Consider the following 72089-nt stretch of genomic DNA (forward strand, 5'->3'; position numbering starts at 1 on the left):
CTCCTGCCTTTCTGCTTGCTCCATTTTAAATGTCATTTCTTTTTCCTTTGCTTCTAATTCAAGGCTTTTTTTCAGTTTCTTTGCTTGTTCAATTGCAAACTTCTTCATTTCAAACTGAAGTCTCACTACCTCCAACTGTGACTCACCAGGGTCAGGAATCACTTCCAACTGTAGATGCTGTGCCATATTTTTAATTATATCTGATTTCCAACCCCCACAAATAACCCCAATTTTAACTTATCTGCCAACTCTACTAACTTACTCTTGGTTATTTTTTTCCAACCCAATCAGAGTTATATCTTCCACTCCCAGTCAAGAATTAGCAATTGCCAAAGCCATCGTGCAGTCTCATCACTACAAAAAAATACCTCACCAACTCCTGAATTTAAAGTGCTTTTCAAACTATACACATAACTCTAAGATTCACCAATTCGAAACCAGTGAAGGAATTACAAATATCCAGCCACAGTTGTTATGACACAGCAGCTGGTAAAGGCTGAGTTATTTAAAATCCCAGAGGGAAACTTTAAACAACAGTCATAAACTATATTTTCAACTGGTATGTTTGAGAAACAGATCTCAATTCAGAGTTGAAACCACCAAACCTACAGAGTTTTTTAAAATATAAATTAAATTAAAGATTTACCAATTTTACAAGGTATTAAACACATACACATCGACAAATTACTACCATAATAACTATTAAACAAATCCTCAAATTAACCACTCCTAAAATCTTCACCAAAGCAACAATAACCCATAGACTTTAAGCAGCTACCAGGCAAAGCACATTTTATCTTACAAATTCAAAATGAAGTTAATTTCAATTTGTTTCATTTGCAGACAATTGTAGGGATTACAGGCTGCTTAGATATCACATGCCTCTGATTTCCACACACAAAACTCTTCTGTATATACCTAACTTTCCCTTTGAATGCAAATTCTCATTGTATTGCCAAGCCCTTTAAACTCTGCCTCGTCTAATAATAAAACCCTTTTCATAGTACCAATTTTATTAGTAATATAAACATTTTGCTTTGTCTCTTCTAGCTAGGTGAAAGATTTCACCCCCGGTCTTTGAATGGTTTATTCAACAAAATGCAAATGTCCCCTTTACCTTACTGTTTGATATCTCAAAATTACTTTTCAAAGCACCCAGACTATATGGCTTTAATCCAATTAACATACACCCACAGACAGAGACCCTAATATAAGTTAAAATAATTTCCAGTAATATTATATACATTAATATCTCTTCATGGCAGTGGCCCAGCACAATGTGCTCTACCCCCTCTCGGGGCAAAGGCCAGCAAACAAGGTGACAAATCCAGCGTGGGATGCAATGGCAGTGGTGGTCAGTGCCAACACCCTGCAAAAGAGGGCAGCCACCCAGTGCCAAAAGAGGATGAATGATCTCTTCCGTTCTGCCAGAGTAAGTCACTTTTCTCATCACTCTCGACTCATAGATTCACAAATCCATCGCACATCCACAGGGATCTCACTCACTGCCAGTTCACGGGACATTGCCATTCATGCTCTCACACACACCTTCATTGTCCTCATCCCATCCATGGGATCAGCCACCACCCACACATGCCAGGCAGACCTGTCACCTGACCTAGCAGGTGTCCTGCTTACACTCTCATCATCTCTGTTCATGCTGTGCATGCTGGCCCACAACAAAAGGGAGAGGTTGCAGGCCTGGGGAGGACTGCTTCAAATCAAGGTCTTCACGGACTTTAAGACTCAGAATCATCCAGCTGGCTGACAAAGATCTGGACCATTGCTGTGCTGATGGTGACTCCAGCAGTGCTCAACCAAGTGAGGATCCAGCAATGCAACATCTATCAGGCGACCGTGCTATGAGTCATGTGTCCTGTTTCACAGGCCGCTGCCATGTACTAATTATCTCTCCTTGCTTTTGCAGGCATATCTGCCAAACAATCAAGGGGGTCCATGTATCATAGGCTTTAATAATGGACTGGAAGCCTGTGGTGGACCCCAGCACACCCCACCTTTGGAGAACATTGTCTGCTACTGGACCTACTGCATAAAGCAAAGGACTAACTTGAAGCTTTGGCTCTCTTTCATGAAGGCCTGACACTGCTCAGTACTGGAGGAAATAACTCCCACTGCTGGTCTTCCTGTGGGACCTGGAGACAGTCAAATGAGCGGGGCAAGGACAAGGGCTGCTCACCTGGTATGGTCATCGTTACCTGTCTCCAGTGTGCCTCCTGCTACAGCCAAAATTTCTCGAGCTGCTTTCAATGGTTTATTCACCCTATAGTCCCTTTGATAACACTGATGTGTTGTTTTACATTGATGGCTCCTTTGCTGCCACCATGTTCTGAGATTGGGTCCTTCGGTCTTGGACTCCAGGCACGAGAGTTGGTTCTTAGACAGACTGCAGACATACTCTGGTATCTGCTTAACACGTGTTAATTAGTATTACTTCTAAACAGGTTACAGAATAGGCATGGAGCTCTTGGGCATGATTCCAATCTCTCTTTCTCTGTCTCTCTCTGAGGGAGAGAGAGAGAGAGAGTCTAACACATGACTGACTGTTGCTAATGGTACAACAACACCTATGTCTTAACATGCCACCTGTTAACCCTTTATGTTACAGTTAGGCCTATACCCACTGGAATCCCGAGTAATGGGAAGTGGTCTGATAGAAACACATATGTTTCTGAGGGGACTTGACAGGGTGGATGCTGAGAGGATGTTTCCCCTTGTTGGGAAGTACAGAACAGGGAGACAGATTTTAGCAATTAGTGGTCTCCCAATTAAGACTGAGATGAGGAGAAATATTTTCTCTCAGAGTATCGTTATTCTGTGGAATTCTCTTCCACTGTGAGAGGTTGAGGCTTGTCATTGAAAATATTCAAAGCTGAGTTAGATAGATTCCTGATTGACAAGGGGGTCAAAAGTTATAGGGGATAGAGAAGAAAGTAAAGTAAAGGCCACAATCAAATCAGCCACGATCTTATCAAATGGTGGAAAAGGCTCAGTGAGCTGAATGGTCTACTCCTGCTCCTATTCCTTGTGTTCTTGTATCAGTAAACCAAGTGACTGTAGCTTTCTTTTACTTTCTGATTGTTAATCTGTAATAGATTTAGTTCAGCTGTTGTTGGTGCCATGAAGGGTAGACCAATGCATCTGTCCACAACTGCAGCTGATTGTTTCCCTTGGTTGGTTGCTGGGTAGGTTGTGTTTTCTCTGCAGTATGGTACATTGAGTCTTGTGTATGCATGTGGTGGGTGGGAGGAACAACAAAGCTTTTTGGGGCCAGAGAGAAAAAAGTAGCATTTGCTCATCTGACACAATTTTCTTTTTGTTTTTAATTAACTTTATAGGATATTGGTCATTGCTTCCAGTAATCTTTATAGAGGGTAGGTCACAGAACTCTAATCTAGTGCTACAGGGAAGCCAATGACTTGTGAGACAGTTCTTCAGCTTTCAATTCAATAGCAGCTGCTGACCAGCTACCTGAGTAAAAGACCAATTACCAGCTGAAACTCTGCAGTGCTCTTCAGGAGAGAAGACAGTCAAGTGCTTTATTGTTTTATGGCCACAATATTTCAGGAGCTGCTCAGTTCACAGCTTCAGTCGTAAAACTTGATCAGCACCAAAATAAAAAGATTTTTTTTTTCTCTGTTTCACAAGGTGAAATTAATCCCCAGCATGTTCTTTTACACTTTATATAGTTAGTTATCCTGTAAGGGAGTGAGTAAGAGGAGCAAGGCTACTTGGAGGACAGCTTTCCTGCCTAGGAAAATGTTTTGTAATGAACAATCGGAATTGGGGTCTGGCTCCTGTATTGTGCATTTAGATTGATTTCTTTTGTTGAAATTATTCATCTGATGCAAAAAGCCGCATCAAATCCTGGCATATGAGGGGAAGGATCTTGGGGAAGAGGCCTAATTTTTACATGTAGCTTCAAAACAGTCAGTTGTAATCGTTGAATGGGTTAGTTCCAAACGGTGACAAGAGCCAATGCATCTTCAGAGCGTATGGCTGAGGTTGGAGCTGTTAGTTGTTCTTTGGATGGCAGGCTTTGATGTACAGCTGCAGATGGACTATTCACTCCCTGATTCTAAGACGATTTCAATAATTTATTTACTTTGTCAGTTTGTTGCTCCAGAAAAATTAGTCATTTTATGTATTCTGGTTAATCCTGGTGTGCTGCTTCATGGAAAATATACATAGGTTTCCTGAAAAGGATATAAAAGAGCTGCAGGACTGAAGTATAAGCAGGATGAACTTTGGGAAAAGATTAATGGAGAAAGAAAATTAACCGAGCAGCTCATGAAACAACATAACATATTGAATGAGAATAATTGATCTCTAACAGCATTGCTTCCAATCTGACTCTGCCTATAAATCCATTATTTTTACATGCCTCTCACTTTCTGATTCTTTCTGCCTCCTTCTTAGTTTCCAATCCAATTCACGTCCTTTCTTTCTCACCCTTTACCTCAAAATGTTTTCTCTAATGACCTGATTGGCTTCTGCTAACCACGTAACTCTATGAACCAATCATAAAATTACACAGAATTTGCAGCACAAAGAGCTCCTTCAATCTGTTTGGTCAGTGCCAGTGTTGATATTTCATGTGAGCATCCTCCCACCTAACTTCATCTAATCTCATCACCTGTCACTATCTACATACTTCCTCATCCTTTCTAGAACAACTAACAGCTCCAACCTCAGCAGTACAATATTTACCTAGTTTCCCCTTAAATTATTTTCACTGTTTGTCTCAACCTATGGTGGTGAGTTCCACATTCCCACTACTCTTTAGGTAAAGAAATTTCTCTTGAATTTACTATTGGCTTTACTGATGACTATTTGACATCTATGGCTCCTAGTTTTGCTCTCTTCTATGAGTGGGGGCATCTTCTCTAGATCAATCCTATCAAACCCTTGATAATTTTAAAGACTTCTATTAACTGTTATGATATGGCGGGTGGTAATTGCTGGCTGACCAAATTCCAAAAGGAAAACTTGGTCAAGCTAACACAACAATTTGCAATTTGTATTTTTATTAGGAGAAGGCATGTGTACTGAAGTCAGAAGTAAAGATTCCACTACCACTTCTGGATATTTTAAATATTGAGTTAAAACATTTATCAACAAAAGTAAACATATATTAACAAAAGAAAAGAAAACTTTAACATACAAAAATACAGTTATACAGTTAAATTTAGTCTTGTAACATTTCCCAAAAGATTCCTACTTAGCTAGACTCGCAAATAAACACCCTTTCAGGCATCAGTCCTTATAGGTTCTTAATCCATAAGAAATCCAGTAAAATTACCTCAAGGCATCCATTATTGCTATAGAGGAGGTATGTCAAAAGTATCTTTCTCCCTCTCACTCGACAATGAAAATCCAACGCTTGTTACTTTCTGGAAAACAAACACATGCTTCCCTGGGGTGGCTAGAGGATGCTCACATCTCAGGTCTGTCCTTGCACAGCACACTCTTCAAGGTATCACATGGCCACACACCCATACAGCTTTCAAACTTTCCTTAAAAATGTTTTTTTTCTCTTTCATCTTTAAACCTATTGTTCTTAACTTTCTTTGGAAATTATCTTTCGCAGAATATAAACATCTTTTATGTTATATTTATGGCCACTACTTTCTGGAAAATTAAACTTAATAGCTTTGCTTTATTCATTTATGATCTTTGCCAGTTGTAAAACTTCATTTTATTTCTCTTTGAAATTCACCAGCAAAAAATTCAACTCCTCTTTTATCTCCTAATACAAATTCCTATTCATGCTGTATTTACCTGTATCTTATCTTAGCTTGTTCATCTCCACTTCAAAATGTCTGCTTTTAAACATAATGCTTTGATGGTTTAAACCTTGCAGTCTGACTGTCTTGAATTTAAATAAATTAGTCTCACACACACACACTCACACACACAAATATACAGACAGCCCCCACAAACCTGCATCATGGCATCCGACAGTAATATTGGAAAAAAAAATATTTTCCTTTTACATTACTCACCACTCAACCTTCCCTTTTCCAGAGAAAAGAAGCCAGGCCTGTTTCGGCTATGCTGATAGTTACAGCCTGCAATGGCAGCGGCTCATTATAATCTTAGATTCAATGTTGTAATCATATAATATGACATATGCATAGTTACAGTGAAGGAAAATCTCCTCTGTGACCTGTGTGTCACAAAATCATAAATCCATTCTTTATAAATGGGTTTAGTACTTTATTACGCATATTGCAGAGTGCAAATTCCTCAGCAATATTTTTTAATAATGCATGGATGTGTAGATATCCATCTAATCTATCCAGATAGCTATCTAAATCCAAAGTACTACTTCAAATGACAGAGATAAGAAGGACTAGAGCGAATAAATTTTAATTAGTTGACAAAGACATTTAATACAAATTTTAGGAAAAAGTTTCTCACTTGCCATAAACTGTTTGGATGAAGTTCTGAAGAAGAGTCATCTTCGACTCAAAACATTAACTCTGTTTCTCTCTCTGTAGGTGCTACCAGACTGCTAACATTTCCAGCATTTTCGGTTTTTATTTCAGATTTCCAGCATCTGCAGTAATTTGCATTTGATAAGTCATTGGACTCAATATCCACCCCTCAACAACCCAGTGCATTGTGCCTACAGTGAGTAAAATCGACAGGATGCATGTCAGCCATTGACATCAATCACCATGAATAGTGCGGGCAGAATGATAACAACCTTGAAGTCCCCGTACAAGTCAGTCACATACCACTGTTCCTTCATTGCTAGGTCAAAATCCTTAAATTCCCTACATAAAACTATCATAGGTGAACCATCAAGATGAGGAGGAGTTGCTCAGATGCAGTTGAAAGAGAAGACTCAGCATTTCAAGGGTAACAAGAGATGGACAGTGACTATAGTGTAGACAGCATCACCCACATCTTGATTGCAAAGTTTAATTTAGTGTGATGGAACACTCCCCACTTGCCTGGATGAGTGCAGCTCCAACAACACTCAAGTGGCTTGACACCATCCAGGACAAAGCAGCCCACTTATTTGGCACCACATCCACAAACATTCACTCCCTCCACCACCGACGCACAGTAGCAGCAGTGTGTACCATCTACAAGATGCACTGCAGGAATTCACCAAGGCTCCTTACGCAGCACCTTTCAAACCCAACCACTGCCATCCAGAAGGACAAGGGCAGTAGATGCATGGGAACACCACCACCTGGAAGTTCCCCTCCAAGTCACTCACCATCCTGATTTGGAAATATATTTTTGATTCCTTCACTGTCGCTGGGTCAAAATCCTGGAACTCCCTCCCTAACAGCACTGTGGGTGTACCTACACCACATGGACTGCTGCGGTTCAAGAAGGCAACTCACCACCCCCTTCTCAAGGGCAATTAGGGATGGGCAATAAATGCTGGCCCAGCCAGTGATGCCCACATCCCATAAAATAATTTTTAAAAATAGGCTCTGTTATACAACAATACATCCTGTCTATGTTACAATCCCAGCTGATGTTACCACTGGACATGCCAGAACCCAGGGTGATAGATCCTAACTTTTATTTCTTGTTTCGAAACATGGAGGGCAGCTGCTGAACAGGAGTCAGCTGATGAACTTTTAACAAAAGTACAGGACATTTATTAAGCATATCTAATGATTTTGCGATTGGACAACATTTGGTAAATAATCCTCAGTGTGCTAAGAATTACATTGGCAACCAATTTAAGATTGTCACTCGGGCTCACAGTGTGGCACATTTGTGTGTACTGGAAGCTACATATATTAATACACAGGGCCCTGTTCTTTGCAGACAGAAAGAACATGTACACACATTGCGCCTGTTTCAGCTAAACAAAATAAGTGACAGCCACTCATCACTCATTCCTCAGGGCAATGCCTTGACAAATCAGGGTCAAGCTGCCTGGTTTAAATTTCAAACAATGCTTGACTGTTTGCTGTCAGTTACCATCACTGGTTCATTCCCCATGCCAATCAGCACTCTCTTCACATACAGTATAAATTGCTGTTTTCCCTTATTTGGTATTCTTGCGAGTGTCATGATGAGTGCAAGACAAAAAACTTAGACATGTCTCTTTTTTCAACAACACTCAAGTTCTGTATTGGCAAATGACTATCCAGAACTCACTGGGCATTCACTGTTACTTTAGTTTTAGAGCAACTCATCTAAGATTCTTAGGTTTATTTTCTTCAGCTATTTGCTTGTACATCCAACTAGAGAGTGACTTAAACTGCACACTTCACCTTCGAGCATAATGACCAACTGAACTCAAACTGCTTTTCTGTCGCTCTTTGTCTCTCTGTGTGGGCCTCCTGTTGCTAGGCAATAGCACAGTCTTTCTACCTTGAGTATATTTTAAGTCCCCTTCATGAGTCATAAAACCTCATTAAAAATGCAGGTATACCAACAAAGCCTTGGGACTTGTCGGCAACTTTTAAAATGAAATTAAAACTCAAGCTCCCCCCTTTCTTAACACACAAATACAGAAATATGAATTGAACTTAAACTTAAGGATACACCTTATTCCTAACACACACAAATAAACATATAACTTAGTTAAAACTATCTCTAGATCCTCACATCTACTTTTAACAGACTGGACATCATAGCAAAAGGCTTCAATAATCTCTTTACTTCACAGATGTCTGTTCCCATACATTTCAGAGGATAATGTTGAGAGCACACCAGTCTGCCAAAGCAGACATCAAGCCGCAGGCTGATGCATTATCAGCAGGGCAAACAAACCCACTACTTGCCCCATGGACAACCTGCTGTAGGGCATTGCGTTTTTCTATGCTGTACAGCATTTCACAGAGTCAAAGTGCCAAGTATTTCTTCTAGCTCCTTCACATAGTCCTCCTATAATTCTAGCATTTTTCTGAAAAGTTAGGGGTTCCATTTTATCAATCTGCAGGTTGTCTTTGACAACCGATGTAGGATCATGAAAATGAATGTCTGAAATGTCACCATACCTTAAAGGTCTGGCCAAGCTTATTTGATCCAAAAGGAAAGGCAAGGTTGGCTCCTAAAAGACCATGAAAATCTCCTTGAGCCCAAGCTCATGTCATTTCTGAGACAGGGAGGGGTGGTAACAGAATGCTGTGAAGTATCACTTTGATCTATGTCATCATTACAGCTTAACTCGTATTAGTCCAACAGTATTTGTGCCACACAGGTGCCAGGCAATGACCATTTCCAACAAGAGGGAATCTAACCATTGCCCCCTTGACATTCCAATGGCATTACTATCACTGAATCCCCCACCTTCCACATCATGGAGGTTACCATTGACCAAAAACTGAACTGAACTAGCCATATAAGTACTGTGGCTACAAGAGCAGGTCAGAGGCTAGGAATCCTGGGACGAGTAACTCATCTCCTGACTCCCCAAAGCCTGTCCACCACCTACAAGGCACAAGTCAGGAGTATGATAGAATACCCTCCTCTTGCCTGAATGATTGCAGCTCCAACAATACACTAGAAACTTGGCACTACCCAGGACAAAGCAGCCTGCATGATTGGCACCCCATCCACAAACATTCACTCCCTTCGCCACCAGTGCACAGTAGTGGCAGTGTTTACCACAGCACCTTCCAAACCCACAACCACTACCATCTAGAAGGACAAGGGCAGCAGACACAAAGGAACACCATCACCTGGAAGTTCCTAACCAAGCCACTCACTATCCTGACTTGGAATTATATTGTCGGTCCTTCACTGTCACTGGGTCAAAATCCTGGAACTCCCTTCCTAACAGCACTGTAGCTGTACCTGATCAAATGGTTTGCAGTGTTTCAAGAAGGCAGCGCACCACATCCATCTCAAGGGCAAGTGGGTAGGAAATAAATGCTGGCCTAGTTCGCGATGCCCACATCCCACAAATGAATGTTTTTTAAAATTCTGTGGGGACTCTGTAACTCTTTCACTGAAGTGATGATAGAGCCCCCACATAAATCCCCCAAAAGTACTGATTGGACAGTTCCAGTGTTTCTGGTCTTCTCTCCATCTGTCAGTCCTGTTTATAAAGTTAGGTCATAAATTAACCCACCTCTTGCTCCCATGAATCCACTGCAGAAGGTCACACACGTTTCAGGTCGTCTGAATTGTGGGGTACTATCTAGTGGGTAACCATGCTCAGGAAAATATGTTTCGGAAACCGACATACTCTCTGGTGCTACAGATTGTGGACAATTACTCTTCAAATATAATGATCCACTGATTCCAGGATTTTCCAGTCCCACTCAAAGTCGAGGGACCTTTGGCTGGTCCGTCAAATTTTCCATCCCACCCACAATGATTCCCATTACACACGGTACCACAAAGCCCCATAGACACATTTTTGCTACACCCCGTAGATGTGCTGCAATGGATAATCTGAGGATCTATGATGGCTCACATATCATACACCATACACAGCACATCTCTGCAATCCCATCCATCTGTAGTGATTAGTCTAATTTAAAAATATAGGCCAGGATTTTCCAGCCCCAACACCTGTGGACATCTTTGCAGGTGGGACAGGAATATTTAGAGAGCTGTTCAGCTCAGTATTAGGCTAGAAAATCCCGTGTATAGATGGTGCCAGTCTGAACTCTCTATGTCACCAGCATCTTGTAGAAATCAAGCCCCACCCTATTCACTTTGGCTGACTTTTAGTTATAGAGAAAAAATATTCTTGTAGAACTTCACCCAGACCCTCAACTCCTAAGGAGGCGAGATACTACTCTCTTCCTGGTTTTCTCACTCCGCTGACTTGCACTCTGAAGGGTTAATTTAAAATAGAAATGCTGCATTTGCCTAGCACCTTCAAAATTTCAGGATGTCTCAAAGTGCTTTACAGCTAATGAAGTACTTTTTGAAGTGTAGTCACTGTTGCAATATACAAAACGCCCCAGCCAATTTTGCGCACAGCACGCTCCCACAAATCACAATGTGATGATAACCAAATATCCTTTTAAGTGATGTTGGCAGAGAGATAAACATTGGCCAGGGCACCATGGATAATTTTCTTTTTCTCCAAAATAGTGTCTTGGGATCCTTTACATTCACCTGATACAGCAGACCACATTTTGATTTAATGCCTTATCTGAAGGGCCAATAGTTCAATTTTCAAGTGCCAACCTAGGCTTTAGAGCTCAAGTATCTGGAGGGGTCTTGAGCTCACAACCTTCATGCCTCAGAAGTAAGAGTGTTACCCTCCGAGCCACAGTAGGCACAATGTCATTAGTTCAGGTCATTCGTTTTGCTCTGCTAATGCAGATAACTCTTTTAAAAAGTTGATGTCTATATATATATAATTGTGCACCTTCAGAAAGTAGCAATCAAATATTGATAGTCAAAAATCACAGAATTAAAGCAGGCTGTAAACAGACCTTGGGTTTTGGTTGTAAAGGGAAGGAAAACACTTCACTTTGCAATCTGAAGCTTTTTGCTTCAGGAATTGACATTTTGGGATAGCTTTTCAAAATGTATAAAGATAATGGACAGAGAATTAACAGCCATATGTATGTAGGTCTTAAGAAATTGTCTTTAATTATAAAATAGAAACTTATAGGTCTGTTTTCAGTCTGCTTTATTTTTGTCATTTTGTCTATCAATATTTGATTGTTACTTTCTGAAGGTGCACAAATATATTTATATAGACATCAACTTTTTTAAATATCTGTCTGCATTAACAGAGCAAAACAAATGACCTGAACTAATGACATTGTGCCTACTGTGGCTCGGAGGGTAGCACTCTTAGTTCTGAGGCATGAAGATTGTGAGCTCAAGACCTCTCCAGATACTTGAGCTCTAAACATTTCTATGTGACAGGTTCATGTCATTTATATAAGGTAAAAGACTAGACGTACACCACAATGCAGCAGAGGTCAGTGACTGTATATCAGGCATCAGCAGCTTTTAAAGAGCTGCTGTCCATCTTTTATTTTAAAGTCATCCCAAAATGTCATCTTCAGAAGAGAAATACTTCAAAGATGTTGAACTCAAAAGGGAACTGTATCCTATTCCTTAACAACCAGGATCCAAAGGTTGTTTCTAGTCAACTATATTTATTGTGCTTTCATCTATTGGCCTTTGATTGATGCTTTCTGAAAGGGAAAATCATTATTAGGAAAGACTGAGCAGGCTGATGTACATTTCTCTAGAAAAGAGAAGACTGAAAAGTGACCTAACTAAAATAATGAAAGGGTTTTGATAGGATAGGTGTAGAGATAATAAATTTGCTAGTGAGAGAATCCAAAACTCAGGGTATGAATACAAGATAGTCACTAAACAATGCAATAAGGAACTCAGGAGAAATTTGTTAGAGAGTGATGAGAATGTGGAAGTTGCTGCCACATGGAGTGGTTGATGGGAATAGTATAGAAGTGAAGCTAGATAGGTGCATGAGGAAGACAGGAAAAGAAGCTTATTTTGAAGAGTTAAATGAAGTCGTGTGGCAGAAAGCTTGTATGAAACTTAAACATCTGTACAGAGATGTTGGGCTGAATGGACTGTTTCTATACTGTACGTTCAATGTAATTCTATATAAAACAATCCTGTTGCAGTTTCAGAAAAATAACGAGAGTTGGAGTCTGACCACTTAGACTGCCTAGTAAAGCGCAGCTCGGTTTAGAATTGAGCTGCTTTGCAGTAAAGGGTAGCACTAAAGCAATAAGAATACAGGTGACAGGATACAAGGCAATTTCACCACTGGCCAAAACGTAAGAACAGAGAGGGAAAGAATTGCTGAGGCTTGGGTTTTGTCTCCAGCGTGGCATTTACCACGTCCTAGCTGGGACTGTGTGCCACTCCGGCTTTATTTTTTGCCTTTTCCCAAGTAATTAAAATTCTAAGGGCAGAATTCCCTGGTCAGCAAGCGGGGGCGGGGCCCACTTGCCAACGCGTAAAATGACGCCTGGTGATGTCAGGCAGGCCTCCCGCTGTCACCGCGCGTCATTTAGATTTTCAGTTCAGCAGGCGCAGAGCCGAGTCAGCTGCGTGCCCGCCAAACTGTCAAAGGCCCATTAAGGCCACTAAGAAAGTAATTGAAGTAGTTAAGAATGTTGCCCGTCCAACATTAAGGTCGCCAGGGTGGGGGGGGTGCAGGTGAAGAGCTCAGGCGGCCTTCGCATTTTTCATGAAACCTCGTCCACGGACGGGATGAGGTTCCACGAAGTGTTTTAAAAGTCAATAAAAATTTTTTAAAAATAATTCTTTCACACCTCCCAGCTCATGTGACAGTGTCACATGAGGGGACACGTTTTAAAAGTTTTCTTTCCCCTTCATTTAAATTTACGCAGGTCAAACCGAGATCCCTGAGGAACCTTCGTGCTTCGGTGAGATCTCTGCGCTCTATCGTGCCCATAGAGCCTCCGGGCCTTAATTGGCCTGCCCACGTAAAATGGCAGCGCATCCCTGATCGGGGATGCCGATCCGGTTTGCCCCTACCCCCGCCAGCCCCTGCACAACCTCCCCGACGGGAGGAAAGTTCAGCCCTAAGCACCAATGGCCTGCAAGCAAAACGCGTTTGGTATAACGGCTGGAGAAGCTTTTCATTGGTGAAACCCCCCATCAGCCGACAGGGCTGCATGTACTGGCAGCCGATTAAAGAGCCTCCTGATCAAACAGGGAGGTTCTACATCAAAGGCACAACTTTCCTGCCCAGCCAAAAGAAGTGGCTGCAGAGAGTGTGGAGGCATTGATCAAAATATTCCAGGACTCACAGGATTCCGGGAGGGTCCCAGCAGATTAGAAAAACGCTAATGTGCTGCCCCTGTTCAAGAAGGAAGGGGGACAAAAAGCAAGAAACTATAGGCCAGTCAGCCTAACATCAGTCATCGGGAAAATGCTAGAGTCCATTATTAAGGAAGAAATGGCCGGACATTTAGAAAAGCTTAGCACAATCAAACAGAGTCAACATGGTTTTGTGAAAGGGAGATCATGTTTGACAAATTTGCTAGAGTTCTTTGAGAATATAATAAGCAGAATTGATAAAGGAGAACTGGTAGATGTAGTGTATTTAGATTTCCAGAAGGCATTCGATAAGGTGCCACTTAAAAGGTTATTGTATAAGGTAGGAGCTCACGGTATTGGGGGTAATGTATTAGCATGGATTGAGGATTAGTTAACACACAGGAGACAGAGAATCGAGATTAATGGTTCTTTTTCAGGTTGGAAGGACATAACTAGTGGAGTGCCATAAGGATCAGTCCAAGGGCCTCAATTATTTACTATCTGACTTGGAGGAGGGGGCAGAGTGTAATGTATCCAAATTTGCTGATGATACAAAAATAGGTGGGAGGGCATGTTGTGATGAGGGCATAAAGAATCCTCAAGGGGATATAGACAGGTTGAACAAGTGGTCAAAAACTTGGCTGATGGAGTTTAATGTAGGAAAGTGTGAGGTCATGCACTTTGGTAGGAAGAATTAAAAGGCAGACTATTATTTAGGTGGAGAGTGACTCCAAAAAAAGTGCAGCACAGAGGGATCTGGGCGTTCTTGTGCATGAAACATAAAAAGTTAGCATGCAGGCGCAGCCAATAATTAAGAAGGCAAATGGAATTGCTGGAGGGTTGGAGTTCAAAATAGGGAAATCTTGTTACAACTGTACAGGGCGTTGGTGAGGCTGTACCTGGAGTACTGTGTACAGTTTTGGTCCCCGTATTTAAGAAAGGATATACTGGCATTAAAGGCAGTTCAAAAAAGATTCATTAGGCTGATTCCTGAGGTGAAGGGGTTGACTTATCAAGAATGGCTAAATGGGTTAGCCCTTTAATCATTGGAGTTCAGAAGAATGAGGGTGATCTTACTGAAGCGTGCAAGATTCTGAGGGGGCTTGACAGGGTAGTTGTTGAGATGATGTTTCCACTAGTGGGGGAATCTTGAACTAGGAGACATAGTTACAGAATAAGGGGACACTCATTTAAAACTGAGATGCAAAGGAATTTCTTCTCTCAGAGGGTAGTGACAGTCTGGAATTCTCTCTCTCAGAGAGTTCTGGAGCCCGGGTCACTGAAAGTATTTAAAGACGAGGTAGATAGATTTTTGAAATATCGGGGAGTTGAGGGCTATGAGGAGCTGGCACGAAAGAGGAGTTGAGGCCTGGGACAGGTCAGCCATGATCTTATGTAATGGTGAGGCAGGCTTGAGGGGCCGAGTGGCCTCCTCCTACTCCTATTTCTTATGTTCCAATGTTAACTACATTATCATCTGACCTGAGAAGGCAAAAGTGGTAGGTGGGTATTTTTCAAAATTAAATTTAACTTGTAGGCATTTCACATTATATCGGTTTCACTTTATTCATCTGTGCATCATTGTTATTTGTTGAGACTAACTTACTAAAGAGCTAAATGTACTGAAAAGTCTCGTGGTTGGCACACATTGATGGTTACAGGGAGTCAAGGTCTTTTCCTTCATAAAGGAAGAGATAATATTGTGTTTTGACCTTCACCCTTTATTGAATGATCATGTTCTTGCCAGTGTTGGAGCAGAAAAGCAGCTGCCGGAAAATCAATGTCAATGGACTCAATACTGCAAAGAAAGACTTTACTCAGTCAGTGCCTCACAAGAAACCTGCTGATGCTCAACGAACAGGAACCACAATATCCACAGCGCCTGGCCCACCCTTAAATCTATCATATTCAGGGCCTGCAAGGATACTTTTGGTTTCTCCACCAGGAAACTTCAAGACTGGTTTGACGAGAATGAGCAGGAGGTCCAGGAGCTACTAAATCACATGCACAAGGTGTCCCTGAACTGGAGGTACCTCCAAAATTTGAGGGAAAGAAAGCGCGTCTACAGATAAGTGAAAGCCGAGGTCCGACATAAAACCCACGAACTAAAGAACGGTTGGTGGGTGGAAAGAGTGCAGGAAATACAGCAACTCACTGACAGCCAGGACATGCGTGGATTCTTCAGTGATCTGAAGACCATTTACAGCTCAAGCGCCCAAGGACCTACCCCACTGAGAGCTAAGAGCGGAGTCACGCTCATCAAGGACAGAGAGGCAGGCAGCGCTTGTTGGAAGGAGCACTTTGAGGGTTTCCTCAGTTAAGACTCAGTCCTTGACATCGGTGCCTTCGACCACACCCCAAGCCCGCTACCCGCCACCACCTCAGCACAATCCCAGCCCAACATGAGATTCAAAAGGCCACCCGACAGCTAAGAACCAACAGGCCATCGACGCAGACAGAATCTCTGCTGAAATACTGAAATATAGCGGAGAGGTACGCTTGGCACAAATACATGAACTCCTCTGGAAGGAGGAGAGCATGGCACAGGATCACTGAGACACCGTAATCATGACCATCTCTAAAAAAACGAGACAAGACTGACTGAGGTAACTACAGAGGGGTGTCCCTGTTGTCCATCACAGGGAAGGCTGCTGCAAGAGTCCATCTCAATTGTCCTTTCCCTGTGGCTGAAGAGCTCCTACTGAAGTCAAAATGTGGATTCTGTTCATCAAGAGGCACAATGAGTATAGTCTTCACAGAAAGACAAGCCCAAGAGCAATGCAGAGAGCAGCAGCACAGCAGCAACCTATATTCTCGGCCTACCTTGACCTCTCAAAGGCCTTGAACCCTATCGACTGGGCCGCATGGTGGGGGCGGGGGTGGGTTGGATTGTGAAGCATCTTCCTCAAATTTGTCTGCCCACAGAAATTCGTCACCATCCTTTGACGGCTGTGAGACGACATGCAAGCGGCGATCTTTACCAACGGATCTGCCTGTTATGATGCAGCAGTTGGTAAAGGCTGAGTTACTTAAAATCCCAGAAGGAAACTTTAAACAACCGTCATGGCCTATATTTTCAATTGGCGTGTTTGAGATGCAACTCTGAACTCAGGAATGAAACCGCCAAGCCTCCAGGGGATTTTTATATAAATTAAATTAAACATTTACTAATGTTACAAGGTGTTAAACACATACACATCTACAAATTGCTACCATAATAATTATTCAACAAATGCCCAAACTAATCACTCCCATGTAATCTTCCCCAAGGCAACAATAACCCATGAGCCAGAATATTTCCCTCATCGGGCAGGCTTAGCAGGAGCGGGTGGAATTGATCGGGAAGCTGACCACTGCTCATGATCGGCTCCACACCGCGATTTCACATGGGTGGGCCAATTAAGGCCCGCCCTGCATGGATCTTGAGCGGCAGCGTTCAGCGCTACCTGTGCGGGCTGGGGGAGGAGGGAGAGTGGGCCTGGTGCACTGTCGCGTATGCACGAGAAAGAGCGCTTCAATCTGCCTGAGGTACAGAACTGCCTCAGGGAGATTGACGCACTTTTTAAATAAATTAATAAAGACAGTAAAAATTTAACAAAAACATGTCCCCTCATGTGACTCTGTCACATGAATGGAGACATGCTTCTAATTCCAAAATAAAGCTTTTACTTAATGTTTATTTGCTTTAGGAAACTACACCCTGCTTATCCTAAAAAATGTAAAGGCCGCTTGGCTTTTTCACCCGCCCGCCAACCATAAGGTTAGACGGGCAGCGTAAATTTGAACTTAATTAGCTTGTTATTGGCCTTAATATTGGCCTTTTAATTATCAGCGGATGCGACTCCGGCACCCGCCCTCCGAATGAAATATTGCACGAGTGCACGATGATGTTGAGACCCATGCCCGATGTCATCGCCTGTCATTTCATGCTTGGCCCTGTTGGGTGTGTGCCCACACGCTGAGTGTAAAATTCTGCCCATAGACTTTAAGCAGGCACCAGCCTTTGAATGGCTTATTCAACAAAATGTAAATGCCCCCTTTACCTTACTGTTTAACATCTCAAAACTACTACACAAAGCACCCAGACTATCTGGCTTCAATCGAATGAACACAAACCCACAGACACAGACGCAGACCCTACTACAAGTCCAATTTAAAATAGTTTCCAATGAGATTAATATCTCATTAATATCTCATTAATTACATTAATATCTCTTCATGACACTGCCACACACCCAATACTAGGGCAAACTAGGGTCAAGCAAGATTGTGTCTTCACACCAATGCTCTTTTCCATCTTCCTCGTTACATCACACCACCCCGTCTCCTGGAATCTCCCCACTAGAATGCAGCCATTCTACAGGATGAGTGGGAAACTGTTCAACCTGCGCCACCTCCAAGATCACCCCAACCTCTGTCACTGAGATACAGGAGGCTGATGACTCTTGTGTTTGTGCACACTCAGAAGCTGGGTTCCAAATGATCATCGACACATTCATTGAGACATATGAGAGAATGGACCTTAGGCTAAATATGGGGAAGACAAAGATCCTTTCCCAGCCTGCTCCTGCTGTGTAACACTGCTCCCCCAACTATGAAGATCCACGGCAAACCATTGGATAAATGGATCATTTCTCACCCTGGGCCTTTCCTCTCAGTGAGGGCAGGCATCAACGATGAAATGCAACATCACCTCCCGTGCGCCAAACTTCGGCCATCTGAGGAAAAGCGTGTTTGAAGACAAAGACCTCAAACCCGGCACCCAGCTCATGGTCTACAGAGCTGCAGTGCTACCTGACCTCCTGTATGCACCAGAGATATGGGCAATGTGCAACAGACACCTTAAATCCCTGGAGAAATATCACCAGCAACGCCTCTGCAAAACCCTGCAATCTCAGCGGCAGGATTAGGCACTCCAATATCAGTGCCCTCTCTCAGGCCAACATCTCCAGTATCGAGGCACAGGTAATGGTTAATCAGCTCTGTTGGGCGAGCTGCATCCTCCACATGCCTGACACAAGAGTCCCAAAACAAGCTCCCTACTCCGAGTTCTGTCACACAGCAAGTGGTTACTAGGAGGGCAGATGAAACATTTCAGGGCTGTCCTCAAAGTCTCCCTGAAAAAATGCAACATCCCCACGGTCTGTGGGATTCTCTTGCCCGAGACGCCCAAACTGGAGAAGGAGCATCTGCAAAGGGGCCAACCATTTTGAGTATCTCCAACAGGCCCAGGCGGAGGCCAAGTACAAACAGAGGGAGGAGCAGAGCAAAACCCGAGCTTCCCACCCACCCAACTTATCAAACACTCCCTGCCCCGCCTGTGGCAGAGGGCGTGGATCCAGCATTGGTCTTTTTAGTCACCTCAAGACCCTAAACCCTGGAGTGGAAGGAAGTCATCCTGAGGGACAGCCTAAGATGAAAAAAAAGACTCGCTGCTCAGTGGGAACATGGCTCCCTCCCTTCTATCCATGGTAAAGGACATTTTCCGAGATCACTCTAAGCGGAGATAAGATTAGGAACAGGAGTAGGCCATTCAGCACTTGAGCCTGCTCTGCCATTCAATAAGATCATGGCTGATTTGAATGTAACCTCAGCCCCACATCCCTGCCTAACCCCGACATCCTATCACCCCCTTGTTAATCAAGAATCTATCTATTTCTGCCTTATAACTATTCAAAAGACTCTGCTTCCACCGCTTTTTGAGGAACAGAGTTCCAAAGACTCACGACCCTCTGAGAGAAAACATTTCTCATCTCCGTCTTAAATGAGCGACCCCTTATTTTTAAACAGTGACCCCTAGTTCTAGATTCACCCACAAGAGGAAATGTCATCTTCACATCCACCCTGTTAAGACTCCTCAGGGTCTTAAAGGTTTCAATTAAGTCTCCTCTTACTCTTCTAAATTCCAGTTAATTCAATAAGCCTAAACTGTCCAGCCTTTCCTCATTAGACAACCCATCCATTCCTGACATTCTTCTAGTAAAAGTTCTCTGAACTGCTTCGAACGCATTTACATCCTTCCTTAAATAAGGAGACCAGTACTGTGCACAGCGCTCCAGCTGTGGTTTCACCAGTGCCCTATATAACTGAAGCATAACCTCCCTACTTTTGTAATCAATTCCCCTCACAATAAATGATAACATTCTATCAGCTTTCCTAATTACCTGCTATACCTGCATACTAGTCTTTTGTCATTCATACACTAGGACACCCAGATCCCTCTGAACCTCAGAGCTCTGTAATTTCTTGCCATTTAGATAATAAGCTTTTTTTTATTCTTCCTGCCAGAATAAACAATTTCACATTTGTCCACATTATACTGTATTTACCAGATCTTTGCCCACTCACTTAGCCTATCTATGTCACTTTGTAGCCTCCATACATCCTCTTCACAATTTACTGTCCTATCTAGCATTCTGTTGTCAACAAATTTAATCACCATTCCTTCAGTCCCTTCATCCACGTTATTTATATAAATTGTAAAAAGTAGAAGCCCTTGTTCCACAACCATCTTGAAGGACAAGGGCAGCAGGCACATGGGAACACCACCTCCTGGAAGTTCCCTTCCAAGCCACTCACCATCCTGACTTGGAAATGTATTGCTGTTCCTTCACTGTCATTGGTAAAAATCAGCACTGTGGGTGTACCTACACCACACGGACTGCAGCGATTCAAGAAGGCAGCTCACCACCACCTTCTCAAGGGCAACTAGGGATGGGCAATAAATGCTGTAGCCACAACAGCCACATCCTATAAATGAATTAAATAAATTCAATCCTACTATCCATTACCTGGGACATTTTAACACTTGCTGGAGTCGATGAGATGAAAATCATTGATTTAAAAAATCGTGTTGATTGTATGTCCTCCCTGCAACAGTGACGACACTTCTAAAGCACCTCATTGGTTGTGAAGCATCATTGTTTGAGACGTCCGTAAGACCATGAAAAGTACCATATAAATGCAAGTCATTCTATTCTTTATTTGGATTTCCTGATGCTAGTTGACCCAGCCTAATATTGACATGAGAAAAAAAAATGCTCTTGATATTATGCAGCACTCTATAGCTATATCGACATCCACAGTTTTTCACATCCTTGACAATATTTGTGGGAGGTGATAGCATAGCGGTATTATTACTGACTAGTATTCCAGAGACCCAAAGTAATGCTCTGGGGACCAGCATTTGAATCCCATCATAGCAGATGGTGAAATTTGTATTTAATAAAAAGCTGGGATTAAAAGTCTAAGGATGACCATAATACCATTGCCGATTGTTGTAAAAACCCATCTGGTTCACTAATGCCCTTTAGGGAAGGAAATCTGCCATTCTTACCTGGTCTGGCCTACATGTGACTCCGGATCCACAGCAACGTGGTTGACTCTCAAATGCCCTCTGAACAAGGGCAGTTAGGGATGGGCAATAAATGCTGGCCTAGCCAGTGACACCCTCAACTTATGCTGAGCTTTTGTTGTGCCCCTGTTTCGAGGTGAAACTGGTTTGGACCGTCCAATCTGATTTCACTTGGGACTGTTAAAGCTGGCATAGAATGGAAATTGTAATCCCAGTATTCGAGGTTGGAAACAGTGCGTTGTCTCATTGTGCTACCCAGTTTACATAATAATATACATTTAGGAACTATTACAGTTTGCTGTTGATATTTTTTTCCTGTATTTTGCATGCTTATTAGTGGAAGTCTAGCTTAATTTATATATCACTTGCCTTGCCGAGATAGATAGGTTCTTGATTGGTAAGGGGATCAAAGGTTACGGGGAGAAGGTGGGAGAATGGGGTTAAGAAACTTATCAGCTATGATTGAATGGCGGAGCAGACTTGATGGGCTGAATGGCCTAATTTCTGCTCCTATGTCTTATGGTCTTATGCCCTCAGGACTTTAATTCGAGCTACATCAAGTGTACAGCACAGAGACAGGCCATTTGGCCCAAGTCGTCTCTGTCAGTATTAATGTTCTACACAAGCCCTCTCCCACCCCACTTCATCTAAACCTATCAATATATCCTCCTATAATAAAATAAAAGCAAAATACTGTGGATACTGGAAATCTGAAATAAAAATAGAAAATGCTGGACAAAGTTCAGCAGGTCTGACAGCATCTGTGGAGAGAGAAACAGAGTTAACGTTTTGAGTCCATATGACTCTTCTTCAGAGCTAAAGAGAAGTCGAAATTGATGGAATTTATACTGTTTAAGTGGGGGTGGAACAGGTGAAGCTGGATAGAAGATCAGCGATAGGTGGGAGCTAAATAGAGATTGACAAAGATGCCATGGACACAAGATAAATGGAGCGTTAATGGTAAGGGCTGAAGAAGGTGCTTATAGTGGCATAAAGGTAGGAAAGCAGAATGTGATAACAGCAGAACAAAGGTAAGCACTCTGTGAAAGAACAACATTGAACAAATGACAGATGGCGCTTTTGAGGATGGGGTGGGAGGACGGGTGGTGTTTGGGGAAAAAGGATAGGAAAAAGGGATAAAAAAAGGGATAAAAAGGGGATAAAACAAAAATAAATGAATAAAAATAAAAATAAGTAAGCGAAGAATAAAAATGTTTTTAAGGGGGTTAAAAAGGGGTTAAGGGGTTAAAAAGCGGTGAAGAGAGCTCATGATCTAAAGTTGTTGAATTCAATGTTAAGTCCGGAAGGCTGTAAAGTGCCTAGTCGGAAGATGAGGTGCTGTTCCTCCAGTTTGTGTTGAGCTTCACTGGAACAATGCAGCAGGCCAAGGATGGACATGTGGGCATGAGAATAGGGTGGAGTGTTGAAATGGCAAGCGACAGGGAGGTTTGGGTCATGCTTGCGGATTGAGCAAAGGTGTTTGCAAAGCGGTCACCCAGTCTGCGTTTGATCTCTCCAATGTAGAGGAAACTACATTGGGAGCAGCGAATGCAGTAGACTAAATTGAAGGAGGTGCAAGTGAAATGCTGCTTCACTTGAAAAGAGTGTTTGGGCCCTTGGACGGTGAGGAGAGGGGTAGTAAAGGGGCAGGTGTTGCACCTTCTGAGGTTGCATGGGTAGGTACCGTGGGAGGGGATGAGGTGTTGGGGGTGATGGAGGAGTGGACCAGAGGGAACGTTCCCTATGGAATGCCGACAGGGGTGGTGAAGGGAAGATGAGTTTGGTGGTGACATCATGCTGGAGTTGGAGCAAATGGCAGAGGATGATCCTTTGAATGCAGAGGCTGGTGGGGTGAAAAGTGAGGACAAGGGGGACACAATCATGGTCCTGGAAGGGTGGGGAAGGGGTGAGGGCAGAGGCACAGGAGATGGGTCAGACACGGTTGAGGGTCCTGTCAGCCACAGTGGGTGGGAAACCTCGGTTAAGGAAGAAGGAAAACATGTCAGAAGCATCATTTTGGAAAGTGGCATCATCGGAACAGATGCAACGGAGGCGAAGGAACTGAGAGAATGGGATTGAGTCCTTATAGGAAGCGGGGTGTGAGGAGCTGTAGTCAAGGTAGCTGTGGGAGTTGGTAGGCTTGTAATGAATATTGGTGGACAGTCTATCACCAGAAATTGAGACTGAGAGGTCATGGAAGAGGAGGGAAGTGTTGGAGATAGATCATGTGAAGGTGATGGAGGGGTGGAAATTGGAAACAAAATTCATATATTTTTCCAGGCAAGAGCATGAAGTGGCACCGATACAGTTATCGATGTATTGAATAAAGAGTTGTGGAAGGGGGCCTGAGTGGGACTGGAACAAGGATGTTCCACATGCTGCATAAAGAGACAGGCATAACTGGGACCCATGTGGGTACCCATAGCCACACCTTTTATTTGGGGGAAGTGGGATAAGTTAAAAGAGAAATTGCTCAGTGAGATATCAAGTTCAGCCAGGTGGAGGAGAGTGGTGGTGGATAGGGATTGTTCAGGTCTCTGTTCAAGGAAGAAGCGGAGAGCCCTCAGACCATCCTGGTGGGGGTCGGAGGTGTAGAGAGATTGGACACTGATGGTGAAAAGGCTAAAGAGAAGTAGAAAGTGGTGGAATTTATACTGCTTAAGGGGAGGGGGTGTAGCAGGTAAAGTAGAATAGAATGTGAACAATAGGCGGGGATTAAGGCGAGATTGACAAAGATGTCATGGACACAAGGCAAAGGGAGTGTTAGTGGTTGTGGTAAGGGCTGAAGAAGGTGCTGATAGTGGTATAAAGGTAGGAATGCAGAATGTGTGAATGACAGAACAAGGCTCAGCACTCAGTGAAACAACAACATAGAAGAAGATGGCCCTTTTGGGGGTGGAGTTGGGGGTGTGGTTGGGGAAAAGTGATAGAAAAAGGGATAAATATATCCTTCTACTCCTTTCCCCCTCAGGTTTATCTAACTTTGCCTTAAATATATCTATTCCATTCACCTCAACCATTTGCTGTAGTAGCGAGTTCCACATTCACATCACTCTCTGTTTAAATAATTCCCTGTTGGATTTATTAGTTACTATCTTCTATTTATGAATTCCAGTTTAGAACTCCCCAGAAGTGGAAGCATTTTCACTACATCACTTTTATCAAACCATTTTATTTTCCAAAGGACCTCTATCAGGTCACCTCTCAGCCTTTTACTTTCTAGCATAAAGAGCCCATTTCATTCAGCCTTTCACAAAAAGTACTTCCTCTCAGTTCTGGGATCATCCTGGTGAATCTTATTTGCAGCTTTGCCAATGGATCGACAGCCTTTTAGAATATAGAGATCAGAGCTGTGTACGGTGCTCCAAGTGTGGTCTAACCATGGCTTGATCAACCAATAAAATTGGTCTGGATACTTTCAGAGTTCTGCAGAGCTTCCAAGATGGTGAACGGGGTCAAGATGTAGAAGCCCCACCTCCATTTTTGACAGATTCAATTTTTGCCAGTAGGGGAATGGGAGCAGGGTATGATTCATACATGAGGGAAACCCAAAATTAACAGAGCAATTTGAACTCAGTGCTGAGTTCAAACAGGTCCCATTTTGTCTGCTGGAAAGAACTTAACCTACATTATGGAAGTCATAAATTTATAGAGTAAATGTAAAGGCTTTTGAAAGATGGATTGGGTCTGCATAACTGTCATGATGTGAAGTTAATTAAATCCACAACCCTTTAAAAATTGAGAAAAAGACATGCTGCAAGTATCAGAGAATTTAAAAAAAACTGTTCTCGCAGTTTCAGTAGCTGTTTGTTGATATTTACTTAAAGCCTCTTTATGAATGCTTGGCGTTTTTCCAAAAGCTGTGATTATCTCAGCAGGGGTTTTCTGAGTTCGCAGTGTGATCGACAGCTCAAAGAGGCAATTAAGGAAATAACTGTCTTTGATGTTGTGTATGAAAGAAGTTTGTTTTTATAAGAGGTTAAACACTTGAGATTTTTAAAACAACTTTGGGCTGGGCTTTCATGAATGTATTCAGGAGTGCCTTCAAACTGCATTGGATTCATTTATTTTGTTGAATGTATCAATGATTTCTGAGCTAACACATAAAATAATGGCCTGTGTCAGACAGTTAGACACAGATCTTTACTACAGGGGCCAACCTGGTAACTTGGACTGAGGCTGGGGTTGTTCCTGCAGATTCCCACCAAAATTACAGTGGGAATCAGACTGAGTGGCTGTGGGTCTTTCTTAGGAGCTCGGTAATTTTAGCAAAAACACTGCAGGCCTGTGCAAAACAGACAGGTACCTGAGACAGTGGACAGAAGAATTTCATGCAAACTCATTCCTAATGTCACATCATCCACTTTCAAACCTAGTGTTTGAGACTGTCTCCAACAGTGGGCACACAGGTTAATGGGTAGCAGTCTCATTTCGGATCCAGAATTCGTGGCTTTAAATCCCACTCCAGAGACTCTAGCACAAAAAGTGATGCTGTAGTGGCACTTCACTCTCAGAGGTTCTATCCTTCAGATGGGATTTAAACCAGGGCCCTATTTGCTCTCTCAGGTGAACATGGAAGATCCCACGGTACTATTTTGAAGAAGAGCAAGAGACTTCTTCCTTTTGCTCTGGTCAATATTTATCCCTCAACTGATATCTCTTTAAAAAAGCAGTTTATCTGATCATTATCACATTGCTGTTTTTGGAACCTTGTTGTGTGCAAATTGATGTCTGTGTTTCCTAAATTACAACAGTGTCCACATGTCAAAAGTGCTTAATTCGTTGTGAGGTACTTTGAGACATCTTAGCCTTGCAAAAGATGCTAGATAAATGCAAGTCTTTGTTTTTCTCTTTTTAGCATTTGTTTTGCACTGACGGTATAAAATCTGAATCCAATGCGAAGCAAATTTTAAAAGACAGTTTCAGATTTTTCAACTAATATCAATTTAATATTAAATTTAATATTGGACTAATACTAATTTCTTTCAATATCAACAAAGATCCCCTGACACGTCACTAACATTAACATTAAAAAGAGGGAGTGATTGTCTGTTCATGTGCCCTTCAGGTTTCCATGATCAGAGAGTGATGCAGATCAGGGAGCATAACTCAGATCTCCTGTACTCTCTCTGTCATCATGAGACTCGAGTAGCTGCCATGAAATAATTCCCCAGTTAAGAGTCAGGAATATCTTCAGGATAGGAGGGAAAAGCATAAAAATAATATAAATTGTCACATTGTAAAGATGGTATATTTTAGAGATTCAGTGATCGATAAATGCTCATTTTATCAAACATTGGCCTGTTTACTACACTGTACCGCTATAAAGGTATCTAATGTAGTATGCTGGGAGCATGCCAGCCTTTCAGTAAGACTTCTGTTTTGAGAATGAACAAGTGCAGCTGACACATCACAAAGCAACGCAGTGGCACAGAAGATATACTGTGACAGCGAGTTAACAAGGTGAGTGTCCTGATATCCCATGTTTCAACATAAAGCATTCATTTTAAAATATACCACTTTTAACCTGTTCAGCCAACCTAAGTGATCTGTATCTATATTTCAGTGTCTAACTGTGTGCATAATCCCATTTAGACCAATCTCTTAACATCTCTGGCAATGTAATTCCTAAACAGCAGGGTGGAGGTGATTGGATTTCCGGTGGATTTGTTCATCGTTGGTGTGAGGATTAATATTTGTGCAATCACTTTATTTTCCCAGAGGCAAGAATTAGATCTAAAAGGTTTGGTGCAGGCAAACAGTTTTAAAATCAATGAGTCAGGAGTCAGGAAGTCATGGATTTAAGAAACTGAGCTAGTTTCCTTTCTCCCCTCGATGGAATTTGCAGGTGGCTGAATCACAATGATTGGGCGAGTTTTAATCCCAATAATAAACATTTCACATCAACCTGTCGAATGGAACAAATTTGAACTGCGATGGTATGAGTGATGCAGAAATTTATATGAATTTGCAGTGTGATGGTAAAGATTGGCATACCTAGCTTAAAACAATATTCATTTACCATATAATGCCTCAACCAGAGAATGTTTAGTATAGTATCAGGGTGTTCAGGACCAAAAGGGTTAATATGGGACTAGGGAAACAGTCCCGCCCACATGATAATGTAAACGATGTCACATGGCTAGTGGACATCTGAATGGAGAAAGCTCATGGCTTGGGCTGGAGAAGGCCACTGTCTTGTATATCTGCACATAGTTATGTTCTGCAATAAGTATTACTGTTCAGACTCTACGCCTCTGAGCCTTTCCCTTAGGCAACCACAACAACGTGCAACAGTGAATACTCTCCTGCAGGCGTAGTTGAGTGAATTAACATAGAAGCATTTTAAGAGGAAGCTAGATAAGCATGTGGGACAAAAATGATCAAAATGTTGTGCTGATCGGTTGCGTTGAAGTAATGCGGGCCTGTGAGGAGCAGAAATACCATTATCTAATTGGCTGAATTGTTTCTGTGCAGTAAATTCTAGGTAAATTATACTTTCTTAAATTTAATATGGTAATTAATATTACCAGCTGGGCAAAGTTTCATATTTCATGAAATGTAAATAGTGTCAGTATATATCCTCTATATATATATATCCTATGAAATGTAAATAGTGTCAGTATATATCCTATAATCTTTCCCCCTCAAATGCTGTTCTTTTTTATACAAAAAGGTAGAATCCATTCTTCCATGATCTATCAGTTCTTGTGATTATCCTGATGTATATTGAGCGAATTTAACAAAAGTCATTGAAAACAAACGCACTGTTAAGAGAATTGCTATAATTATATTGCTGCTTTTGAAGAAGTGTTAAGTTAATCCACACCCTTGGCAGTCATTTTACTGAATTTCAAAAAGAATGCATTCTGAATTTTATTTATTTTTATAAAGGCTCAGGATCCAAAGTCTGCAATACTGGTTCTGACTTTTTCAAAAACACTCAGTAAAATTTGAATGCAATTCCATAATAATTTTTTAACAGGTCATGTGGTTAACCAAACTTCAATGAAAAATGTCACGTTAAATTAACATTTATTGCGATTTTAAAGTTTAATGCAATAAATACCCTTGAACAAAGATGCATTCCATAATTAATATTTAACCTGATACTACCACAGAATGGTCCGCGACAGCAGGCAGTTACTATCTCATCTGCTCAAGGCAACAGTTCATCACTCATCCTGCTGGATGATGCAAACTAGATTGGGAGGGGGATGGGAACCTAAGACGCAGCTCAGATTCGAAGAAAGCAAAACTGGTAAAAGGGAAGTAGAAAAGTAGAAAGCAGAAATAGAAGATAAACAAAGCACAAGCAAGTATCAGATAGAATCAGAATAGAGAAGAAAGTTAAAAAGCAGAGTTGAAGGCACTCTATCTGAATGCACGTAGTGTTTGCAAAAAGGCTGATGATTCGAACATACAAATTGAGGTTAAATGGGTATGATTTAATTCCCATTATGGAGATGTGGCTACATGATGCTCAAGATTGAGAACTAAATATCCAAGGAAATTCGGCATTTAGAAGGGGTAGGCAAAAAGGAAAAGGCGATGTGGTATCACTCTTAATAAGGGACAAGATCAGTACATTGGTAAGAAAGGATCTTAGGTCAAAGGATCAAGATGTAGAGTCAATTTGGGTGGGGCTACGAAACAGCAAGGGGCAGAAAAAAATTTGTGGAAGTTATTTATAGGCCACCAAACTGCAGTGATTATGTTGGGCATGCTATAAATCAGGAAATTAGAGCTGGATGTAACATGGGTAAAACAGTAATAATGGGCGACTTCAATATACACAGACTGGATTAACCAAATCAGCACTAATGCTGTGGAGGATGAATTCCTGAAGTGTGTATGAGATGGGTTTCTGGAGCAGTCCATTGAGGAGCCAAATAGGGATCAGCCTATTTTGGATTTAGTGTTGTATAATGCGAAAGGGCTAATTAATAACCTTGGTGTAAAGGAGCCTTTGGGAAATAATGGCCATGATATGATAGAAATTTGCATTAAATTTGAATGTGATATTGTTCATTTTGAAGCTAAGATCTTGAATCTGAAGAAAGGGAATTGTGAAGATATGAGGGACAAGTTGGCTATGGTAGATTGAGAAAATACACAAAAAGATTTGATGGTAGACAGGCAGTGGCTAGTATTTAAAGAAATACTACATGGTCCACAACTGAAATACATTCATCTAAGGCACAAACATGCAAAGGAAAAGGTAAATCAATTGGGGTTAACGAAAGAAGTGAAAGGTTGCATTAAAGGAACTGGCTCATAAGGGCGCCTGAAACAGTGGTAAGCCAGTAAGTCTGAGAGCAATATAGAAATCAGCAAAGGAGGGTCAAGAAACTGATTAAAAAAGGGAAAAGAGAATATGAATGCAAAATAGTGAGAAACATAAAGGCTGACTGTAAAAGCTTCTTTAGGTATATGAAAAGGAAAAGATTAGCAAGGGCAAATGTAGGCCCATTACAGGTCGGGACAGGAGAATTTATGGTGGAAAACAGGAAAATGGTGGAGAACCTAAACAGTTACTTTGCATCTGTTTTCATGGAAGAAGATACAGAAAATCCCCCAGGCATACAAGGGACATGTGAAACTGAGGAATAAAAGAAATTAGTATTAGTAAAGAGGTAGTACTTGAAAAGTTAACTGGATTGAAGGTTGATTAATCCCCTGGATCAGATGAGCTTCATCCCAGAGTGTTGAAGGAGGTGGCTGGATAGATAGTGGGTGCATTGTTGGTTATCTTTCCAAATTCTATAGATTCAGGAAAGATTCCTGTGGACTGCAAAGTAGCAAACGGAACCCCATTACTTAAGAAGGGGGGAAGAGGGAGAACGGAGAACAATAGACGTGTTGGTTTGACATCAGTAGCTGGGAAAATGTTAGAATCTATTATAAAGAATGTGATAACTGGACATTTAGAAAATAGTAGTAAAATTGGGCAGAGTAAAGATGGATTTATGAAAGGAAAATCATGTTTGACAAACTTGTTGGAAGGTTCTTGAGGATGTTACTTGTAGCACAGATGAAGGAGAACCAATAGATGTGTTGTATTTTGATTTTCAGAAGGATTTTAAAAAAATCTTTCATGGGATGTGGGCATCACTGGCAAGGCCAGCATTTGTTGCCCATCTCTAATTGTCCTTGCTAGATCATTTCAGAGGGCAGGTAAGAGCCAACCACATTGCTTTGGGTCTAGGGAGTTACATGGCCAGACTAGGTGAGTACAACATATTTTGTTCCCTGAAGTACATCAGTGAACCAATTGATAGTTTCATGGTCACCATTACTAAGACTAACTTTCAATTCCAGATGTAGTAACTGAACTGAAATTCCTCCAGCTGTTGTGGTGGGATTTGAATCCATGCCCCTAGAGCATTAACCTGACCCTACAGAGTTACTAGTCCCATGACATGACCACTACACCACCATCTCCCCATCAGCATTGTGGATGTATTTACACTGTAGGGACTGCAGTGGTATAAGAAGGCAGATCACTGCCACCTTCTCAAGGGCAATTAGGGATAAGGTCCCACACAGGAGGTTAGTAAATAAAATTAGAGCACATGGGATTAGGGGAAATATACTAGTATAGATTGAGAATTGGTTAACAGATAGGAAGCAGAGAGTAGGGATAAACAGGTCATTCTCAGGATTGCAGGCTGTTACTAGTGGGGTACCACAAGGATCAGTGCTGGGCCCATAGCTGTTCACAATCTATATAAATGATTTGGATGTGGGGACCAAATGTAATATTTCCAAATTTGCTGATAACACACCAAACTGGGTTGGAACGTAAGGGAGGCTTCGAGAGGACTTGGACAGGCTGAGTGACTGGGCTCGAACATGGAAGATGGAATAGAATGTGAATAAGTGTGAACTTGGTAGAACAAACAAAAAGGCAGTGTATTTCTTAAATGGTGAGAGGTTGAGAAGTGCAGGTGTCCAAATGGACCTGGGTGTCCTTGTTCATGGGCCTGTTATGGCACAGCTGATGGTAAATTCTGAGCTGCTCAAATCCCAAAGGGAAACTTGAAACAACTGTCACAACTGTTTTGCCATTTGTATAAACTTTGAGATGTGTACCTTGAATTCAGTAGTAATAAGACCACCAAGTCTTATAGGTTTCTTACAAAACAAAATTCAACCTTGATTAATGGAAGAAAGTAGTTTAAGCACACACAAATTATTACTAAGATAACTTTTATATTCCCTAGTTAATCTAACCCCCAGTTACAATTTTGTTAAGACAATAGTAAGACACATAGATTTTAAAAGACCCAAGCAAAGAAACATGATACCCTGAACATTCGAATTCAAAGTGAGTTTTCTTAACTTTAATTCTTTGTAGACAGCAGCCTAAGGTTTAAATGCTGGAGCCTTTTAACACTTGTTTTAGATCTTAGAATTCCTATCCTTACACATGGCTTTCTCTCCTTTATACGTATTTTCCCCTTTGAATGCAAATTCTCATTGTTTCACTATGTCTTTGGACTTTACCTCTCTAATAATAATCTCTCATAGTACCAATTTTACTAGTAACCTTTGGGAAAAATAAACACAGTGAAACATTTCACCCCCTCCTTTGAATTCAAACTAGCCTGGTTTATTTAAAATGCAAATATTCCCTTTACCTCTTACATTCTAAAACTTCCCCATGTTTACCTACTTGACATTTAAAACCTAGCTTATCTTCTGACATCAAAACCTTCAGGCCAGCTGCCTTTAATTCAATTAAGTCTCACACACACGCACACACACACACACACACGGACACATGCATATACATACGCACACGCACAGACCCATAGACACTAATCCCACTATTATTCTACTTTGCAATAAATTTCAATAACATTATGAAAATTATTATATCTTCCTGACAAGTTAGCAGGCAGGTGCAGCCAGCAATTAGGAAGGCAAATGGTATGTTGGCCTTCATTATGAGGGGATTTGAGTACAGGAGTAAGGAAGTCTTGCTGCAATTATATTGAGCCTTGGTGAGACCTCACCTGCAGTATTGTGCACAGTTTTGATCCCCTTATCCAAGGAGGGATATACTTGCCATGGAGGGAGTGCAATGAAGTTTCACCAGATTAAACCTTGGATTGGTGGGGTTGTCTTATGAGGAGAGATTGGGGAGACTGAGTTTCAAAGAATGAAGAGTGACCTCACTGAAACTTATTAAATTCTTACAGAGCTCAATCCTTAAGCATGTTCAAGACAGAAATCAATAAAATTCAGGAGACCAATGGCATCAAAGGATATGGGGATAGTGCAGGAATGTGGCATTGAAGTGGATGATCACCCATGATCTAATTGAATGAGTAGCAGGCTCGATGGGCCAAATGGCCTATTCCTGTTCCCATGTTCTTATGGAAGAGGAAGTGCTGAGATTGGAGCTAACAATTCACCTCCATTCCTTTTCTTTTAATTCATTCACAGGATGTGAGTGTCACTGACAGCATTTATTGCTCATTCCTAATTGCCCTTGAGAAGCTGGTGGTGAGCTGCCTCCTTGAACTGCAGCAGTCCACATGGTGTAAGAACATCCACAGCGCTGATGGAAAGGGTGTCCCAGGATTTTGACCCAACAACAGTGAAGGAAAGGTGATGTAGTTCCATTGTGTTCCTTCAGCAGATTACTACTTTACTTTTTTATGTGTTCATTCCACAGGTATTTTGCTGAATATGGGGATTGAGCTTCTATTCTTACCTGGGGATATATTTGTTCTTAGTTGATGTCATAGGGCTCTTTGTAGCCAAATTTAACAAACAGTAAAACAGAAAAATTTAATTACATCAAAGACCATTTTGTGTCACCACTTGATCCACTGGACTATTTAATAACATCAATCATTAATACAGGTATTTCTATTGTTGTGATAGAAGATCACAGAGACCTTGGTGTGATGCAGGGAGGATGTTTCCCCTGGTTGGGTAGTCTAGAACCAGGGGCCACAGTCTCAGGATACGGGGCAGGACCTTTAGGACTGATTTGAGGAAACATTTCTTCACTCAGAGGGTGGTCAACCTGTGGAATTCTCTACTACAGAAGGTTGTGGAGGCCGGGTCACTGAGTTTATTCAGGAAAGAAATTGATGATTTTTTGGATTTTAAAGGCATCAACAGGTATGGAGAGAAAGCGGGAATATGGCGTTTAGATGGAGGATCAGCCATGATCATATGGAATGGCAGAGCAGGCTCGAAGGGCTGAATGGCCTACTCCTGCTCCCAGTTTCTATGTTTCTACATCCATAGATTCCTGAAGATAGCAGGGCAGGTAAATAAGGTGGTTAAGAAGGCTTATGGGATACTTGCCTTTATTAGCCGAGACGTAGAATACCAAGATGAAGTTTATGCTGGAACTGTATAAAAGGCTGGCTCAGCTGCAGCTGGAGTCCTGTGTGCAGCTCTGGTCACCACATTATAGGAAGGATGTGATTGTACTGGAGAAGGTGCAGCAGAGATTTACCGGGATGTTGCCTGGGCTGGAGGGCCTGAGCTGTGAGGAAAGATTGGATAGGCTGGGGTTGTTTTCCTTGGACCATTGAAGGTTGAGAGTTGACCTGATAGAGGTGTATAAGATTATGAGGGGAATAGATAGGGTGGATACAAAGGCACATGTTCCATTAGTAGAAGGGTCAATATCAAGGGGCACAGATTTAGAAGTTAGAAGGCTAAGAGGAGAAATCTTTTTCACCCAGAGGGTGGTAGGAGTCTGGAACTCACTGCCTGAAAGGGTGGGTGAGTCCGGAACTCTCGTAACATTTAAGAAGTATTTAGATATTCACTTGCATTGCCATAGCCTCCAGGGCTATGGGCCAAGTGCTGGAAAATGGGACTAGTGTAGTCAGATTTTTGTTGACCGGTGCAGACACGATGGGCCGAATGGCCCCATTCTGTGCTGTAGATGTCTATGACTCTAAATTTGGGCACATGTTTCTAGTCACTGGCTTTTTTCTGCATATGAATGGTGTTCTTATACTGCAGTTTGGGTCTCAATAGAATGGAACATATTCTGGAGGTCATTGAAAGTGTCAGCAGTGACTCAGCGGGTAGTACTCTCACTACTGTGAGCTCAAGGACTACTCCAGAGACTTGAGCACCAAGTCTAGGCTGACACTGTAGTGTTGCACTGTCAGTGGTGCTACATTTCAGATGAGACATTAAATCAAAGCCCTGTCTGCCTTCTCTGATACCTGGTAAAAGGTGTCACATCACTACTTCCTACAAGAGCAGGAAAGCTCTGGCAAATATTTTTCCCTCAACCAACATCACTAAAATGGATGATTTAGCCATCATCACAGTGCTGTTTGTCAGATCTTGCTGTGCACAAATAAGCTGCTGTGTTTCCTATTGTACAACAGTGGCTGCGCTTCAAAAGTGTGTATCTGTGAGGCGTTCAGGGTGTCCTTGCATTGCAAAAGGTGTCATATTAATAATTGTTCTTTATCTTTTTCCATTGTAGCATTTCTTGCTGATCTAAAAATGCAGACAGTTTGACAGCCGTGCTATACCTGTAGCTGTTCCTGTCTATTTCATATTTCACTTTACCCCATTTTATGATGTGTCAATTCCTACTCAGAGAGTTCTGTAAAGCTCCTTCTTTGTTGTATGTTCTCAGCACAAAGTACAGACACGGTTTATTAAATTAATGGTTAGAGAGAAAAAAATCCTGTGTGTCTGGCAACCAAGTGTAACAGTAAGAGGTTGTCAAACCTTAAATTTAAATAACTGCTGACTGCATGCTACAAGTACGTCAGTGTAAAGAGTAACAATACACTATCAAGATGAAGAAGCATTCTTGATAAACTATGCCTTTGTGGACAATAGAAATAAGATAAAAGAAATCCACTTTGCACATGAAATTGCTTTGATACAATTGGCAGTACAAAGGTACTGAACTATATTTATATTATTTAAGGTCTGCAGTCTGACACACATGTATAATAGGAAACTTAGAGATCACCCTGTCACCTCAATTTAAATATTTATATGAGAAAAGCCCATTCCAACATGTCAACCTGGAAGTTCCCCTCCAAGCCACACACCAATCTGACTTGGAAATATATCACCGTTTATTCACTGTTGATGGGTCAAAATCCTGGAACTCTCTTCCTAACAGCACTGTGGGTGTACCTACACCACATGGACTGCAGTGGTTCAAGAAGGCAGCTCACCAGCACCTTCTCAAGGGCAATTAGAGATGGGCAATAAATGCTGGACCACACCCCATGAACAAATTTAAATAACATTTTAAGAATGCAAATTACTGTTGAACCAATTGCATCACTCAAAATGGTTCATGTAAACAAAGGCATTCAATATTATTTAGCCCCCCACCCAAACCTCCCCACCCCCCACCACACACACACCTTAAACTAACTTATATTTCACCCCTTTCTTGGACTCACTCAAGTTCTGTCGAAGGGTCATGAGGACTCGAAACGTCAACTCTTTTCTTCTCCGCCGATGCTGCCAGACCTGATGAGTTTTTCCAGGTAATTCTGGTTTTGTTTTCAATATTATTTTGCTCAGTAACTGGAATCTTTACAGAGCAAAGATTGAAAGAAAATGTCTTAAAAATCAAAAATGTAAGATTTCACAGTAACATGATCGCACATACTGACTGAACTGTTTTTGTGTATTTCCTTCCTTAAAGTTTTAAGCCAGGAAATTTGGCTGCCTATCTCCATTGGTGCTGGTGCTATTGAAGTTTGAGACCAATTCTGGCCACTTGTCCTGCAGCCCGTATAACATGCTATGACTGTGACAGCATTTGCATGGGCAGGTTGTACCTGCATAAAAAACATTCAGAGCGGGCAATTCATGACATCAGTGCTGCTTTGGAAGCTGAACTGCCATTTTGATCCTTGAAGGTCTTTTTAAGATCCCCTCCTAAATATTCACAATTGAACATGTGTTCAGCTGCACAAGGAACTAGCACCACTCACCCTCTCACCCACTTCCCCCTCCACTGGCACTATTTAAAAGACTTAATATGGACCACCAGGACTCATGCTTTTGAATTTCTTTTGTTGCTGTGCAGCTAGTGGAAGGACTGTTTTTTTTAGTGTTGTTGGAGGAGGTGAGGTGTGAGTAGCAGCCCTGGACATCCAGGCAGTGTTTGACAAAGGTTGACTCAAGGAGCTACAGCAAAATTGAAGTAAATGGGACTCAGGGGGAAACTCTCCACTGGTTGGAGTCATTCCTAGTACAAGGGAAGATGGTTGTGGTTGTTGGAGGTCACTTTTCTTTGCTGCAGGACATCACTGCAAAGGTTCCTCAGGGTCCTGTCAAAGGCTCAACCGTCTTCAATTGCTTCATCAATGTCCTTCCCTCCATCATAAGGTCAGAAGTGGGGATGTTCGGTGATGATTGCACAATGTTCAGCACCATTCGTGACTCCTCAGATACTGAAGCAGTCCATGTCCACATTCAGAAAGGAATATTCATGTCACAAAAGTGCCAGGCAAGGACCATCTCCAACAAGGAAGTATCTAAACAATCATCCTTTGGTATTCAACAGCATTACCATTATTGAATTCCCACCATCAACACTGTGGGGATCACCACTGACCAGAAACTTAACCAGATTGTCCAATTAAATACTATAGCTACAAATACAGGTCAGAGGCTGGAAGTTCAATGAGTAACTCACCTTCTGATTCCCCAAAGCCTACTCACCATCGACAAGCACATATCAGCAGTGTGATGGAATACTCTCCAATCGCAAGGATGAGTGCAGCTCCCACAACACTCAAGGAGCTCGACACCATCCAGGACAAAGGAGACCATTTGATCAGCACCTTAAACATTCACTCCCTCCACCAGCCATTACACATTGGCAGCAGCATTGCTGGGCTGAACATCAGTCTGACAAATGAAGAAGCTGGAACCAGTCTCTCTTTGACATAGGTTTATTCATAAAGCCCAGTATAACATAAATGCAGGCTACTCCTCCCTTCCACACAGTTTGCCCCACATAGGTGGAAACTGTTTTTTATGTATATACCCTAAACTTTCCCAAAATAATATCAGCTGCTCTTAATCACAACATGCACTCAGTTGTCACAGCATTTATAACATGAACAGCAGTGTGCACCCTTGACAAGTTGCAGCTACTGTGACTTGCCAAATCTCCTTCAGCAACACCTCCCATACCCATAGCATCTACCACCTTCCTGTTGCTTGCCATTTTAATTCACCACCCTAATCTTTCTGTCCTCGGCCTGTTGCACTGTTCCAGTGAAGCCCAGGGCAAGCTTGAGGAATAGCATCTCACATTCCAATTAGGCACTTTACAGCCTTCAGGGCTCAACAATGAGTTCAACAACTTCAGAGCATGAACTCTGTCCTACGTGCTAGGTGCCAGTCTGTAACTTGTTTTCGTGTTTTTGTTTCAGGCAGAGCTGTTCATTATTTTGCCATTAACACTCAATCTTGTAAGAAATCAGGGCCTTTAATAAACTGGTATTTTCTACGTAGTATGAACCATTATGAGATTAACTAAGCAATATTGATTCTCTCTCTGGAAAGGCAATTTCTAAACAGGCAACAATTCTGAACAATCCCTGGAAATGTCAGAGTCACTTGGTTCAGGCTCCCAGGCTGACATTCCTAAATAGGGAGGATCGCATCCTGTGAACCCTCTTATCTATGTAAGTTTTTGGAAAGGCCATGACCCTCAGCATGGCATAAACTTTAAAGCTAACCACGGGCAGGGTGACAAACAGGGCTGGGGTGGCTGACATTTTAGGTACCTGCCCTGTATCCATTGGTCAGAAGGGTTTAAACAGGTGATTGACATTGGGTAAGCTACCAGCCTCCAGAGAAGGGGTACATTCACAAGTGGTCGTGGACAGTGGGCAGTGCTGATGAGGTGGTAGTGTTCGTCAGGCAGCCGGCTTCTTCAGATGGAAGAGGAAGAAGAGGAGGAGGAGGAAAATCAAGGGAAGAGATCCCAGCACTTTGACTAGCGAGCAGAATACTGATATCACCAGCTACTGAGATCAACACACTCTGTTTCAACCATCTGTCCATCCTCTGGGATCATAAACCACTCTCAACTGTTACAAGTCATATATTTTTTCTGTCTAATTAGTTAATGCATCATATCTAAACTGTTATTTCTTAATAAACTATCTTAAAATTACTTGCAGATAGTTGACTGCCTATCTTAGGTATATGTGACCCCTGAGTCCAAAATCTTACACTCTGGACCAATGCTTTGTTTCTTTACTATGACCATTACCACTCCCTTTGCCTTTTGACCCATTGCATCTTTGTTATTTAATCACTCCTGCCCTCTAACCTATCCAAGACTTTCCCTTTTGTTCTCCGCCCCTCCCTCTCTTTCACCAGCATAATACCCATCAAATTTATATCTCTGTTCAGTTCTGAAGAAGAATCATATTCAACTCAAAACATTAACTTTGTTTCCCTCTGCAGATGCAACCAGACCTGTAGAGTATTTCCAGCATTTTTATCTCTGCTACTATCTTGCATAATACCTTGTTCTTATAAAACCTCTGACTTATCATGAGAAATACCACTGGAGGTCAATTGGTAGTATAATAAAACAAAAATTGTCAGCTTTCCGTAACATCACACCCCATTGAAAATTTTAAATATATTCCATGATTGTGCATTAATCCTGGCAAACACAGCAGCAATCCTGAATGACTAGCATTCCCCAAATGGTCAATGTGATGCATGACCAACTCAACCCCTTTGGTGATACTGGTTGAGGGATTGACGTTGGTCAGGTACCCACAGAATTTTCTACTCTTCCTTAAACAGTGCTTTAGATCATCAACATTCCAACTGAAAAAATGGAAAGACTTGTGTTTATATAGTGCATCTCACAATGACAGGGCATTTCAAAGCACTTTACAGTCAATGAAATACTCTGCTGAAGTACAGTCACCATGGCAATGTAAGAAACATGACAGTCAGTTTGTATATAGCAAGCTCCCACAAACAGAAATGTGATAATGACCAGATAATCTGTTTTATTGATGCTGACTGAGGAATACATATTATGCAGGACATTGGGGAAAACTCCCTGTTCGTTGAAATTATGCCATGGGATCCTTTATGTCCACTAAGAATACAAACAGGGTTTGGCTTAATGTCTCATCTAAAAGGGGACACTTCTGACAGTACAGCATTCCCTTAGTAATGCACTGGAGTGTCAACCTAGGTTTTTGTGCTTAGCTCTCTGGAGTTGGAAGAGACTGATGACATTTCAGACTAAACTCTCTTCAAAGGGCGCTTTCAATAATGGAGTCATCCCCTGAAGTGTAAAATTACTCTATAACCTCAAATCCCTGCTGTAGGGTTGGAATATACAATCTTCTTACCCAGAGGGCAATCAACTGAGCCTTGGAAAATAATTATTAGGCCAATTAATATGCTCAGGGTGGAATTTTCATCCCCAATGGTGTCGGAAATCATGGCCGGCGTGAGCGGACAGTTTGGCATGAAAGCCAAAACTCAGGCCTTTCCAAATGCTACACATCACAGGAAAGTTACTTGAATACATCTGCATTGAATTATAAGCCCTGCTTGGCGGCATCATTCCCCTCGCAGTGGATCATCCGGGCACATCAGCGTACAATCACGCCGACGTGTCTCATAACTGTGCCTAAGCACCATGCATTTGACAAGCTACACTTCACTCGGGACTTCAAGGTTTGTTTGCCTGCCTTGCTTCAGGCAGCACTCGCGATCATCAGTGTGTCAGGCTTCACGGACAGCAACACATCACTTTTAAGGGGACTCACGGGCAGGTCTCAACTACCAGATCAGCCATAAGACAGGGGCAGCTTTTCAATTGCTGCAGGACTAGGACTTGTTTGGGGAAGGGGGATAAGTGGCCTCAGGCAAGGGAAGAGGCTGCAGGGTGACGGCTATACTGGAGAAGAGGGGTATCCCAGGGTGTGTGGGGAGGGGACACGTGTTGATCTGTGCAAGTGGCCTCAAGATGGTGGAGGGCTGAGGAGGCAGTCTCCAGAGGAGATGAGGCCAGGTGTAGATGTGAGGGTGTGTGTGAGAGAGTGAGTGGTGATGTCCCTTGAGCTGGCAGTGAGTGAGATGCCAGTGAGTGTGTGATGGCCTTGTGAGTGTGTGTGTTTAGAGTGATGAGATGGTTGCCTTACCCAGGTGGCATGGATGAGATCATTCATCCCCTTTCTGCACTGGATGGGTGACCTCTTGTGTGCAGCATTGGCACTGACCACCACTGTCACTGCCTCCCAAGCCAGAGTGGTGAGACTGATGAGCCTCCTGCAGCCACAGCTGGCGGTAGAGGACATGGCAGTGGGGCCTCCATGGGGTCCAGAAGGTGTCTCAGGGATACATCACTGAATAGGGGAGCTGCACCTTTCTTAGCTTTTGGAGCCATGTCTTCATCGCTGCCCTCCTGGGCTGCAAGCATCGGGAAGACTGCGCGTGGCTGTAGTTTAAATTATGGCGCACTGTGTGAGGAAGTGGAGAGGTAATGGTATGGTAGGAAAATTGGAGGCCGCTCCCCAGCGAGATGGCGTGTTTTCTGTGGCTGCATAATTAATGAGGTGGGAATGGGATGATACAGCATGAAAATCCGGATAAAGCAACATTTGCCCAGACTGCTACCTCACTTTGTGCAAATCTGGGACCATTCCGCCCTGAGTTTAGATTCTGAAATATGTAATTTTTGCTCTAATTAATGTTTAACATTACATTAAAACAAATGAGCAATTTTCTTGCTGATTTGCTGGTGGCTGTGCCTTATACAAAGGTATAATTGTCAGCTATGGCTCGATTGTGGATGAATCTACTCAGGATCGCAAGGTCCTGCCTTCATGTGAGTGAACAGACCAATTTCTCAACCCAGAGAGGTGGTAGGAACCGGAGTGCAGGATTTACTTCCTTTTCTTTCCCTCTCTGCCTCATCATTAAGATGTTGTAACTCAAAGCCTGATGTAGCTTAATGGACAGGTTGTCCACAATTTGAACTATTGGTAGTGAACCCCTGCCAGCCATTAATGTCAAGGAGAGATTCCAAGTGTCTTTGAAGTGGTTTCTTTGTCCTCTCCTGGAACATTGGCCATTTGAGGGTTGGGGAAACAAGACCTGGTGGGGGAGATGGTTTTCAGCTATCCGGGCAGTGTCCAGCCAATCAAAGCTGATTTTGCAGGAATTTTACCTGAGGGCTTGTGGCGCTGGCTTCAAGAAGGACGTGGGTATTTGTTTGACAGTCTTCCCATTGAATCTGGGGGACGCAGCGGAGAAGTTGCTGGCTGAGTTTCTCTGGCGCTCTTATGTGTCACTGATACACTGTCCAGGTCTCACTGCAGGACAGGAGTGTGGTGGTGACAGCTGCCCTATACAGTAGGAATTTGTTGGCCTGCGGAGGTCTTTGATGTAAAACACACCATGCCGTAATTTGTAGAAGGTGGAGTTGGCGCAGCTGATCCGGTGATAAATCTCCTTGTGAATGGTGGCCTATTGAGAGAGGTGGCTGCTGAGGTAATTCAAGTGGTCAACATATTCCAGAGCCTCCCTTTCAATATGTGTGAGACGTGGAATATTTGGCTGACCAGGTGTGGGCGATCTATGAGTTTTGTTTTGGCAACATTCGATGACACGTCGAGTCTCTTGAATGCAGAATTGAAGAGATCGAGGGCAGAATTTTGCTCTTGATGGGTGGGCGGTCCCCACCGGCTCGGTGCCGGGCGGGCAGTTGATCGCCACTGCCGAAATGGGCCCCGCTGCCATTTTGAGCGGGTGAGCCTCCTGACGGGAAGCGCTATGGGCATCCTGTGCAGGGGGGGTAGGGATTCCCCAACTGTCAGAGTGTGCTCTTTCACGCATGTGCACAAAAGAGCGCACATCTCCCTGAGGCTAAGTGCTGCCTCAGGGAGATGACTGACAGTTTCTGAAAGTTGAAAAATAGAAAAATAAAAAAATTATTACCATGTGCCCCTCATGTGACAGTGTCACACAAGATGGGACATGTTAATAAATATCACATAAACTTTATTAATTTTTTTTAAAACAGACATGAAACTTCATCCTGCCGGTGGAAGAGGTTTCATGTTTTTTCAGAAGCCCCCTGGGGCTTCTGGGCTGCCCGCCAGCCTTAAGGTTGGACGGGCAGGACCTTTAATTGGGTTAGTTTTCCTGTCAATGGCTTCAATTGGCCATTGACAGGTCAGCGGGCGGACAGCTGATTTCGCTGTCCACCCACCTTCCTGAATATTTAAATGGGTTGGGGTGACGTCGGGGATTTCCCCCAATGTCATCCCGCGTCATTTTCCCATCGGCAAGCGGGCCCTAAGAGTGGCTTGCAAATCTGGCAGAGTGGGCAATGACCCTGTAGATATCCACAAACTGTAGGTCATGAATATCTATGGAGGTCAGTTCAGTTTTGGCACAGAGGCAACTGAGGTTAAAGAGTTTTCCATCTAGGAGGTATTTAATACTGACACCAGAGTGCAGTTGATCTTTGATCAGGTTAATAGTTGTTGTCAGGTAAATTGTTAATAGAATGGGGGCTATGACTTGCTTGATACCTGTCCAGATTTTGAAAAGTCCGTTTCAGGTCTCCCACTCAACACAGTCTAAGCCATATCATCATGAAGCAGTTGGAGGATTGTGATGATATTTCTTGGGTATGCGAATCTTTGGAGCACAATCCACAGAGCGTTGCGATTTACTGAGTCAAATGCCAGGTCGATTATCGCAATGAAAAGTTCCTGATGTTGTTTTCAACATTTTTCTTGGATTTATTTGGCAACAAAGACCAGGTCAGAGTTTCCCCTGGAAGGTCTGAAGTTACACTGTGTCTCCACGAGGGAAGTAAGCGATTCCAGAGAATGTGTGTCGGGATTATCCCTACTATGGGCAAGAGTGAAATACCTTGATAGTTTCCAGTGCATGATTCATTTTCCTACTTGAAGATAATTATAATTGTCACAATTATAGGGGGGGAGTGGATTCTTTTTTCTCCCAAATCAAATGGAATCTTGATGTGAGCAAATGTTCTCCAGCTTTGAAGATCTCAGCTTCAATACCACCTGGGCCACAGGCTTTGTTGTTTTTCATCTGTTTGATTGCTTGTTTCAGCTCTCTTATTGCTGGTGAATCACCCATGGAGTCTAGCACAGGGTGCTATGGGATAGCTTGGAGAGTATCAGCTGCCACTGTGGATTCACAGTTGAGGAGTTATTAAAAATGCTCTTTCCAGCATTGATGAACAGTATTGTCATCCCTCACAAGAGAAACACCAACCTGTGAGTGAAGGTGATTTTGTCCATTTGACCTTGGCCCATAGATGGTCCTGGTGACTTCAAAAAAGCCATGTGTGTCTGACAGTCAGCATATTTCTGGATCTCTCAGGCTTTCTCTTCCATTCCTTATCTTCCAGGTATGTCTTTGGGTGTTAGCCATGAATTATTGGAAAGCTGACTTCTTAAATTTCAACCTTGTGTTGTTCTGCCAGGCAATGAAGACCGCTCAATTTTGTTCCATCGAATCAGTCTGGTGACAGCAATGCTCAAACCCAGTGGTCTGGACACAGGAGTGTATGCAGCTGACTTTATTTGATCGCACTGGTCTGAAATTGAGTTGGATACGTGAAGATTTTCCAGATTTGTCGTGAGCTGCAGTTTATAATTCCTCCCTTGGGCTGGGCCGCTTTAGGGCTGAGACATTGACCTTCTTCCTCTTGAAATCTGGGTCTTGCGATGTCTTGGTGCTGGGCGTATGTTCATTATTGATTGGACAAGTCTATGATCTGTCCAACAGGCATCAGCCCCTACGTGGATCAAGAGACACAAATATCTTTTAGATCTTTGACTCAGTGACATCATCAGGAGGTGCTAATGCTTTGACCTAGGTTGCCTGCAAGTGGTTTTGTAATTGCCCTTCTGGTTGAAAAGAGTTTTTGTTATAATGAGGATGTGCTGAGCACACTTCGTCAGCAGGAACCATTTGCATTGGCTTTTCCCAACATGTTTTTCCCAATGTTTCCTCTCTAGACATCGGAGTCATGGCCAACCTGGGCATTAAAGTCCCCTAGAAGGATGAACTTCTCTTCCTTTGAGATGGCAGTGAGGACTTTATCAAAGTCAGAATAGAACTTTTCCTTCACATCATCATCGGAGTCAAGGGTCAGGACATAAGCACTGATGAAGGTGGTGTATTAATTACAGCTGAGCTGTAGGTGAAGTGTCACGATTCTTTCATTTATACAATTGAGTTCTGGCAGTGTATCCAAGATCCAATTCCTGAACAGCAAAACCAACCCCAGGGACATGAGTGTTGCTGTCAGCCTTTCCTTTTCTGGGAGATGCGTATCCTCCTGCTTGTCCCTTCAGCAACCCTTCCCCGGGAAAACAGGTTTGACCGAGAGCGGTGATGTCAATTTGGAATCTTGTTCACATGATACGATTACAGATCTTCTTTCTGGACGATCACTCTTGCTATTAACCATGGGTGCTCTAACATTCCAAGTTGCAAAGTTCAGTTTTCTTTCGTTGACGACAAAGATGGAGATCCCTCAGGGTGTGGTTCCTCAGCCAGGAGAAAGTGGGACAGTCTATTTTTAGGGCACCTTTTCTAGCCCCCTCCTCATTTGGGGTGAGCAGAGGGTACCCTGAAGAGGACTGTTCAGTCACAGATGCTGCTGCCCAAAGACACCTCTGTCCCCATGCAGGTGTCTGACAATCTCCATGCATCTGTCCCTTGTGTACAGATTCTTGAACTCCCAAGTTCACAGCCCTGTCCACCTCATCAATTCTCTATCACCACAGAACTTGGCATATGGACGTTGGTAGAAGCCCATGTGTGACTTTGTTTGATATGGGGATCTTGGGGAACCATCTTGGTCCACAAGATCTTGATTAGCTGGTGATCAGATTTCGGAGAGATCTTCCTCCTTTGCAAACGGTGAGGTGCAGTCTCCTTCACCCATTTTGCCATTGAGGACCAAGCTATACCCAACAAGGAAAGTCTTCAATCTCATCCCTGGTGCAGAGTTAACAGAGGGAAGTGGAAGTGGAACACAAAAATTGTCTTCTGTGTCCTGAGTTAAACAGGGAAAAAGGAACCAGTGTTTTCATTCCTAATCATCATAGAAAACATCTCTGAGGATTATGTGAGGTCCAGCATCACCTCAACTTTAAAATTTTCAGCACGGTGTCCAAACCTAGCTCTCTATGGCCTTGTGCCTCCTCATTTCTCTAGACCTACAATCTTCTAAGATATCTTCACTCTTCCACATTTGGCCATCTCTGCACCCCCAATTTTAATAGTTCCAACATTGGCAGCTGTGCCTTCAGCTGCCTGGGCCTGTAGGCTCTGCTGTTCCCTCCCTGAAGCTCCCTGTCTCTCTCTACCTCTCTTCTCTTTTCAGCTACTCCTTAAAACCTACTTCTTTGACCAAGATTTTATTCACCATTCCTATTATCTCCCAATGTGACTTAATGTCAAAATTTTTCTGATAACACTTGCATGAAGCTTGGAATATTTACTGGTCAAAGGTGCTACATAAATGCAAGGTGATGTTTGTTGTTGTTGTCTGCTGAGATTTGGTTCAGTAGGAAGAATCTTCATTTGGGAGACAAATAAAGACCTAGTGAAACATGGCCCAACATGAGTTTTGCCTTCAACAGAGAAGCACAGATAAGTGTGATGGGAAGGTGGAAAATTTGGATCTGAACCTGACAAGATTTGATTTTTTATGTAGGAACAGTTTTCTTTTATGGTTTTGATTTCAAATTTATGGCATTAAACCAGATCATCACCCTCCCTCATTCCCATTCCCACGTGCTGCAACTCTCTCATCAGATGTGAAAAGAGTGCGTCGGCTGGCGGTTCAAAAAAAACCATCAAAAGCAAGGTGAGTCTCGGCTTGAACAGGATGACAGGATGCAAAAGCCTTGTGAAAACTGGCCAGGAGACATAAAAAAGAACACAAATCATGTCATAAAAACACAATGTTCTCTTCTGCTGCCACATCAGTTCAAACAGTTCATCGTTTCCAAGCTATTCCTCATTAGCTCCACAAGACTGTATAGGGTAAGCCATAACACCATTGAACTACTGAGAAAAACATCGTTCAAAGAGGCAATTAAGCTAGCATGTAATCACCTCAGGATATGTTATTTTGCAGGCGAACTGCTACAAAATAATTTGTAATATTATATATTTAGTTTTTTTACATATTGCAGTGCTAATTTGAGGTTGGCAATTTAGCTTGCGACTTAGGCTATGTAAAACTAATATAACTACAGGGGTGTAAATTTATGCAGCAGTGTTAAATCTCAAAAATTGGATACATGATCTAGTATTAAATATGTAAAGTCTGCTCCAACACTCATTAATAAAAGGTTGAAGACTGCAAGAATTGATGAATACTAATACCTCCTTATTTTCCAATTAATTTTGATTGAAATTATTTATTACCTTTAAATCTTTTTGTCTCAATGTCCTTCCTCCCTCTACTGAAACCTTGTCCTCACACAGTGTACGAATGAAAAGAGGGACTTGCATTTGTGTAATGTGTTTCATGATCTTAGAACATTCCAAAGCACTTTACGCTCAATGAAGTAATTTTGGAAATGCTCAGCAGGTCTGGCAGGATCTGTGGAGAGAGAACGGAGTTACCGTTTCAAGGCCATGGGTGGACTCTTCCGGTTGTGGCCAGGCTGTTGGCAGCAGGACAGGAAGTGAGTGACTCTTCTGCTTGGAGTCGGGATGGCCGACCACAAGCGACCATATGGCATCCAGCCAGTTAGCCCTGCACGCTCAAGGAGCGCGGCAAATCACGCGTTGAGGACAGGCAAAAAATCTGCGGCGCTGCCCTTACCTCACGGGGCTGAAGGTCCAGGCACCATGTCTTGTAAAGGGTTAACATCAGAAACATGCACGATGCTGATGTAATAATGATGTAATAATGATGTCGGATCACATGACTGAGGTGTAAGGGAGATCTGGAAGGAAGGGAATCTCCAAACTCATGTGGAGGACCAGATGTGTAAATACTTGCTGTAAGTAACGAGCAATGGTTTTAAGAAACTACGGACTTGAGCAGCATACTGTGGGTAAATCGACAATCCCCAAAACACCCATCTAGACCCCGACCAAATAACAAAACACATCTAAAGGACACCCAGAGAGGCATTCATTCCAAGCGAGCTAGGAGCATCAGCCTGGCTGTCGTTCTGAAAGCATTGATGCATCCTGCACCCTCCCCCACCACCATGGAAGACCCATTGTTGCTACCATCGTCAATCGTGTCTCAGAGCAGACAGGGAGTGACCCCATAGTTCAGTGACGCCTCGGAACAGATTCTCCTCCTGGCTGTCTAGGAAAGGCAGGAAGTCCTGTTTCCCAGGGATGGCACAGGAAGCCTTTCCATCTGTCTGAGGTGGCCTGGATGGAGGTGATATCCCAGGGGCCCACAGAAGAACCTGGGTCTAGTGACGATAGAGGATGAACGATCTACCATGCTCCGCAGGGGTCAGTGGCATCATATGGGCACCAAGCAGTGTAAATGTGTGAGTGCCCAGGGATGCCAGACAGGCGTTTGAGTTGGCAGCCTCACCAGCATTTGGAGTGTGTGAGAGCCACTTCTCACTGTAAATATTGTACCAGTTACAGGACAGTGAAGAAGGGCTCAGGAGCTGTCATGGGTTCATGATCATGAAGTGGTTATACACCCATTGGGATGACACTCAATCATTCTGTCTGTCTGTGACATAAAGCCATTCATAACAGGTGGGAGTGTTCAAAGATGGGAGGGGCAACAAATGGCTAGACTATTTCAGAGGGCAGTTAAGAGTCAACCATATTTCTGTGGCTCTGGAGTCACATGTAGGCCAGACCAGGTAAGGACGGCAGATTTCCTTCCTTAAAGGACATTAATGAACCAAATGGGCTTTTAAGACAATCAATGATGGTTTCAAGGTGACTATTACTGAGACTAGTTTTTATTCCAGATTTTATTAACTGAATTCAAATTCCACTAGCTGTTGTGGTGAGATTTGAACCCATGTCCCCAGAGCATTGGCCTGGGTCTCTGGATCAGTCCACCAACATTAATACAATGCCACAATCTCTCCCAGCATCTGCTGTTGCATCTGCAACATCCACTCCCTCATCAGCAGCATCATCTTCCCCTTCCTCCTCGTCAGAGGAGATATCTGGATCCTCCATCCCCCTGTCTGCAAATTGCTCCCTTTTTGCTGAGCGAGGTTGTACAGGGTGCAGCAGACCACAATAATCCTGGGCACTCATTCTGCAGCACTCTACTGAAATAGGCCAAGCAGTGGAACCTCATCTTTATGAATCCAATCGTTTGTTCTCCTGTTGCTATTGTTGAGGGTTGGGTGGCATCGCACCTCACCTTGCCGGCACTTTGTGGGTTGTGCACTGGTCTCATCAGCTGCTTGTACCTCCTGTCACCAAGGAGCCAACCCTGAAATTGATGAGGGGGAGCAGACGTTTGTGACACCAGCGAGTTATTGAGGATGTTTGAATGATGAGAGCTCCCTGGGAAGTGAGCTTACACCCTGACAGATTTGTTTCCGCTGATCACAGAGCGGTTGTACATTCAGACAGTGAAAGCCCTTTCTTTTTATGAATGCTGCTGGCTGTTCCTGGGGATCTCTCAGTACCACATGAGTGCAGTCAATTGGTCCCTGTAACCCCTAGCAGTTAGAGTGAATCCCACAGCTCCGGCTGCCTGGCTCTCTAGGTATATTCCGAAAATTAACAAATTTATTTGCTCTTCTGAACAGGCCATTGGTGACCTCCCTGATGCATTTGTGAGTGGCTGACTTCGATATCCCACTCATATCCTGCCCTGGAAAGACCCACTGGTGTCGAAGTTCATTGTCATGGTGACCTTTAATGCTACCAGAGATAAAAACAAAAACAAAAAAACTGCAGATGCTGGAAATCCAAAACAAAAACAGAATTACCTGGAAAAACTCAGCAGGTCTGGCAGCATCGGTGGAGAAGAAAAGAGTTGACGTTTCGAGTCCTCATGACCCTTCGTCGAAGGGTCATGAGGACTCGAAACATCAACTCTTTTCTTCTCCGCCGATGCTGCCAGACCTGCTGAGTTTTTCCAGGTAATTCTGTTTTTGTTTTTAATGCTACCAGCATTGGATTTCCTCCCAATCATCATGGAAACCTGTTTGCAAAAGTTGTCCAGAAAGCAGCCAGAAGGAAGATCCCCCGAGGTTGTAGAGCACACTACATCTCTGGTCTCACCAAGGAGAATGCTGAACTCTACTGGGGGTACATCTCAATGTTTGAATCTGACCCCTTCTCAGAGGAAACAATATCTACCGGTGAAAGGCTGATGTTAAGTATCTCTCAAGAGCATCAAGACACCTGGGACACCTTGACAGAGACAACAGATCTTACAAAAAACAGCAAGAAGGCATGGTTTCTCATATGCAAACTTGGAGGCAATCCCAAGAAAGCTGCCCAACATCCAAATGTGTCTGCAAACGATGTTGCACACCATTGCTTCTAAATGGAAAAATCAACAAGAAACAACCAAGAGCACAACTAGATAGGAAGAAGTACAGCGATAACCCTGGCTTCACTGGACCATGCACCATGGAAGAGTTGGAAACTGGTATATCTAGTCTAAAACACAGGAAAGGAATTGGTCTTGACAACATAGCAACGGAGCAGATAAAGCATTTTGGACAAGCAAAGAAATGGCTCCTATCATTGTTCAACCACTGCCTGGCAATAGACAAGCTACCTAATATTTGGCAGAAGGCACATGTAATAGCACTATTAAAGCCTGGAAAAGATTCCTCAGATCCTAAGAGTTTTCGGCCAATTTCACTGCTCTGCCACACCAATAAGCTTTTTGAATGCCTGATACTCAATAGGTTGCACCAACTGTAGATGAGAAGATCATTCCAGAGCAAGGAGGTTTCCACCCCGGCAAATCAACAACAAACCAACTGCTCAACCTCACACAACATATTGAAGATGGTTTTGAGCAAGGGATGGTAACAGTTCTGTTTTTGTAGACCTGTCAGCAGCATAAGATACAGTGAACCATAGACGTCTCCTATGCAAGATCCTAGGGATGACAAAAGATATTCACTTAACAGAGCTGTTAGAAAGCATGCTTCAGAATCGCCAGTTCTATGTTGAACTAGGTGGGAAGCGCAGCAGGTTGTGTATTCAGAAGAATGGTCTTCCTCAGGGAAGCGTGCTTGCACTGCTGCTGTACAACGAATGACCAACCTATAGATGGTGTCACACACCGTTTTATATATGCTGATGACTTATGTGTCACTGCCCAAAGCACTGATTTTAACACAGTGGAGAAAACGCTTTCTGAGTCCTTGGAGGGACTAACATCCTACTATGAAGAAAACCATCTTTGTGCAAACCCATCAAAGACGCAAGTTTGTGCATTCCACCTCAGAAACTGTGTAGCTAAATGCCAGCTTAAAGTAACCTGGTGTGGAGCAACACTGACACATTGCGAGCATCCTACCTACTTAGAAGTCACCCTTGACAGATGCCTCACCTTCAAGAACCACATCGAAAAGACAAAGGCAAAAGTGAGTGCACGAAACAACATCCTGAATAAGTTCACTAACAAAAAATGGGGAGCAAGCTGGAAAACATTGCGAACCAGTGCACTTGCTCTTTGCTATTTCACTGCCAAATATGCCTGCCCTACGTGGGAAAGATCTACTCATGTTAAGAAGATGGATTCCGTTCTGAATGCAAGTTGCCGACTTATCACAGGTTGTTTAAAACCAACAAACACCAACAGCCTATATATCCTGGCGAGTATCACCCCCCCTGATATAAGAACAACGGTAGCCAGCAAGAAAGAGCAACTCCGTCAAACATCAGATGAGAGGCACCCTCTACATGGTCATACACCTAAACCCAGCCACCTAAAGTCAAGGAAGAGCTTCATGAACAGTGTTGCTTCTTTACAATCAACCCCATCTGAAGCCCACATCACCTTGTGGAAAGTCCGGCTCGCAAGTCTTGAACAACACCCAGCGATGGAAATTCTACCGGATGAAAGCCTTCCCCCAGGAGCTAGTTGTAACTGGGCAACATGGAAGTGCCTTAACAGACTTAGGACTGGTGTGGGTCATTCAAAGGTGTCACTGAGTAAATGGGGATATACAACCTGCCCGACAACTTGTGAATGTGGAACTGAGCCACAGACTAGGCAACATCTCCTGCAATGTCTATCGCTAGAGGAACCCTGCACTGTTGCAGATCAAGCTGAATTCAACAACAAGGAGTAAAAATGTGTCCAGTTCTGGCTGGGCCATGTATAGACTGTCCTTGGACATGATAAGAAAAATCATGGAAACACATCTTCTTGGAGAAGCATATGCGAGTGACGGCCACCTGTGACATCCTCAGCCACTCTGACTTTGCCTCTCCACCAATTACAGGCAGTTGCACTGCCGGCGGTATATTTGATTGTGTACCAATGCTCGATATTGTACTGACTCCTGCTTCCCAGCATCTTTCTTGCACCGTTTGACCATTTGTTGCCGCTCCCTGTTGGTGCTCTGGGCCACCCTCCGCAGCTTCCTCCGCAGCTGCACCAGAGCTAGCACAAGCGCAGGGTTGACTTGACCCATCATCCTGTCTGCCTGAAGTGACCTGTGTTCAAATTGCAGCAATTGTTCTGGTCAGCCCTCCCTCCTGTCCTGTCTATTTTTGCCCAATGGGAAACCCTATACTTAGCAATTGGCACACCCTGGCCTCCACCCACCCTACTGTGATCTATCCAATCCTGGAGGATCACCGCCGAGATCACTTCTTGTTTTTGTACCCATGTGTGTGGACACACACACTGGAGTGACCATGGAGATGGAAACCAAGACCATGCACCTTTCCTCAATCATTATTGAGCTCCCCTTCTTCACTCTCGAGCCTCAGTCCATCATCCTTTCCCTTAGATAAGTTCCAGCCACCCCATTATCAGCTATGACCAACAATCAGGAACCCTTGAGTTTCCATCTGGCACACCCATGATGCTCAGCCCTCCCCCCCTGCACACATTCCTGCAGCCCGTCCTCCCCTCCCTGCCACCCTCTCTTCCTGCCTTGGACAGTTTCCCTCCCTCCCTGCCCTCCCTGTCCTTGCCTCAGTCAGCCTCCTTGACTCCCTCTCTCTTTGCCCTGGACAGCCCTGCCCCATGCCCCTTAGACTCCGGCCTCCCTCCCTCCCTCTCTCTTGCCCAGTTGCCTGTTGACTGCCACCACCCAATCTCAGTCATCGCCTCTCATTGGAACAACGCTCCCCAAAGGGGAAAAAGCAACAGTTACTCATTCCAACTCTTAACTACCTCGCCTGCTGCAAACTACTTCTATGCAGTTGTGAAAATGAAGGCACATATTTTTCACTCACCAATTACATCGTTTGAAAGGTGGGTTTAATTGTGGTGAGATTGCCTTTTAATATCCATTCATGACAGACAGACGCATATGGAAGGGCTTCCCAATACTTGTCATCAGGAAGCTGGAACCACCATCCAACCTCCAAGATCTTAATAGCTTAGTTTCATCCCACCGTTGGGAAGCAGAATTTTGGCCTCTCACGCAATTAACCTCCCCTGTCCACCCTTGCTCCACGCTCTCGGGAACAGTACAAGATTCCACTCAATGATCTTTCATCCGGGTGGGAATGATCTTTCAGTCACGGGATGTGGGCTTCGCTGGCTGGGCCAGCGTTTATTGCCCATCCCTAGTTTCCCTTGAGAAGGTGGCGGTGAGCTGCCTTCTTGAATCACTGCAGTCCATGTGGTGTAGGTACACCCACAGTGCTGTTAGGGAGGGAGTTCCAGGATTTTGACCCAGCGACAGTGAAGGAATGGCGATATATTTCCAAGTCAGGATGGTGAGTGACCTGGAGGGGAACTTCCAGGTGGTGGTGTTCCCATGTATCTGCTGCCCTTCCCTTGTCCTTCTAGATGGTAGTGGTCGAGGGTTTGGAAGGTGCTGTCAAAGGAGCCTTGGTGAAATCTTGCAGTGCATCTTGCAGATGGCACACACTGCTGCTACTGTGCGTCAGTGGTGGAGGGAGTGAATGTTTGTGGATGTGGTGCCAATCAAGTGGGCTGCTTTGCCCTGGATGATTGACACCACATCATAAATGTAACAGGTTTAAAGTTTTAGACAGGCTCAGCAAGCTTCCCGATGGAGCCGGTGCCATCAGCTGCATACGCGCTTTGAGGGAACCTGTGTTCTTAAATTTAATTTGTACTTATTGAGGCAGGCCATAAGTAAAACAGACACTGACCTGAAGAGGGAATCAGAAAGGGATACTGAACAGGTAACCACAGAAAGGAAACTGACTCTCCCCAGTTTTGAGGAAAATAAAAACAAACTGAGCTTCAGAAACCAAATCTCCTGGGCAAACTGACCCTGGTTAAAAGATTTAAAAGGACACAGATAAGTCCAAGATGAGCAATAGCAGTTGTTGTGTCCACTGTTGCAGTACAAGCGAGACTGAAGAAGAGCAAAGAGGTCAGTCCACACCCAGAGGCTGAGAACTTATAGCTGCAGCTGCTTCTGTTACTGGGAGATAACATTGGTGGGTCTACCCCATCCAGCCTGAGCTGAGAATGTTCTGCAAATGTGTGCCATATGTGGTGAAGACTGTGCCCTTGGAACTCGGGTCGATTATGCTCTGCTGTCGGCTGGGGATCAGACTAGCTCCTAGAAGGAAAAGTGCTGAAATTTCTCGTGAGGAAGGCAGAGTTTGAAGGACTTTATGCCTGAATTTAATCACAAAAATGTTTGGGGAGATGGTGGCATGGTGGTAATGTAGCTAGACTAGTAATCCAGAGACCCAGGTGAATGCTCTGGAACCATGGGTCCAGAGCTCGCCACAGCAGCTGGTGGAACTTAAATTCAATTGATAAAAATCTGGAAGTATAAAGCTAGCCTTAGTGATGGTGGTTATGAAACTATCATTGATTGTGGTAAATCCCATCTGGTTCACAAGTGTCCTTTAGGGAGAGAAATCTACTGCCCGTAACAGGACATGTGGCTCCAGACACACAGCAATGTGGTTGACTCTTACCTGCCCTCTGAAATGCTGAGCAAGCCACTCAGTTCAAGGGAACTTAGGGATGAACAACAAATGTTAGTTTTGCCAGTGGCACCCAGATCCTATGAAAGAATAAAGAGAACAAAAAATCTGAGTGGACCACTGAGCCAGCAGTAAGATCTGTCTTAGTTGTACCTGTCATTCAAGGTACAATTTATAGTTTATATTGAACAATAATTTGCCAGTTCATTCATGTTTAACTCATTAATTCTGGATATTAGAGTATCAGATAGATAGTATTTAGTGTTTGCTTTGTTGATTCTTGTATAATAAAAATTCTTCTGTTTTGACAATGGAATCTTTTTGCCTCATTCTTTTAGTAGATAACTGGGATTTTGAATTGTGTCTACTTTAAAAAAAAGTTACTGGCCTCTATCCAGATCATAAAAATGCAGCTCTGCAATCCCTCCACATCAATGGGAAAATATGCAAGAACTGTGTCAATCTGCATTTCGTGTGCGGATACTGCTCAGAGCTGAGAGCTACCCACTTCACACAGTGATTCTGAGCCCTTTCTGCCATGCCACCACAAAAGGTCGAGGGGCCTCTGGTAAAAATCAGGGCTCCACCCAAAACACCATGGAGCAAGCCTTCTGCCTCCTCGATCAAAGGTTTCGCTGCTTTGATTGCTTGGGGGATCTCTGTAGTACATGCCCAAGCGAGTTTCTATGTTTGGGGTGCCGTGCTGTGCTCTCCACAATTTAGACCCTCCGATGGTCTAGCTACTAACTCGTGGGAGCCGGAGGCCATCTCAGTAGGAAGAAGAGCAGAAAGAGGAGGAGCGAGAGGAAGAGAGAGAGGAGATCACATCTGCCATGAGCAACTGAGCAGAGTGAGTGGAATTACATTATGAGGTTTTGCTTCAGTTAAAAGGAACTTCCCCAACCCTACATGGAGCTACCATTCTCTCACATAAGAACATAAGAACTAGGAGCTGAAGTAGGCAATTCAGCCCCTCGAGCCTGCCCCGCCATTCAATACGATCATGGCTGATCTCACTTTGGCCTCAACTCCAATTTCCCGCCCTCTCCCCGTAACCTTTCAACCCATTACTAATTAAAAATCTGTCTATTTCCTCCTTAAATTTATTCAGCGTCCTGGTATCCACTGCAATCTGAGGTAGTGAATTCCACAGATTCATGACCCTTTGAGAAAAGTAATTCCTCCTCATCTCTGATTTAAATCTACCACCCCTTAGCCTAAAACTATGGCCTCTCATTCTAGAATGCGCCACAAGGGGAGACATCTGCTCCATGTCTACTTTGTCTGTCCCCTTTAGCATCTAAAATACCTCAATTAGATCTCCTCTCATCCTCCTAAACTCTAGTGAGTATAGGCCTAAACTGCTCAATCTCTCCTCATAAGACAAGCCCCACATCTCTGGAATCAATCTAGTGAACCTCTTCTGAACTGCCTCCAGTGCAACGACATCCTTCCTCAAGTAAGGGGGCCAAAACTGTGCACAGTACTCCAGGTGCGGTCTCACCAATGCCTTGTACAGTTGCAACAACACTTCCCTATTTTTATACTCTATTCCTTTCACAATAAATGCCAAAATTCCATTTGCCTTCCTTATTACCTGTTGTAACTGCATACTAGCTTTCAGCAATTCATGCACAAGGACACCCAGATCCCTCTGCACTGAAGCATTTTGAAGTTTCTCTCCATTTAAATAATAAGTTGCCTTTTTATTTTTCCGGCCAAAATGGATAACCTCCCACTTATCCACATTAAACTCCATCTGCAAATTTTGGCCCATTCACCTAACCTGTCCATATCCATTTGTAAGTTTCTTATTTCTTCATTAAAACTTACTTTCCCACCTATTTTGGTGTCATCTGCAAATTTAGCTATCGTACCTTCGATCCCTGAATCCAAGTCATTAATATAGATTGTAAATAGTTGGGGCCCAAGGACCGAAACCTGTAGCACCCCACTAGTTACAGCTTGCCATCCAGAAAAAATCCATTTATCCCGACTCTCTGCTTTCTGTTGGTTAGCCAATCCTCTATCCAAGCTAATATATTACCCCTAACTCTGTGTGATCTTATCTTGTGTATTAATCTTTTGTGCCACACCTTATCAAAGGCCTACTAGAAGTCCAAATATACTACATCTACAGGATCCCCATTATCCACTTGTCACATCTTCAAAGAACTCTAGCAAAATAGTCAAACATAATTCACTCTTTTTAAAACCATGCTGACTCTGATGGATTGCATTTTGACTTTCCAAATGCCCCATTACTACTTCCTTAATAATGGATTCCAACAATTTCCCAACGACAGACGTTAAACTAACTGGTCTATAGTTTCCTACTTCCTGCCTCTCCCCCACCATTTTTGAACAAGGGTGTTATACTAGCCTACAGTACATCAAGGCTAGACTCCCCATCACAAAGCCCCTTCAGCCAACATCATTCAATAAATACCAACAACAAATATCCATTAGCCAAATAACCACAGCTTTATCCATTAACACATCATTGATACCAGGAAAAACAGAACTATTCATCCCTGTGCCTGTCTTGTGGGTTGCCTTCTCCTGCTCTGCTTCTCCGACATGGTGATAGCCCAGCTGTTGCAGCACGGCTGGTGGAAGACTGTTGACTTTCACTGGGGCAGGCTGCAGATGGCCTTTGCAGGACGGCTTCAAGCAGCTTTGGACCCCGAGGACTCAACTTTAGACCGTGACACCCTGGGCATGGGCAGCATCAGTCTGGGCTGGCTGACTGACCAGCAACAGCAGGGACTCTGGTAGAGTGGCAGTGGTGGGAGCACAAACGCTGTTATCCTGAGAGAGAACAGCAGGTTTGTGCTCCATGGAGATGCTGTCACTCACCTGGGGCGGTACCTAAGCGATCTTCGTAATGCTAATTAGGATGTTTTAAACTGGATGATATCTCTACTGATTACCCTAAACAGTACAGAGAGAGTTAAAACAGAAAACACAACTAAAGCATAGCTGTTGAGGGAGCATCTCTGAAATCTCCAAGTATCTCTGTTGGGCTTTGTGCATCTGTATATTTGGATGACAGCAGGTTTTTACAAGTTGCTTCAGCTTCAGGCAGATTTCTCTCTGGTCATTCTTTGGAAACTCCTCATTGTTCTCGAGCACTTGAAGGGCAGTCAAAACTCCCAAAGGAATTCCCATCTTAGCAATCCTGCCTGTGGTAATTCTCTCTGAAACTCCTTTGAAGCAAAGAGAAAGAGATGCTGAAATGTAGCATTAATATCAAAATGCCAAATAAATTAAAAAAAAAATTCAATGAAATCACACTAAAATAGCAAAAATAGTACAAGTTCACTTGTTCAGGAAAACTAAGCTTGTCGATTTACATTGGCTCCCTGTCTGGAGATTCTGTTTCACGTCTCTCCATCCCTCGCCCTTCTCTATCTTTGGAACCTCCTCTACCCCTGCAATCTTCACACTCCTCCAATTCTAGCTTCTGATGTGTCAGCGATCTTCATTGTTCCACCATTGGCTTCTGTTTCTTCAGCTGCCTGGGCCCTAAGCTGTGGAACTCACTCCCTAGACCTCCCCACTTTTCTCTCTCTCCTCCTTTAAGGCACCTTCTTACTCAAGATTCTGGTGGGCTGTCCTAATACCTCATGACATGTCTTGGTGGCAAACTTACTTTGATTATCTCCTGTGAAGCATCTTGGGTTGTTTTACTATGTTAAGGGTGCTATTTAAATGCTGTTGTTGTTAAAACATTTGAAAGCGAGAATGTGAAGTTGAGCACACATGAATAGTTACATTCAGAGGTGACATTGAAAACCATGGAAAAGGCAGCCTGCCCACATCCCATAACAGAATAAAAAAAAATTCAAGTGGCTGAATGATCTCCTCTCGTTCCTATGTTCGAATCGTGGGGAGAGACCAATAATCATTTCATCATTAGGTATATTTATTTAGTGCATGTCACATCAAATATTTAAATAAGTTCACCAATCCTAAGCTTCCAGTGGGGAGTTGAACTTAAAGTGTTGAGAAGCGTATATCTCCACCTGCATCCACAAGCCCTTGGAGAATTCATGTCATAGCATAAAATTTTGAAATAAATTTACAGACGTTTGAAAGCATTTTAGGTAGCACGCATGTTTTATTTTGTGATATGAGTTGTTGTGATCTGGCATGCACTGTCTGAAAGGGTAGAGGAAGCAGGTTCAATGGAAACATTGAAAAGGGCATTGGAAAAATACTTAAGAACAGGAAAACTAAATAAATATACACAGCCATGGGCAAAGGGCATGGGCAGTGGGACTAATCGATTGGCTGTTTCAAAGAGCCAGCACAAGCATGATGCGCCAAACGGCCTCCTTTTGTACTGTGTGATTCTGTGATTCAGCAAATGCTGAGAACCCTAATGCATCACATTGGAACATTTAGTTTGATCAATTAGATAACATTCCAAAAAATAATTCAGCAAACAACGGAGTTCACAGTTGCTGATCTTTCACCATTCTGAATCAGGATGCGATCAAATATAAAATAGCCCAATATGTTTCGCATGGTCTATTACCTACATGCCTTTAAATTTAACCAGTCCTTAAACATTCACATCAGTTCAGCTGGACTGATCATGCCTTTGATCTGAATGTAATGTTAAGATGTATTATTTACCATTTATCATGAAAGTCTTCATCAGAAAAAAACAAAATCACCATTACTTTCTCTACTCCAACTGTTTTTTGGCATCTCTGCTCCCTTTTGGCCATGTCTTTGATATTCAGCCAGTTTTCATAAAGTTCATGATACTTATGCCGCCCATTCTGCATAGTGTCTGGAATAAAGATGTGAATTGATGTACAACAGGAATGTTATTGGCAGCTCCAGCAAGGTGAAATCTGATATAACATGGATTTCTAGAGTGAAAAAAAAATTGCTTGGGGCAATGAGACATATGATGTATAACCTGCTCGTTGGCTGGCCTTCTTCAGACTCCAGACAGAACTCTGCGTCGTGTTCGGAAGGACTTCCAACTGTGTCCGTCAAATCAAAGAATAACTGATAGATATGATTAAGAGTAGAAAAGGGCATTTGACTCATCTAGCAAAAGTCTGTTGCAAGTCTCGATCACACTACATGTGACGAAGAGCTACCTATCGGTTTTCAAGTTGACCCAGTATTCAGAGGCATGCTCCCATTCTCTGCAACTGTTCAAGTTGGAAACTAAACCTGACCCTTCTGACAAAGAGGAGAGAATCCTATTGCTGGCTATCCTATTGTTCACTCCATCCAGAAGTAAGCACACCACTGGATGTCAACCCAGTATTTTAGGGCAATATTGTTATCTCCGCCGGCTGCAATGGGCTTCAAAACCTTCATCTTCTGACTTGGAGGCAAAATGCTATCACTAAACCACAAACTCACTCCAATGGGTGAGGTAAAATGGGGAAAAATTCCTCAGCTCTAGCTATCCTGCGATCATGATGAGGTAAGGTATTGTTACCATAGTGATGAGTTACCATTACAGTCCTAGCTTTTCTAGTGGGTTTCTTTCGGAGTTGAATTCAATGATGAAAGTAACAGTAACAGTAACAGTAAAACTAATGTAATTATGTTAATAGAACCTCAATTTCTGCAGGTTTACATAGAAGACAGCCATCCTGTGAAACTGATGTCAATGCCCAACAGAAATTGTTAAAAAGATATATTTACTGTCAACACAATAGAAAAATCTTGAACAGAGTCCTAATAGAAAATGTACAAAATGAAAATTTAACCATTGAATTCTTGGTTCCTATCAGTTGATCTTTTTTTCCGTAATTTTATTAAATATTGCCTTGTGTGGTTTCTTCAATGATCAATGATATTTTATACAAGATATCTTTCTCAAACATTTAGGAATGTGAAGACTTTAGGCAGGGCACAGAGAAGATTTATGAGAATGTTTCCAGGGATGAAAGACTTTGGTCATGTTGATAAATTGAAGAGGTTGGGGCTGTTCTCAAGGGGTAAAATGTTTGGCTTGGCTGGTGGGCAGACGCCAGACCTGACCGAGCGTAAAATGACGCGCGGTGACATCGGCTGAGTGTCCAGAAGTCATCGCGCACTCAGGTGATACTTCAATCGGCAGCACACCCGGCGACAATTAAAAAGCCTACTAAGGTCATTAACAAGTTAATTAAAAGAACATTTTCCGTTGGCCATCCAACCCTTACAGTGGGCGGGGCAAGCCAAAAGGCCAAGCGGTCTTTGCACTTTTTTGGAAATCTCATCCACGGGTGGGATGAGGTTTCTAACGGCAATTAAAAATCTAATGAAAACTTTATTATTTTTCACTACTAACATGTCCCCCTGCTCACATGACAGAGTCACATCATGAGGGGACACGCTTCATAACATTTATAGAATCTTTAGTCTTTTAAAAATAAGTTCATCAAACTGAGGCAGCTCGAAGGTCAGGCTGATCCAGCTCACACTCCTCCCAACACCCTCCAGCCCCCGGCACAAGCAAGGCTGAGCGCTTCCACTCGTCTCTCACACTGGGCGGGCCTTAATTGTCCCACCCAGCGTGAAATCACCTTCCGCGACCCATCACGAGCGGCGGGCAGCTTCCCGACCACCCCCCCCCCCTACAATCCCCCCGCCTAGCATCTGCCAAGCCCACCCGCCAAAGGTAAAATCCTGCCAGTGTTCAAGATCATGAGAGGGCTGAACAGAGCAGATAGAGAGAGAAACTGTTCCCTTTTGCGCAAGGATGAAGAACCAGGGGACGCATAAAGTGATTGGCAAAAGAACTAAAATAAAAATGAGAGGTTTTGTCTTTAATGCCTGGATGAGTGGTTAGGATCTGGAAAGCACTGCCCGAGAGTGCGGTGGAGACAGATGCAGTTGTGACTATCTAACAAGAATCGAATAATTATCTGAACAGAAAAAAATTCGTAGGGCTACAGGAAAAAGTTAGGAGAGCGGGACGAGAATGGTTGCTCTTGCAAAGAGCCAGCAAGGGCTCAACAAGTCGAATGGCGTCGTTCTGTGCTGTAACTGTTATATGGGAAGATTTTTGCCCTTGATGTGGGGGGGCTCAGTAGGGGCAGGTGGGAAGCTGACTGCTGCTCGCGATCAGGACCGGACCGCGGTTTCGCACTGGCCGGCCAATTATGGTCCACCCAGCATGAAATGCGAGTGGCTGCGCTGAGCACTGCCTGTACCGGGGCGAGGGGGAGGAGGGTGAGCACAAACTTTGTGCCTCCGCACGAGTGAGCGCTTCATAATCTCCTTGAGGCTCAGAGCTACCCCAGGGAGACGATGTGTTGTTAAAAAAAAGAAACTAAAGAAAACACAAATGTACCATTGCATTGTCCTCTCTGTCGCGTGAGCAGGGACATGTTATTAATTCAATTTTAAAACTTTTATTTTATCTTTATTTCCTTTGAAAACATCATCCCGCTCGTGGATGAGGTTTCCAAAAAAAATGCAAAGGCCGCTTGGCCTTCAGTTGGATGGGCAGCGGAAAATTTAAATTAATTGATTATTTAATGGCCTTAACAAGCCTTTTAGTTGTCGGCGGGAATTACTGCTGGGTCTGGCCCACGCCTGCCGACCAGACCATCGCTCGGTTGCGAGTTGATGTCAGCACACCTGCTCGCCGAGCGAAAATTCTGCCCTATGACTCTAAGACTCTATGAAGTTAATATCACACAGTTTCCTGAACTTATTGCCATGGAAAGGGTCCACCTTCCTCATCAGAGTATCCAGTGTTTGTTAAGTGACACTAGGCTTGTGCCTCCTCTGCCCCAGGCCACGTGTTGACAAGTTTTGGTGCAAAGAAGAATCGGCTGACATCAGTTTGAAGGTTACTTTCCACCAGTTGCAAACTGACCCGCTTTCCCCCCTTTGTCTGACATTGGCAGTTTAGTGTGGAGCAGTGCTGATTAGCTCATCTGGTAGTGGTCCTGTTTCTTAAACCATAGACCAGAAGTAAGCATGTAGCCAATAAGACAGGTACTTCATTCTAGAACCAATAAAACACTGCATTGTGAGAGGATCCTTTGTTTAGATGAGAGATTAAACCAACGTTGCTTTAAGTGATGTGACATTAAACCCATTCAAGTATGCCTGCTTGTCCAACTGAACATAGGAGCGCTAGCTCAAAGAAAACGAGAGGATCTTCTGAGACCCTGGCCAACCTTCCTCTTTACAACCACCACCATAAACATATAACGGTGATGAGTCATTCATTTCATCTTCCCGTTTTGGGATCCTGCTGTGTTTGAATTTGCTGCAATGTTTACTTACAGGAGCTACACTTGATAAATAATTCATAGGGTGTGAAGCAATAACATGGTATATCAATCCACGTTCTTTGTATTTGCAATTCTGACATTCCATTTGTTCTCCATTCTCTTGCAGCTTTATTTTGCATTTCCTATTTTAATTTTTAAAAAAAGGCATTAAAATGAACGGCTTTAAATACCTCAGTCTTATAAAACAACAACTCAACACAGTTACTGCCTTTTCAATTTGTGTAATGTGAACAGGTCTTTCAAATGCAAAGATGTGTTGCATTGATATCAATGCACATTTATATTCCAAACCTTCAGGCTTGACTTACCCAGCTGTGATGTTATTTTTTAATATTGTCATCTCTCTTAGTGTGTAAAAATAAATCTCAATGATGAAGAAACTAATAAAAGTTGAATACAGCCAGAAACTCTGGGGACTGCAGTTAAAACCATCGACTTTGACTTAACAATATTGGGCAGAAATAATGGTACATTTAATTATATTACAAAGCTATCACTGCTCCAAAAAGAGGCACAGGTTTATAGCAGATATACTGAACAAATGGAAGATCAGAGTGTTCTGATGAAGGATCCCACCTGAAATGTTAACCTATCTCACTCAGATGCGTTTCTGATATCTTTGGCTTTCATTGCATAATTATAAGACAATTGCATTGCCTTTTTAACTCTGTGTTTGTCTGGGTGAATATGTTTTAATATGCGCTCACAAAGAGCAGAGTTACAGATGCTGAAATCCCCTGCCCCCACTCTGATTTCTTTTGTCTTTATTCTTTCATGGGATGTGGGTTTCTAGCATTTATTGCCCGTCCCTAATTGCCCTTGAACTGAGTGGCTTGTGAGGCCATTTCAGATGGGCAATTAAGAGTCAGTCACATTGCTGTAGGTCTGGAGTCACTGCAAAATAAAGCACCATCTGCCATGATGTGATTTGAACCTGTAACCCCAGAGCATTAGCCTTGGCCGCTAGATTACTGGCCCAGTGACATCACCAACATGCCACCATCTAACCACAGCCTACACCTGAGCTGAAAATGATGTTCAAGAGAGAAGATGAAGGTAAAATACAGTAAAATCCCGACGGAGTTGAATCCCAGGGGACCCTCCCACAAATCTGTGTTAAGTCAAGCTTTGTGATAGTGAGGAAGCCCCATTCCCACATGAATACATCTGCCTACGAGTGCAGCCCATGTCAAAAAACAAGTGCTTGAAATGCCAAATTGAAACACGCTAAAGCAGCAAATGTGTGAAGAAGCTGTTATTCAATTTGTTCACACCTTACAATCGCCCGACCTTGTAAAAGGCTGGAGCTTTGCATTGAAAAATGTTGAGGATTAGCCCAGGGAAAACTCCGTCAGCTTTTTCCGCTTAGAGTGCCTTGTCTTGAATCGGCCCAGCCATCTGTTGCTGTGGGTGATCTCCATGTGGCCAAGCTTCTTTGTCAGGGTGATTCCCGCCATCCTGCAGGATTGGACCGGAGATGGGAACGTTCTCTGCTCAGGCTGTCTTGAACCACGTTAGCAGAGCTCCTTCAACGCCAGGACAGGCAGCCATTCTCGTTCTCTTCCTTGCTGGACAGAATGCTTGCTTATCCAACTGTTCCAAAATGTTCACCTTGTGTTTTATATTGGTGGATAAACTCGATGGTGGAATTTCCCACTCCTTTGTGATGTCTGCTTTCTGCATTTTCTCACTTACTGTATCAACTTCCTTCTGATCGACAACACCTTCAACTTTCTCTCAGGTTTCGCCATGCCCTCAGGTTTTGCATGTCTCTTCGTGAAAACAGGGAGGTTTCGATGTCAAGTGATGGCTTGCCCAGCACTCCATGATTTCCCACTCGTGTGTGGTCTAACTCCACTCTGATTGGTCATCGCGGACATACGACAAGTTTAGACAAGTTTGGCCAATCCAGAGTTACCAGTGTGGAATTTCAGTTTAGCACAGGCAGTGGTCTGTGGGGTTCGCTATTCTGCTGGCAGGAATGGTTGATCACTTTGACATGACCTGAATTTCATGTCATCTGAGTTTGGCTGTAATTCTGTGCCATACCATCTTAATAGAATGATACAAGTAGTTTGTGAGGCCTTCAACCCAGACAGGCGCAAGCCTCTCTGGGATTTAAAATTCTGGCTCAGATGATGTTATCCAGATGCCCGACTATATTTGAAACAAAAACAAAAATAGCTGGAAAAACTCAGCAGGTTTGACAGCATCTGTGGTGAGGAAGACAGTTAATGTTTTAAGTCCGAATGACTCTTCATCAGAACAGAAGATAAATAGAAATGAAATATAAACGGTTTGAGAGGGGTGGGGACAGGTAGAGCTGGATAGAGGGCCAGTGATAGGTGGAGATTGCCAAAAGATGTCATAGATAAAAGGACAAAGGGGTGTTGATGGTGGTGATATTAGCTAAAGGAGGTACTAATGGTGACATTAAGGGTAGAAAGCAGGATGAGCAAGGTACAGATAGCCCTAGTGGGGGTCAGGAGGGGGAAGGGATTGAAATAGGCTAAAAGTTGGAGATAAAACAATGGATGGAAATAAATTAAAAAATAATAATAGAAATAGGTGGGGAAAGAAAAATATTTTAAAAATATATAAATTATTAGAAAAAAGGGGGATCGGAAAGGGGGTGGGGATGGAGGAGAGAGTTCATGATCTGAAGTTGTTGAACTCAATATTCAGTCTGGAAGTCTGTAAAGTGCCTAGTCGGAAGATGAGGTGCTGTTCCTCCAGTTTGCGTTGAGCTTCACTGGAACAATGCAGCAGGCCAAGGACGGACATGTGGGCATGAGAGCAGGGTGGAGTGTTGAAATGGCAAGGGACAGGAAGGTCTGGGTCATGCTTGCAGACAGACCAAAGGTGTTCCACAAAGAGGTCATCCAGTTTGCATTTGGTCTCTCCAATGTAGAGGAACCACATTGGGAGCAGCGAATGCAGTGGACTAAATTGAGGGAAATGCAAGTGAAATGCTGCTTCACTTGAAAGGAGTGTTTGGGCCCTTGGACGGTGAGGAGGGGGGAAGTAAAGGGGCAGGTGTTGCACCTTCTGCGGTTGCATGGGAAGGTGCCGTGGGAGGGGGTTGAGGAGTAGGGGGTGATGGAGGAGTGGACCAGGGTGTCCCGGAGGGAGCGATCCCTACGGAATGCCGATGGGGGGGGTGAAGGGAAGATGTGTTTGGTGGTGGCCTCATGCTGGAGTTGGTGGAAATGTTGGAGGATGATCCTTTGAATTCAGAGGCTGGTGGGGTGATAAGTGAGGACAAGGGGGACCCTATTTTTTTTTTCCAGGAGGGAGAGGAAGGTATGAGGGTGGATGCGTGGAAGATGGGCCAGACACGGTTAAGGGTGCTGTAAACCACCGTGGGTGGAAAACCTCGATTAAGGAAGAAAGAAGACATGTCAGAAGAACTGTTTTGGAAAGTGGCATCATCAGAGCAGATGCGACAGAGGCGAAGGAACTGAGAGAATGGGATGGAGTCCTTACAGGAAGCGGGGAGTGAGGAGCTGTAGTCGAGGTAGCTGTGGGAGTCGGTAGGCTTGTAATGGATATTGGTGGACAGTCTATCACCAGAGATTGAGACAGAGAGGTCAAGGAAGGGAAGGGAAGTGTCAGAGATGGACCACGTGTAAATGATGGAGGGATGGAAATTGGAAGCAAAATTAATAAATTTTTCCAAGTCCCAACGAGACCATGAAGCAGCACTGAAGTAATCATCGATGTACCGAAGAAAGAGTTGTGGAAGGGGGCTGGAGTAGAACTGGAACAAGGAATGTTCTACATACCCCATAAAGAGACAGGCATAGCTGGGGCCCATGTGGGTACCCATAGCCACACCTTTTATTTGGAGGAAGTGAGAGGAGTTGAAGGAGAAATTGTTCAGCGTGAGAACAAGTTCAGCCAGACGGAGGAGAGTTGTGGTGGATGGGGATTGTTCGGGCCTCTGTTAGAGGTAGAAGCAGAGAGCCACCAGACCATCCCGGAGGGGGATGGAGGTGTAGAGTGATTGGACGTCCATGGTGAAGAGGAAGCTGGTGGGGCCAGGGAACTGCAAATGCTGATATGACGTGCGGCTTCAGAGGAACCACGGATGTAGGTAGGAAGAGACTGGACAAGGGGAGAGAGAATGGAGTCAAGATAGCAAGAAATGAGTTCTGTTGCGCAGGAACAGGCTGACATGATCGGTCTGCCGGGACAGTCCTGTTTGTGGATTTTGGGTAGGAGGCAGAAGTCCGTGTATAGCATACCCCCTGATCTTCCACTCTCTGATGCTGAATGTTCAGTGCTCAGCAAAGGACTCAATTTCATACCTTTACGCCCTCACCTCAATAGATTTCGTAACCTTAATGCCCTGGTCCACTCCTCCATCACCCTCTACGCCTCGATCCCCTCCCACGGCACCTGCCCCTTTATTTCCCCACCCGTCACTGTCCAAAGGCCCAAACACTCCTTTCATGTGAAGCAGCATTTCACTTGCACTTCCCTCAATTTAGTCTACTGCATTCGCTGCTCCCAATGTGGTTTCCTCTACATCGGAGAGACCAAACGCAAACTGGATGACCTCTTTGTGGAACACCTTCGGTCTGTTCACAAGCATGACCCAGACCTCCCTGTCGCTTGCCATTTTAACACTCCACCCTGCTCTCTTGCCCACATGTCCGTCCTTGGCCTGGTGCTTTGTTCCAGTGAAGCTCAACGCAAACTGGAGGAACAGCACCTCATCTTCCGACTAGGCACTTTACAGACTTCCGGACTGAATATTGAGTTCAACAACTTCAGATCAAGAACTCACTCCTCCAGCCCCTCCCTTTTTCTGATCCCCCTTTTTTCTAATAATTTATATATTTTTTTAATATATTTTACTTTCCCCACCTATTTATATTATTATTTTTACATCTATTTCCATACAGTGTTTTAACTCCACCTTTTAGCCTATTTCGATCCCTTCCCCCTACCCCACGCCCACTAGGGGTATCTGCCACGAGCTTGTCCTGCTTTCTACCCTTAATGTCACCATTAGCACATTCCTTAGATAATATCACCACCGTCAACACCCCTTTATCCTTTTGTCTATGACATCTTTGGCAATCTCTTTTTTGTCTCCACCTATCACTGGCCCTCTATCCAGCGCTACCTGTCCCACCCCCCTCAACCAGCTTATATTTCACCTCATTTCTATTTTTCTTCAGTTCTGATAAAGAGTCATTCGAACTTGAAATTTTAACTGTGTTTCTCTCCGCAGATGCTGTCAGACCTGCTGAACTTTTCCAGCTATTTTTGTTTTTGTTTCAGGTTTCCAGCATCCGCAGTATTTTGCTTTTACCCGGCTATATTTAAACTGGCAGCAGCGAAGATTGCACCTGACGCCTGGGTACTCATCAGGAAAACCCTTGTATTGAGGATTAGAAGAGGGCCAAAGGGCTGATTATCTTTTTAACAATGTCCTTAGCAATGGGGCCTGGGTGATGGTATGGGGCAGAAGGAGCAGCTCATTTTTGGCAAACTTAAGAGATAGCCTCTGAGTTGCAAATCATCACTTGTTGCTGGACAATTTGTGCTGTTCTAGCTTTGTGAAAACAGCAGCATGCCCTCAACATCCCTGTGAGTTTCAATAAATTGCTTCAATTTTGCCATGAATACAAATGAATTTATAGCAGCAAGTTAGGATTGTTGTTTAATAATGTGAGACCTGATTAGTGGCGAGATTTATGTTCTTATAATACCACTCCACCACTCTGGCTCAGAAAGGGAATAATTGGAACTGTGGCATCTTAATCCTGAAGGGAGTAAATTGTTATTAGAGATTACTTACATTTAACATCCCACTTTAAAAAAATCCTTATTTATTCTTTCTGGCTCTTTCTATTCCCACCCCAAATCCAATCTTTCCTTCTCTCTCTTTATTTTTCTTCCTTCTGATTTGACTCTAATTTACCCAATTTCCCTCCATCACTCCTCTGTTTATTAATCCCATCGGTTAAAACTATTGTTCACCAAGGTCCCCAGGTGCCTCTTGTTGTGCCTTTATTAGCTCCCAATTCCAGAAACTTACTTGTCAAGGCATTTTTGAGTTGAATGGTGAGGGAAAAAGTCTAATCCAGAGAGCATTCCATGAGATGTCCCTCTCCAGCAAAACCTGGGACAATAATTCAGCCTATTGATGGTTTGGTTCACCCTTACCCAACAAAAATGTTATTGATAGCCTGACATACGGCACATTGAAACAACCAGAATGGGCATTGTAGAGAATTGTAAACATGTTTAATTTGATTGTTCAGGCACAATTCAACATAAGTCTGTGTCATTCTCCTGATGACACCCTGTAGCAAACAGAGTGAATGCTCTTTGTATTCATGCTCTTTTGTTCGGTAGCGTAGCTGCAGGCTTCATGTTTTTTCCTGAAAAGTGTAATCTAGATGAGCATGTAGAGTGCACCATGGCCTTGTGCATTATTGAGCTTGACATCTTTAACACAGCAGCATGATTGGTATTTAGCATAACGTCTCCAAATATTTGCATACTTGTTTCAATGGTGAACAGAATGCACGACTTCCACAAAGTGTCCCGTGTTGCACAAGCTTTCTCCTTTATTAGTGAAGAACGCGTGTTCAGGGAATGAATTGACAATTCGCCTGGTGGGTCTAACCTGTTTGTACAGCCATGTGTGAAGTGCTCCAATGGGAGCATTGATTAAAAAACACAAACAGTTCACAACTGAAGAAAATTCAAAACCAGGACATTGAAATCGGCCAAAGGGGCATTGATAAAACAATGAGGAAGCATTGTTGGGTTTTTCTTGCAGGTATCATTCAGATGAGTGAAGTTTATTTTATCCTTTATTTCATTTACGGAATCATTTTGAATTAATTGTTTCCAGCACAAGCACAGTGACTTCCAGGTGAATATGAATGACAGATCTGGCTACATGATGGTGGACAAATGCGTTGACTGCTTAAAATACATATGAAAAAAAGTTGATGTCAGTTTTGATTGCCATCACCCTGAGTTAATGGGGCTGTAACGGCCTCAAAACGCAACCTGTAACCTTAATGCCCTGTTAGCACCAATGATGTGGACAGCCCCATTTTGATGGGGACCTAATGCGAGTGTCCAAAGTGTCTGCCTGCATCAGGATGCAGGTTCCTTTTACTATGGGGTTCGGCAACATAAATAAGACCTCGGTTGCCATTTTAGGTTGGAACTGGTCACCTGGCAATGGAACAGAAGAAGCTTGGCGAAAGCGCATTGAGTTAGTCCTGCAGGCCCTGTTTGAGCAGGAGCGTTCCTCCAAGATCCACAGAAATAATCTGGGCCGCTGCTAGAAATCTGCACCTTCTGGCTTCACATTCTGGCATTTACATTTTTTAATAAACTTACCTTTCTGTTGGTCTCCAGCAAATCCCTTTAAGAATTACGGCACATGGAGGCCACATTTTCCTCAAGGCAGATAACCCTGGTACAAAGCCATGTTCCAAGCAGCTCAGTTTTGCAAGGGGTCCTTAAACAGGTGTTAGACCACCTCTTGTGCAGTTGCCACTTTTTCTGCCTTCACTAATATGGGTGAGGGAAATACTTCGAGCATGTAACGACAGTGCAACCATCCACCAGCCTTATTGGAAGGGTAAACGCCCATTTTGTTACTAACAAAGGGTGTGGTGCCGTCAAACTTTACAGCTGTCATCTCATAATTGTCATGCTCAAGGTACCAACCATGCCCCAATTCTGCAGGATTCTTTTGTAAAAGAGAGAGCGACTTGCATTTATTTGACAACTTTCCCAATCTCAGGACTTGCTAAGCAATTTACAGCCAATGAAGTGTTTTTGGGGTGTAGTCATTGCTTTGATGTAGGAAACATGACAGCCATTTTGTACACAGCAAGTTCCCACAAACAGCAACGTGATAATGACCAGATAACCTGTTTTTAGTGATCTCAATAAATACCAAGGCAAGCTCTCTGCCCTTCTTCCAAACTGTGACATAGAATATTCCTTCCTGACTTGAGGGGAGGGCCTGTAATTAAATATCTCATCTGAAAACAGCACATTCAGCAATGCAGCCCTCCCTCCGCACTGCCGGTTTTTGTATTCCAATCCCTGGAATGGGATTTGAAAGTGTATTTTCTCATTGAACTGTGGCTAGAAGTTATCTTACAATTTGTTTAAGTTGAGGGGTTACCCTGTGATTCCCTTAGTTGTGCAGCAAAGGCAAAGTTGAGGCATTCAGTTAATGGAGGCAAAGAAAAGGCACTCAGAACCAGCTGCAGAAATATCCTACAATCATTTGGGCTGTGAATGAAGGCTAACAGGCACAAGAAGAAAGAGACCAGCTCCAGACTACAATGAGAGTAAGGCAGACAGTAGATACCTTTGTAGCCATAATATGAGAGTGGTTATAAAGCACATGGATTATTTGGGGTTTTAAATAAAGTCAGAGAATAAAAATGCAAAGAGATCATGCTTGAACTTTGTAAACCACTTGCCTCAGCTGGAGTTTTGTGGACATTTCTAGGCATCCCACTTCAGTAAAGATGGAAAGATCTTAGAAAGGCTACAGAGGAGGTTTACCAGGATGTTAACAGGGATGAGAGAGTTCAGCTATGAGGAGAGATTGGAAAAAAGAGGCAAGTTTTACTGGTAGCAGGTGGAGATTCATTCCATGATGTCCAGATGCTCGGGTGAACAGGAACCCATGGTCATTTGGTCCCTGCGTTGATCTTCTGACTGGCTGTAGCCACAGGCCAACCTGCTGCTGTAGAAATCATTCACTTTGAGGATCCATCAGCCCTGCTCCAATCACAAATCGATTACAATTGATCACACTGGTTGCATTTCGCCACTTGATGAGAGGCTTCAACCTCCGAACATTCTGCTCGTGCAATTTGTGCACCATCTCTCCTTGGCAACAGGGACGGTGCCAGCTGCATTTCTGGGTTCAGTTCACCAATTGTAGCCTTGGTAGAAACCCAGGCTCCCCTGAAGAACGAACTTTTAAACAGATGCTTCTGTCTTCAAAATTCAACCAGATAAACAGAAAAGCAAAGTGCAAAAAAAAAGACCAAGTTGTCAACGAGTTTAAAAAGTTCGGCTGCAGTCCAAACCCCAGCTGGATAAATTAAAATGAACTGTAAGTGTGAGTTAGGTTTTAACATTCAATTTGTTTTTTTGAACTTGCACACAGGCTGACTTTGGTATTGCAACGGTAGGGTTTTGAGTTGGTACTTAGCAGAGAATAAAATCTGTCTGTCAAGTCCACCAGTGCTGCACAGTTTAAACAGTGATGTGTCATTACAGCCAAGATCATGTCTCTCCTTGTCTGCAGAGCATTCAAAGTATACTGTAGAGTCAAAGGCCTTGAATAAGAAGATCTGTTGCCTGTGTACTGTATGTTATTGTCGTGTGCATGGATTGTTACAATATGATGCCTATAAATTGAGCTCCCTGGCTGCATTACCACAATCTGTTACTTTCCAAAAATGACATGTTATCTTATTCGAGCTGGGGTGCTTGCAATGAGATTTTAAGTCTGCTTGTTGCTCCTGATGGCCTTTAGAGAATCCACCATTGCATATTAAAAGGGTATCAGCAAGTAAATTAAGTAA

This window comes from Carcharodon carcharias, chromosome 8, assembly GCF_017639515.1.
Source record: "Carcharodon carcharias isolate sCarCar2 chromosome 8, sCarCar2.pri, whole genome shotgun sequence".
NCBI lineage: Eukaryota > Metazoa > Chordata > Chondrichthyes > Lamniformes > Lamnidae > Carcharodon > Carcharodon carcharias.